We start from the raw sequence: 70,588 nt of genomic DNA on the forward strand, positions 1-70,588 counted from the left end.
CCCTACTCAGGCAAAATATGTGCGCAATCTGCTAGAAAACTGGTATCTGAGAGCAGACTAAGCCACGGGGGATAAACTGAAAAGGGACTCTGGGTGGAGAAAAACCTAACCTCCCATGTGTAAACGGAGCTATGAACTAAGACTTCCAAAGAATGTTAGGAATGTGGGCTCCACTATGGGAGCACAGAGTCCCGATTATGGCTGGAGTTAAAAGACAGTCTGGAAAAGGGAACTAGGTAAGACTTTTCTGGAAATTTCATACAGAAGAGATTTATACTGACTTTTTGGCTAAAGAAACAGCTTGGGCATCAGTGAACTGCTGGGTATGCTCAAAGCCATCCAACTCTTCCCTATCCAGGAGTCATCTCTGCCTGGGAAGGTCTCAAGTTGCCCCGCAAGCATCAGTCCCCTTGGGAGCTCTCTGTAATGAATGTCAAATTCTTCCCATAGCCAAAAGGTGAGGGGAAGGAAAGAAAGAAAGAGCGAAAGAGAAAGGTCTCTGCTTTCAAGTAGAATCATCGAGTCCTCTGTTTGGCCTCTCAGAATGTGACTTGCATAGCCGGTCCATGATACCCTGGAGCATGGGCTGGACAATGCCCAAGAGAGGTCTCTGCGAGGGGTCACCATCCCAGCAGGCTTCCATCAGCTGCCAGCACTCCTCGTCAAACACAGGGAGGCGTTCTGGACGGGCCCCTAGAGAGAGGAGCATGGAAATAAGACCCGAGGCGGCGAGAAGGGAACCGACACAATGAAGAGGCATGATCAGCTCACAGGCTCTGTCCCCTTGAAACTGATGGAGTCACAAATGACTTCTTTGGTCTGGGAAGAACCAGCACAGTCCTCCTTCCCAGAGAAGTGAAAGGCTTTTGCTCAATCAGTGAGCCACTCTCTGCAGAGGATCCAGGGAACTAGGGCCCCAGTTGGGGCTCAGGATGCTACACAATGCAGTGAGCTTTGGCTTCAGCTGCAGATATCTAGGTTAGAACCTAATAGTAACTGTGATGAAAAACTGGAATACACTGGCAGAGGCTGTTGAAGAATTAGAAATTTTAAAGATAAAAACCTGTCTGAGAGTTCAGAACCACGCTGCCTGGAAGCAGAGGTTTGACTTAAATGTCCCTTCTGGATTCCATGATGGTTTAAATGTGTATGAGGTCCTGCTGTGGAGTGGCCAGACAGGAGGACAGGAGGCCGCTGCGGCAGTGCCTGGTCTCAGTCTGCTCTCTTCTGGGGAGTCAGGGCAAAGCAAGGCTCGTGGTTCTTACCTCTCCGCACATTGTTCCAGAGATGGTCTTTGCTGGCACACCTCTCAAATGCCTCAGGGAGCTTGACAGAGCCTGAGCAGATATACCAGAAAAGAATGCCAAAAGCGTAGACATCCACAGAATTATCATACTTCCCTACAGCAAGAAAGGGTGACAAGTAGTGAGCCAGGGAGGGAATCAACAGCATCACCACTAACTTGCATCTGCAGAGGCCTTTACACATTCTTTCCTAAAGCCTTTAATGCCCATTATCTCTTGTAACAACCCTGTTAGGCAGGACACATTTATAATGCCCATTTTATAATACGAAAAACTATGGCACTGGGAGGGCTAAAGATTAGAAGAGCCAAGACTAGAACCTGACAAAGGGGAAGGAAAACAGGCCTTTTACTTTATTTTATTTATTTTATATTTCACTGATAGTCATTATATTTTGTATTTGATTATTGTTTGTGTGAAGTACTTTTTTATTTTTAAAATAAATAAATTGATTTATTTATTCTTTCATTCATTCATTTTTGGCTGTGTTGGGTCTTGGTTGCTGCACACGGGTCCTCTCCAGTTGCAGCAAGCAGGGGCCACTCTTCACTGCGGTGCACGGGCTTCTCATTGCGGTGGTTCCTCCTGTCACGGAGCACTGGCTCCAGGCACGCGGGCATCAGTAGCTGCAGCACTCGGGCTCAGTTGTTGTGGCTCACAGGCTCTAGAGCACAGGCTCAGTAGTTGTGGCTCACGGGCTTAGTTGCTCTGCGGCATGTGGGATCTTCCCGGACCAGGGATTGAACCCGTGTCCCCTGCATTGGCAGGCGGATTCTTAACCACTGTGCCACCAGGGAAGTCCGGGCTTTCATTTTAATGGGACAATCAAAAAGATTAATCCTGAAAGGTCATGTTAGGGAAATAAAGTTGGGAAATACAGGTGGGTAGATAGGTTGGAACCATAACATAAAGATTTTTAAAGTCGGACAGAAGAGTCTGGATTTGATGGGCAGCAGGAGTCATTTATCCTTTAGAGCAGGAGGTGACATGAAGAAAATATTTTAGAAAGATTACTTTTACAGCAGTAGGATGAACTGCAGTAGAAATAATCAAATGAATTTAAATATGAAGTAGCCAAGATAAAATAATAAAAGTGGGAATAGAAATTTTTTTAAAAGTCAGGGAAAGAAAAATGATGACTGTCTATTTCTTTTCAATGTGCATAGGACTACAGCTATCCAACTAACTCCTAATCCTTATATGTGTCACTCAATGAAGGGTTGGGGGAAGACTTGTGGCTAATGAGAGAAATCCAAATATTATAAATTGCTAATTTTAAGTCTTACCAATACTAACAAGTGACCTGCCATTCCCTTTCCACCTTCCCTGGCGATGACGCAACCTTCCTCATCCATTCAGGCTCAAAACCTCGGAGTCATCTTTTAGTCATTCATTCCTGTTCATCACCCATATCAAGTTAATTACAAAATCTTGCCCATCCTTCCTCTGAATTGATCTCAAATCTGTAACATTTTTTGTTTCAGCACTACTACCAACTTAATCCTAGGTCTGGTCTCCACCACTGGTCTCCCTACGTGGCTCTTGCCACTCAATCTGCCTTACCTACTGCTACTAAACCTTTCCATGAACATCTCTTTCCATCCCTCACCTGTTCAAAAGCCCAATAGCTCCTTACTTCTTTCACATCAAGCCTTCACTCCACTGCATAAATTTCAAGCTCAAATATATCTTATCTCCAACTTGTTTGCTATTACTTCCCACACTGATTTCTTTCCTGTCATGCTTATTTCTAATCGGCAATTTTGCTCCTATTTCCTCTCCCCCAGCCTCCAGAATTTTCTCTCCTACCTAACATGGTTGGACTCTAGAGACAGAAAGACCTAAATTCCAATCCCACCCTCATTACGTCTAGCTCAGTGTTTTGGGGTGGGTTTCTTCATCAATCTGGCCTCAACTTAATCCATGACATGGACATAAAAATGCATCAATATCACCACAGAATTGTCATGAGGATTAAATGGAACAAAATATATGATATAACATACCCACAGTGCCTAGCTCAAAGAATATATTAATAAATATATTGACTTCCCTTCCCACCTACCAAATTTTCCAGATCTCATTCAGTTCCTATCCAGAATGTCACCTCTACCACAAAACCATCTAACATTTCTTCTCTGAACACCAACATTATGTAGCACTTAATCACATGTTGTCTTACACTGCTTCTTAATTTTTTTACCTCTCAATATATCTCTGTCAACTGTAAGGTCTTTAATGATAGAGGACAACTCTTATTATATAGGAGTTATTCAATCAATACTTTAGGATTAAATAATTGGTTGACTATGGCAATGATGGCACTAATAGCCCAGAGAGACATCCAAAACCACAGTTGGTGACTCCCATTTACACTTTTCTTTCTTGCCCCTTTACCTCTTCACTTGTCCCCCTACTTGTCTTAGGTTTCCCCTGTTCTGGTTTCTCCCCTCCCTGTGCCAGAACTGCCAGTAGTACTTGTGGATACTACTTAGCCCAAAGGGTAGCACTTGGTTAAAACACGGAGCCCTGCCCAAACCCACTCCCTGCCCTCCAGCTTACCTGTGAAAAGTTCAGGGGCCATATGAATTGGTGTCCCCACAATGCTGCCTGACATCATGGCCTCTGGCTTGCAGAATCCTAAGTCAGTGATCTTGGCACGGTTCTGCTTGTCCAACTGCCAACAAAGCAGGGTGAGAGTCATCCTATGCCTGGTCCTGCACGTAGCGCTCAGCTGCATACCCAAGCTCAAAAGTAGGCACCTACCTCACAGCAGTACTTAATCAACTCTGCCTCTATTCTCCCTGTCTCTAGATTCACTCCCATTACTGTCTCCTCCCCATACTGTAAACAACCTGATGGCAAGGACTGCCTTTTTCATCTTTGTACCCCCAGCACTTAGCATAGTGCCTAGCACATATCAGGAGCTTAGCAAATCTTGGAAGAATGAATAAATGAAGGGCACTGAGGAAAGTATTATTAGTTCCTGATTATTCTCCTCTGACCTCCAGAACCCAGGGCAGGAAGTTGCTAAATAAGAAGGTTGAGGTCCTCTAGTCAGCTGAGGAGGGTTTTTTAATTCCCTCTAGTTTCCTTTCCTGAGGTCCAAGACAATAAATCTATCCCAGGTGAACAGATAAAGAAGATGTGTATATATATATATATATATATATATATATATATATATATACACACACACACACACACATACAATGGAATACTACTCAGCCATAAAAAAGAATGAAATAGTACAGTAACATGGATGGAACTAGAGATTATCAAAAGAAGTGAAGTGAGTCAGACAGAAAAAGACAAATATCATGTGGTATCAATTCTATGTGGAATCTAAAATATGATACAAATGAACTTATTTACAAAACAGAAGCAGACTCACAGATATAGAAAACAAACTTATGGTTACCAAAGGGGAAGGGGGGTAGGGGAGGGATAAATTAGGAGTTTGGGATTAGCATATAACAACTTCTATATATAAAACAGATAAACAACAAGATCCTATTGTATAACACAGGGAACTACATTCAATATCTTGTAATAACATAAAATGGAAAAGAATATGAAAAGGAATATATATGTAGAACTGAATCATTTTGCTGTACACCAGAAACTAACATATTATAAATCAACTATACTTCAATAAAAATAAAAATTAAAAAAAAAATCTGTCTCATTTGGCTATTGACAAGCCTCTTAGGTTCCAGCCTAGAATTTTAGGAAGATATTTCCCTCCCCCCAAAACTGCTATCATCTTTATATATCATTTTTTAAAATAAATTTATTTATTTATTTATTTTTTGGCTGTGTTGGGTCTTCATTGCTGCAAGCGGGCTTTCTCTAGTTGCGGCGAGCGGGGGCTACTCTTCGTTTTGGTGTGTGGGCTTCTCATTGTGGTGGCTTCTCTTGTTTCGGAGCACGGGCTGTAGGCGTGCGGACTTCAGTAGTTGTGGCACGTGGGCTCACTAGTTGTGGCTCACAGGCTTAGTTGCTCCACGGCATGTGGGATCTTCCCAGACCAGGGCTCGAACCTGTGTCCCCTGCATTGGCAGGCGGATTCTCAACCACTGCGCCACCAGGGAAGCCCTCTTTATATATCATTTAAGTGTTGCCAGAGACACTTCAGTGATAATCCAATATATTTTCAAAAGGAGTATGTCAAAAGATTCTTTATAATTTAGATAACAGGACTGGTAGGTTCATGACTATCTTACCTTTTAAGGTGTGTTTACCCATCTCAGTCCTCATCCAGCATCTCAAACCCTAAGCAATAACAAGACCTGGAATCCTCAAAAATATCAATGTCACAAAAGCAAAAAAAGGCAGGACTATTCTAGATTAAGAGGCTAAAGAAACATGACAAAATGCACTATATGATCCTTGGATTGGATCTTGGGCCAAACAAACAAATAGACCATATTTGGGATAGTTGAACATATTTGGGACAACTGGAAAATGTTAATATAGACTGTGTATTAACTAATAATATTGTATCAATTTAAACTTCTTGGGTGTGAATAATGGCATTTTAATTAAGTGGAAGAATGTCCTTTTCCTTAGAAGATACAAGCTGAAGTATATAGGAGTAAAGTTTTATCTGCAAGTTACTCTCATATAGTTCAGTAAAAAATGTGTGTGTGTGTGTGTGTATGTGTGTGTGTGAAGAAAGAGAGAGAGAGAAACAAAGAGAGACTACAATAGGAAAGAGAATATGAATCTGGGTGAACAGTATGTGGGTCTTCATTGTACCACTCTTTTAGCTTTTCTGTAAGTTTAAATTTTCTCAACAGTGTTGGGAGAAAAAATCTTAAGCAATATAAGCTAGGGCTATGATGCAACTCCTCCCTAAGCTTCAAGTCCAAGATACCATCCATCCACTCTGCTGTTAACTGGTCACAGTCTTTTCCTGTGACCGAATTTACATTCATGTGTACCTCCCTCCAAAGGTCACTTACACATAGAGACAGGGAGTTATCTTGGGGAAACAGCTCTTACTTACCAGCACATTCTTCAGTTTGATATCACGGTGGACAAGTCCCTGGCTGTGCAGGAAGCGGATTCCTTCCACCACATCTAGGGCTATCTGCAAACGGGTCTCCAGGGTCAGCCCAGCCTTGGGGAGACAAAAGGGTTTACCTGTCACTAAGAAGACAACTCCTCAATCCAACTTGCTTATACCAACGAAGAGTTCCTTCTGTGAGATACTGAAAGACTGACCACACTAGGGTACACAAGGACAGAAAAGTGGATGAGAATAAGGGAAGAAGAAGGCAGTCAGGAGAGGGAAATAAAGGAAAAGCAAGGAAGGGCAAGCCATAAAGGCCAGGTCAGAGCCCTCGGAGGCAGCACTTAGGCCAGCCGGATGATCCCCAAATGTGACTAGGAGAGCCACAACCAAACACCTGAAGGCATGAGTGCATCTCTAACCCTGAACAAACTCTAGAACTGCCTTAGAGGCTCAAAGTGAGTATTTCTAGGACTCTCAGGCAGATTTACTTCCATTGCTTTGTAGGACTGGTTAGCCTTTGGTTTTATGGATTCAAATACCAAAGTCACCCATCTTACTTCTACCAAGCCTCCAATTTAGGGTCTCTTGAATTCTGGAGAATGTTATATCACTCATCCAAAAGCCCATATAGGGTTGTCTAACCCACTTATGGAAAAGCATCACATGGTACTTAGCTTAACTCCCCTGAAATGAAGAAGGAAAGCCGCTTGCAGAGTCATTTTATTCACCATATTAATTTCTCATGGCTCCTGCAAGCATTTCTGAGGATTCTTCTGTCTTATTCCATATAAACTGGTACAAGAGGCACCTGTGAGAAGGGACCTACCAGATACTCTGGGGTTAGCTTTTCCAGCTCCAATGTAGAGGACAGACAAAAGAAACCTCTCTATTTCCCTGCTGGTGGCTATTTTAGATGAGGGGAACTCAACATCCAACTGAGGGTATTTCACCTTCATTCAAAATCTTCCACTTCTCACTGTCTACGGCAGAATTTGAATGCTATGGAACTTTTAACGTTTTTGGTCTTCTATAATTTGTTCCCAACATTTCTTTGCATATTATCTCCCCTCTATTCCCCAAATGAACCAGCTCCTCCAACACAGTCAGTGTCCTTCAAATGTTCTGGGTACTAAGCTATTCCTTCCCCCGGTATGACCTCTTCTTTCCATCTGCCCAACTTTTACCCATCAGGGTTCATTTATCCAACTCAAATGCCACCTGTTCATGAAATATTCACTGACTACAATTATTTTATTTTATTTTTTAAAAATTTTTTTGAATTTTTTTTGGCTGTGTTGGGTCTTCATTGCTACGTGCGGGCTTTCTCTAGTTGTGGTGAGCAGGGGCTACTCTTCATTGTGGTGCGCGGGCTTCTCATCGCGCTGGCTTCTCTTGTTGCAGAGCACGGGCTCTAGGCACACGGGCTTCAGTAGTTGCAGCACATGGGCTCAGTAGTTGTGGCGTGGGGGTTAGTTGCTCCACGGAATGTGGGATCTTCCCAGACCAGGGATCGAATCCGTGTCCCCTGCACTGACAGGTGGATTCTTAACCATTGCACCACCAGGGAAGTCCCTACAATTCTTTTTTTTTTTTTTTTTTTTTTTTTTTGCGGCATGCGGGCCTTTCACTGTTGTGGCCTCTCCAGTTGCAGAGCACAGTCATCCAGACGCGCAAGCTCAGCGACCATGGCTCACGGGCCCAGCCGCTCCGCAGCATGTGGGATCTTCCCGGACCGGGGCACGGACCCGTGTCCCCTGCATTGGCAGGCGGACTCCCAACCACTGTGCCACCAGGGAAGCCCCCCTACAATTCTTTTAAAAGCCCCTGGCCAGTTATACTTTTTGACATCCCCTTATGTTGCTTAATACAGGGCCTTGTACAAAGTAGTCACTAATAACTATTTGTTGACAATAAAAACTAGCTTAATTCACTGAGAATGAAAAAAGAGAAAGAATAGCAGAGTTATAGAAAGCTTTTCTGCTCTTCTGCGTAGTCTAGATTTTTACACTACCACAAGAGGTAAAAGTGGTGAACTGCAGTATTCTGGATATAAACTGGGCAAAAAAACATGTTCTGAGACATTTTTAAGGTTTTTTGGAAATGAAGGTAATAAAGCTTGATTACTCCAACATTGTCTTATGAGAGCTAGAGGCTCTGAATAAAGAAGAAAGGAGGAAAGGCCAGAAAGGAACCTGTGGATCTGGCTGCCAGCTGGGCCTCACTCCCTCCTTGCCCTGCCTCACCTTCAGCCCACTGTAGAGGTCCCGGTGCAGCCGCTCCATGATGAGCAGCACAGCGATGCTGGAACCACCACCATAGTTGTAGTCGATGACGGAGCCGTGCAGATCCACCAATCGCTCATGCTTCGGCAGAGACCTGGTGAGGAGCGGAAAGGTCTGGGCTAGAGCTAACCTTGCATAGCATGTCACTACAGTGGAAGAAATAACCCTGAGACCGTGCAGAGTCCAGGCCCAGAGGTAATAGCCCTCAGTACAGCGAGAGGGCAAAGAGAATGGCCTCTCTAACGAGGACAGAGAATTATGGAATCTAAAAACTGACAGGCCTTAAGGACTAAGGAAGAAAGTCAAATGGAAGGATGGGTCTGAAAAATTAGGATGGTGGGGAAAGGGCAGGTAGAGGCAGGAAAGGCCTTGAAGAGAGCACATTTCTGGGCCAGACACTGGAATACTGGTCTACAACATTTTGAGACATAGGAATGGAGAGACAAGGTTTACTATAGCTCTTGGTACAGAATTTATACCAGGCTTCTAAGCTTCTTCTCTGGATCGTTCCCCACGAAGATGAATGAGACCAGAACCCACCTCATGTAGTGGAACTCCAAAGCTAGGTCATTCCAGTGCTTCTCATCTGGAGGGACAACTGACTTGAGGGCACAAGGGAAGTGTCCCCCCCAGTTGTCACACAGGTACACCACACCATACTGGCCCCGGCCCAGTTCCTGTCCCAGTTTAGGTTTACCTATAAGGTACAGAGACAGAGATAAGGCAGGAAGGATGGGAACTTGCTGGGCAACCTCCCTGAAATTCTTAGACGTGGACCTGCCTAGAAGCAGGAAGTCATAATTATGCCAGGGGAAGAAATTTGGATGTTTTCTAAACCAGTAGTAACCTAACTGGTTTAATTTGAATAAACTTTGGTTGTGTTATTTGAACTATATAAATAGCAGGACCAAACAGACTTCATCAGAAATTCAAAAACACATCAATGGGTGTTTAGGCAGCTTCACAAGGAAGCAGCTTTAGACACTGGGGTTCTCCAGGGTTGGACATGAGGATGTCAGGTATCCAGAACCTTCCTCCTCCAATTTACTAGGGAAAAAAAATAAGGACTCACGATGCAGCAAGACATCCTGTAAAGAACGGCTTTCCAGCGAAAGGCGGGCCAGGCGGGGAGCATGATCTTTCCGAACCTTCAGCCATAGATCTTCAGTTTTCTCCAACCGGCCTGAGTGGCCAGCTTCCAGCTGGGAAGGAAAAAGAAGAAAGAAATATGACTTATCAGGTCCCCAGCTTTGGCTTCCTCACCTATTATATGGGGATAATAATATCTACCTCATGAGGATACCTGTGAGAATTAAATAAGATATATGTAACATAGCTCAGAGATTGGCAGACCGTGAGCATTCATTAAGTAATACTTTTTCTTCCTGGATGCATAATCACGTCTACCCACCCTCCCCTCCACACACATGTACACATGCAGACACGCACACCCCAAAGGGATAAGCAGATGTCACATAACTGCAAACTACTATGGAAGTTGGAATGTCATCCCTTTCTGTCACTCATCCCTAAAATACTATATAAACTCATATAAAATTCCTACCCCTCGATTTTCATTCCTCACTCAGTGAAGTGGGGAGACATTAATTAAGTTCCCTCCATTCTCTCTAGAGTTAGAGAAATATCCACATGAAAAAGTTACTAATGAAACAACCTGTAACTTAGTATTATCCTTTAACAGAATAGAAAGGAAATATACTGATGACTTTTTAAAAGTTATGTAGACAGCAGTAGATGAAACATTCCACAGTGGATGAGGTTCCTCTCCGACTGATCCAGCTGTATGTCCTTTCCTATATACCCACCTGCCGCAAGGAGGCTGCAAAGGCCTCATGAGAACTGTTGAGCCGAGTCCGGAATTGGCTGCAAATGCTCTTGGCCAGCTTGGAGGCGCTGAGGCTCTCGATGGCTTCCTGGGCCACCTTTCTCTTCCACTCTAGTGTGATGGCAGGTGGGCTCACCCATGTGATGCGCTGGATGATCTGTCAGGATGAGGACAGTGAGAACACTGAGGGATGGGAGACAGGAACCACCAGGAAGAACCAGCACCCCTCCCTCTCTGGGTTACCCACGCGTTAGGCCAGGATCTTAAGATAAGAGCTGTATGAAGCCCAGCACTCCTCTCCAATTCCAGCTACCTCAAAATCGGGGCTCAGCCCAACGGAAAGCATCAAAGAACACTAGGCCTAGTCTGCGTGCTCACAAATCAATACATTACACTCAGTACTGGGGGTGCCTGATAAACCCCTTTCTAAACACAGCAAATAACTCTACGGAAGAGTCAGATGGAACATCAGAAAGGAAACTGCACTCATGGCCTCTGGCAACAAAGCCTGCTTCTGAGAAAACACTTAGGTTGGGAAAAAGAAATATGAAGAAGATAATGAAGCAGGGTTTTATGGCTCCATAAAATATCATTTAGACACATCACTTTTAAGAGTTAAAGGGGGCACTGTTAATAATTATTTCAGAACAGGCATAAACCAGGATTCTTCCAGGCAGGCAAACCACGACAAATGGCCACCTGCCCTGACAGACATCAGTTTGTTTAGGACAGACACCCTAGACATCAGTTTCTGTTAGAGCGACCAGATTCACCTAAGCCAACTAGGGGCTGAAAAACACTTCCCTAAACAACCTCTACCTGTTTGATTTGCTCCCACAGCATCCTTGTAACTGAGGACCCTGAGTGAAATGTGACTTCAACATGATAGGCAGCATTTAAGATCTGAAAGAGAGTACACAAACGAAAGTCAATATTCCCTGAGTAGAGTGGCTAATTAAAAATGCAATAAATGGGGCTTTCCTGGTGGCGCAGTGGTTGAGAGTCCGCCTGCCGATGCAGGGGACACGGGTTCGTGCCCCGGTCCGGGAAGATCCCACGTGCCGCGGAGCGGCTGGCCCCGTGAGCCACGGCCGCTGAGCCTGCACGTCCGGAGCCTGTGCTCCGCAACGGGAGAGGCCACAGCAGTGAGAGGCCCGCGTACCGCAAAAAAAAAAAAAAAAAAAAATGCAATAAATGATATTTATTTCAAGAACATGGTGCAGTTTCAAGGTTCCCAAATCTATCCCTCAGTGTATGTGCAGAGTCAATGCAGGCTCATCATCTATCTGGTGACTATTTGGGCTCCTTTACTTCATCTTCATCTTCTTGCTCATTGACTTAACTGCAATTTGACCGTTCACAAGCACCTCCCACGGACAGTGGTCATGAGATAGGAAAATAAAATAGAATTCAAACTGGACTGGCAAAAAGTTGAAAGGGAAATTCCTGACTAACTTGAAGCTGGGTTCGTGGGTGGATTCTGTTTCATGTGTTATCTGTGACACGCTCTTAACTACCCTTTGAGTACCTGTTTGAGATAATTACTGGTGATGTGAACTGAGACATCCTGAGACTTCTCCAGGCTCTGCAGACACCGTTCCAGCGTTCCGACGAAGCTCTCACGTAGGTAATCCACAGAGCTGATCAGCTTGTTAGCCACTGCTTGATTAAGCCGGGAGATGATGAGTTCCTGGATCTGTCGGATGCAGCATTTGATCTCTCTGGTGCCCACTGGTTCTCCATTCTCAGGGACAATGACATCTATGGAGGCAGAGCAAAAAGCTAGTTGGCTGTGAGGGGAAGGGGCAGGCACACTGAATAAAGGCAGCTCCCAAGTCAGACCCAAGGAGCTACCATGAACAACAGCTACTAAACGCATATGGCTGACAAACTGACTCTCAGTATGACCATGGGCCATGCAATCCTCAACTAATTAAGGCATCTAAGAATCGTGAGAAGGAGCAACTGTGTACAGAATGAACCTATTGATTTTGTCATCTCTTATATCACATTTATAGAAGAGGAGAAACAACATTTATTGACTGCAGACTCTTTGAAATGCACAGTAAGTATTTTTCATATGTAATCTAATTTAATCCCAACAACAACACTGTCAGGGGTATATTACTGGTTATATTTTATATGTCAGGAAAAAGCCTCAAAGAGAGAATAAAGTGGGTACTGGGAAGGGATGGTACAGTTAGGAAGTAATATAGCTAGCATTTGAATCCAAAGCTCATGGATTCCAAAGCCTCTTATCTTTGTAATAATTCACACTTCCTAGCATATTAATGAGAAAAATCCAAGAGTCAAGAATTCAATTTTAATCAACTACTAGAGAAATAAAAAGTAAAACTGGAACGTTGTCCCCACTATGCTACTAGCTCTCAGGATTAGAAAAGTCTGTTTTGCAAACCAGAGGACAGAAGAACTTAAGAGAAGACAAATCACCTATAAAAATTCCACTCCTGAAAAGGCCCTCTCCAATGTTAGAAACTTATATTGGTACTACCTCTTTGGAAGAAATCTGGCAATATCTATCAAAAATTTAAGCTGACCAACAAATAAACAAAAGAAATCTATACACCCTTTGACCCAACTACTGTTTCTGCTTCTAGGAATTATTTTTCTAGAAATATACCCTTACAAGTCTCAAATACATGCATGCACAATGATGATCAATGCAGTATACTCTGAGAGAGAAAAAAAGAAAGAAAGGAAAGGAAAGGAAAGGAAAAGAAAGGAAAGGAAAGGAATGAAAGAAAGAAAGAAAGAAAGGGAGGAAGGAAGAGAAAGAAGGAAGGAAGGAAGGAAGGGAAGGAGGGAGGGCGGGAGGAAAGGGAGGGAGGGAGGAAAGGGAGGGAGGGAGGAAAGGGAGGGAGGGAGGAAAGGGAGGGAGGGAGGAAAGGAAGAAAGGAAGGAAAAAAGGGGCTTCCCTATTGGTGCAGTGGATAAGAATCCGCCTGCCAATGCAGGGGACCCAGGTTCGAGCCCTGGCCTGGGACGATCCCACATGGCTGTGGAGCAGCTGGGCCCGTGAACCACAACTACTGAGCCTGCACTCTGGAGCCAACGAGCCACAACTACTGAGCCCGTGTGCTACAACTGCTGAGGTCTGTGCACCTGGAGCCCATGCTCCGCAATAGGAGAGGCCATCGCAATGAGAGGCCCGTGCACCACAACGAAGAGTGGCCCCCACTCGCCGCAACTAGAGAGAGCCCACGCACAGCAACAAAGACACAACGCAGCCAAAAATAAATAAATAAAATAAATTAATTTATTAAAAAAAAGAAAAGAAAGCAAGAAACAGCCTACATATCCAGCAGTAGGGGAACAGTTAAATAAATTAAGGTATATCCATTAGAAGAATACAAATTTCTCTGCACATTTATGGAAAGATCTCTAAGATATGGGATAAGTGAAAAAGCAAGGGCAGAAGAACATATAGAGGAAAACTAGATGACTAGACAGTATCTTTTTATCTTTGAGTAAAGTACCACGTTTATAGGTACTATCTTTTCAAAACATAAATAATTTATAAAGTATGTATGTCATGATACCTAGTGTGCATGTATTACCTTTATTATTACAAAAATCAGTAATAAAAATCTGGCTCCGGGGCTTCCCTGGTGGCGCAGTGGTTGAGAATCTGCCTGCTAATGCAGGGGACACGGGTTCGAGCCCTGGTCTGGGAAGATCCCACATGCCGCGGAGCAACTAGGCCCGTGAGCCACAACTACTGAGCCTGCACATCTGGAGCCTGTGCTCCGCAACAAGAGAGGCCGTGATAGTGAGAGGCCCGCGCACCGCGATGAAGAGTGGCCCCCGCTTGCCACAACTAGAGAAAGCCCTCATAAAGAAACGAAGATCCAACACAGCCAAAAAATAAATTAAAAAAAAAAAAATCTGGCTCCATAGGATATGTGGCAGCTGTCTTCTAAATCTACTTGTCATTGCCTGAAGGATACCCAGAATGTATTAGAACAAGGTAAGAAGCAGCACGTAAGTCCTGTCTAAGATGTAGCCAACTAGGTAAGTAGAACCACAAGTCCATGATGTAGTTAACAGAGCCAGACATTTGATGTACTTGTTCCCAGTTACTCCACATCTGAACTAACCACTGTGCCCCAGGTACCAAACATGATTACCTGGTACATGATAGACAATCAAATGTTTTCACTGACTGTTCAACCTACCTGCCCTGACAACCCTTTATCATGTCTACTCTGATGCTGGCATTGATGCTCCAGTGTCTTTTATTCAGGCACTGAATTAAATTAAACATTCAGAAGATTTCCTAGGATTTCCACTGCAAGTGAGCACTTCTCAGCAACTCCTCCCTACAATGGGAATTCGCCAAAGAGGTATCTTTGTTCATCTTTAGAAAGACCTATAAGAAATCAAGCATGCTATGCTTGCTAAAGTATATTTCCTTTGTATCTATAAGTATGACAAACATATACCATCACTCACACACTCATTCATTCTCCAAAGATATACTATACACAGACTCTGTTATTTGCTGCAAGGGATATAGTGATGAATAAAGACCCAGATTCTGTTCTTCATTTCTAGGATTTTAGAAAATAGAGGAACATAAACAACTATAATAATAAGATAAAAAGTGAAATATACCAGAAATTTCAGTTCCAGATGAAATTCTATGGGAGTTCAGATGAACTGCAATCATTATTAGCTAAGAAAATTAAAGACAACTTCATGAAAAATGTAATTTGGAAGAGGCCTTGAAGGGTAGGTAGGATTTGAAAATTCACAAATAAAAGAGATTCAGGTTTAGGGCAGGGCATAAGCAAAAAAATAAATAAAATAAAATAAAGGAAGCATACAGAGGACAGGAAGCAGTTGAAACCAACCAAAAAAGAAATTACAGGAAGGTGCATAGTGGGAAATAAGACTGAGAAAGTTGGAAAGGGTTAGGCTTTGGAAGATCTTGAATACTGGGCTAAAGGAGTCTTAACTCAGTCTGTAGAAATAGAGCCAATAAAGATGAACTGGGGAAAGGAGAGAAAGATCTCAGTGAGATTAGTCAGGTAACAATAGTTCAGTTAGACTAAAGAGGAAGGAATAGAGAAGCAAAGGTATATATGAAATAGGGAAGAAGACTCAGCAGGACTTGGCGACTGACTGGATACGGGGACAAGAGAAAGAAAACAGTTAAAGACCATGCTGAGGTTTTTGTTTAAGACTTTTTTTTTTACTTTTTAAAATTTTTTTATTTTTATTTTTTTTATTTGGCCGAGCCGCGCAGCACGTGGGATCTTAGCTCCCCGACCAGGGATCAAACCTGTGCCCCCTGCATTGGAAGTGCAGAGTCTTAACCACTGGACCACCAGGGAAGTCCTCATGCTGAGGTTTTGAAGCTGGTTCCCAGGAAGATGGTAGCATCGGTCACTGGGAATAGATTAAGAAGCAGTAAAGCATGGAAATTAAGAGTATGGGCTCAGGAATCAGACTGTCTAGATTCAAATTCTGCCTCTACTATTTAGTAGTTGTGTGACCTTGAGCAAAGTACTTAACCTGTCTAAGCCTGAGTTTCCTCATCTAGAAAATGGCAGTAAGCAGAATCCACCTAGGGAGGTTGTTTTAGAAAAAGACAAAAAACTGAGGCTAGGTCCCATGTCAGAAATGCTGATTAGTAGGTCTGGAGTGGTCTTTAATGGTCTCAAGCATCTACATTTTCAAAAAGCCTCCCAGGTTATTTGGATGCATAGCCATGACTGAGAACCTAAAGGGTAACTTGCAAAGCACGTACTTTAATTAATAGGTAGTAGAGCTAATGTTCATGCAGAAGTCAGTGTACAAAGTCAGTAGCATCTAAACCTCAGACACCAAAAGACCAGACTAAGCATCTGGCCCAGTTTTGTGAACAGTCATTCATGAAGAATGGGAACGCCAGAAAAGCCAAAACCGCTACTTTGGGAAATCCTTCTGAGTTAGGTCTCAGGAGCAGCCTGAAAAGAAAATGAGACCATGACACACAAAAAAGAACAGACAAAAAAAAAAAAAAAAAAAAAAGAACAGACAAAGAAGCATGGGCCATGCCAAAGGAGCCAGGGTTGAAGCATGACTCAGTGACATTCTTCAAGCAGCTCTTCTCCAGTTTTATCAAGGCCAAGGGGATACAGATATAAACGGGAGACTAAAGAGCACTATTGGGATGAATTTACCAAAAGCTGGACTAACAGTCCTAGGAAGGAATGACGGTGGAATCTTCCAGGAAGGTCTCTCAGAACAAAAGATGCCACCTTGGCTAAATGATTTAAGGTGGGCTCCTGCTAATGACAGTGGGGGTAGGTGAGATGATCCTGAGGTTCCTTTGGGCTTCAGAATTAATGAACTCAACTTCCAGCTGGAAAAGAGTTAGAGGATGCTGTAGTCCCCGCACCCTACCAAGTTCTCTAGGACCTACCTTTAAACTCCATGTTGGCAGCATCATCCAGAAGCTCCTCCTTCATGGTGTTAAGCGTCTCAACGATCATGTCCTTCATTTCCTCCTGCTTTCGGTTGGCAATATTCATCAGTGATTCGTATAACTCATTCTCCTTTTTTCGTGTATATTCTAGACGTTTGGGAGTAATCTGCAGGTCCCGCTGCATGTCAAAGGCCTGGTTAATAAAGATGTCGAGGCAGCGGCAGTGCACCAGGTTCAGGGCCTTGGCTGCATCCACCAGGTGAGTCTGTAGCACCTGGTGAGAAAATGTGTTCAAGTGTCTCAGCTTCTCACTTTGCTCTACCAACACGCTCTGAGCTTTGGTGTCCTGGCTGGGGTTCCCACAGTTACAGTGACTGCTGCTCAGATAGCCCAGGTCAGTTAGCTGGCGATGGAGTGGTGATCTTTCATTCTCCATTCTTCTGGTGGAGGAGCTGATTATCTCCGAGCCCAGCTTCGGCACTTTGAAAAAGAATACGGGAAAGGAGAAATACTTTCGGATTTCCTGAAGCTCTTGCTCATCCCTTTCAGAGAGTTCATCTTTGTGGAGTGCATAGGTTATCACAGGCAAGAAATCATTCACCAAGTCACCCAGAACATCCACTGTGGGCCGGAGGCCTTGGCACGGTGCTACCACAATGTCCACTTCCTAGAAGGGGAAGGGGGTCATATCAGCACTTCAGGGTCAGAACCAATCCTTGCCTCCCCAAAGTCCCACACTGAGACCAAAATCCAGATCTATGATGGGGCAACTGAACTTCGGTATGCCCCAATCATTTGTCCACCTCCTTCCTTGGTTACCAACACTCCCTGGTGCAGCCTATGGAGGCAGGCACTCGTCCAGAGAGAGTGAAAAAACAAGTAAGTAGAAAGGATGGCAGTCCTTTTAGCCATTTTATTTATTTTTATTTATTTATTTTTTCTTTTAGCCATTTTAGATAAAAGAGAATATTTAGTCCCTTTTGTTGCTTTGGAAACTCCCATTAATTCCCTCTGATGAAGAAATAAGACAAATAGTAGATGAAGAAAGAACTCTTAACAGACTGGGAGTGAATCTGCCTAGAACATTCCTCCCCCTCTTTCTAACCTGACTAACTCATCCCTATCTTTCTAACACGGCTAATTCCCAAGGTCCTTTAAATCTCAATGTATACATCGTGTCATACCCCTCGGGAGTCTTTCCTATTACACAATCTCGAGCACTCTCTACTTCTCCTTTTCTTAATGTTCAACACATTTAAAATTTATTTATTTAAAACCTAATTCTTTCCCATTAGCCTATAAACTCTTTGAGGACAGGGACCATGTCTATCTTGTTCACTACTATAACTCCAGTGCCTAGTACAGAGTAAGTCCTTAACTTTGTTGAATCAATCAATCAAGCAGCAAACTAAAGGCTAGATCTGCCAAACATTACGGTCCTATTCTAGGAGTTGGCAGGCATCCCAAAGTCTTAGCCACCTAAGTCTTAGTAATACCTTTACGCTCATGTTCACTTGGTCTGGCAGAGATTAAGATTTGCCTATCCAATATTTAACCTCTGCATTATTGGGAAGGCAATGTCTTTTATAGACAGGGGTGGCCAATAATAGGTGGGGCAACAGGAAAGCTCTTTAAAGGGTTGATTCTACTAGTAAGTACACCCTTTGGACTTGCCCTTCTTGCTTGGAGCACAGATGTGACAGACAGAGCAGCAGTGATCATCCTGCAGTCCTTGGGTAAACGTGAGAGTAGAAGCCAGCCTTGAGGATGATGAAGCAAAAAGAAATAGGGGGACTTCTCTGTGGCGCAGTGGTTGGGAATCCGCCTGCCAATGCAGGGGACACGGGTTCAAGCCCTGGTCCAGGAAGATCCCACATGCCGCAGAGCAACTAAGCCCATGCACCACTACTACTGAGCCCGCGCTCTAGAGCCCACGAGCCACAAATACTGAGCCCGCGTGCCACAGCTACTGAGGTCTGCGCGCCTAGAGCCTGTGCTCCGCAACAAGAAAGGCCACTGCAATGAGAGGCCCATGCACCACAGCGAGGAGGGGCCCCCGCTAGCCGCAACTGGGGAAAGCCTGCATGCAGTAACGAGGACCCAATGCAGCCAAAAATAAATAAATAAATTAATTAATTAATTTTAAAAAAAAGAAATAGGGAGCTTGGATCTCTGATGACTACAGAGCTGCCACACCAGGCCTCAACTGCCTAGCTTTAGACTTCTTTTATGTGAGGGAAAAAAAGTAACGTCTGTCTTGCTTAAGCAAGCCCCTACTTTTCTGATTGTTATGTACGATGAATCCAATCATAACTGATAAACCCAACGCCTGAAGTGAGTTTCAAGAATGATCTTTGGTTTAGAAACAACTTTCCACAGGTCCTTTCCCTAGCTAGTAGTTTCTTTTTATTGTTCTACTTCTTTCCTAAGGATCTTGAAGCACTTAAGAGCATGTATTTCCATCCATGCATAGGTTCCTCCAAATCTCTGAAATTGCCTACTTTGCCTGGCACTCCAGACCTAAGTGTTGACCTGGAGACTTGTGCCTATATCACCATTGCAGGCACACCAACTCCAAAGTCTGCAGACTCAAAATCAATCCTTTGCAAAATTCTAGGATATTTTAAAGAGTTATGAAAGAACTCAACACAAATCTGCTCAAGTCTGTGTCCTTAACAGTTATCAGATGTAGCCAATTTACTTTATTTGAAATCTAAGATATGCAATTTGTTTATTTTCTTTCAGACTAATACTCTGTTTTTATTCCTTTTTTGAGCAATAGGTATCATTGATGAAAGATTTTTAAAAATCAAAACCTGGGATCTTTTCCTTTTTGATCTCCTCCAGATAAGGAAGAAAGGGCTGGGAAATGCCAGCCTATTGTTTCTTGTAGTGTGTGTGTGTGTGTGTGTGTGTGTGTGTGTGTGTGTGTGTGTGTGTGTGTGTGTGTGTGTGTGTGTGTGTGTGTGTGTGTGTTGTGTGTGTGTTGTTTCTTGTAGTGTGTGTGTGTGTGTATGTGTGTTGAAGGACAGAGAGACAGAGAGAGAGAGAGAGAGAGAGAGAGAGAGAGAGAGCGCTCTCCTATTTCCAGCAAAGCACAAAGGTCTCACCTTCTTCCTCAACAAAGAACTCATAAATTTTATTCTCAGGTAGGTCACAGAGCTTTCATTTGGCTGGCCACTTGGAACTCCCTAAAGCTAAAAGTGCTTTCACCATCTCAGCATTTGTAATTTGAGCAAACACTGTATAAATCCTCGTGCTTTCTACCCAAGCGTAGGCCAAGAAGAAATCTGCTGTTTCATGTGTGCCTCAAATTGCATGGAATGTTTTCTGATTGGAAGACTAGTGTGACACTCACCCTGCTATTCAAAACAAGCCCCTTCACTACACTGAGTCACACTGCTGGAGTATCAGTCACTTCATGAGGCACATTCAAACAGTGGGTAAGTAAGAACTTTTAGGGTTTAGAGTACCACATGCAATTGCCTAAGTGCCAAAACTTTAATGACATATAATAATTAGATAGGCTAGAAGAGAACCCCAAGAACTGAAAATTTGTAACAAGATAATTACAGATGACAGTGGTTTTTTAAAATATTTTAAAAATTGCTTCTGACTTAAGTAAATATCTTTTTAAAGGTATAAATCAATCAAACTTATTATAGAAATATTAAGGGAAGAAAGCCTAAATATTCAAAACCTAAGTTAAGTGTTGTTTAGAAAGTTTTCAGGAAGAATTTTGTTGGCTTGTTTATTTGATGGATTTTCTTAAAATTCTAAAATAAGCTTCCAGGTTTTCCTCAAAGGACCATTTTGTGTGTGTAACACAACCATCAGCCAAAGCTGCCACGTCCATTTGTAGAACCAATATCCTTTGTAAGGGACAGTTGACTTTATTTGCTCATAGTTGCAAATTCATTTTTAAAAAAATGGATTCAGTGGATAAAGAAGATATGGCATATATATATATATATATATATACACATATACACACAGTGGAATACTACTCAGCCATAAAAAGAATAAAATTTGGCCGTTTGCAGTAACATGGATGGACTTGGACAGCATTATGCTAAGTGAAATTAGTCAGAGAAAGACAAATACTGTATGATATCACTTACATGTGCAATCTAAAAAATAAAACAAACTAGTGACTATAACAAAAAAGAAACAGACTCACAGATACAGAGAACAAACTAGTGGTTACCAGTGGGGAGAGGGAAGGAGCGAGGGGCAAGATAGGGGTTATGAGGTACAAACTACTATGTATAAAATAAATAAGCTACATGGAAATATTGTACAATACAGGCAATATAGCCCATATTTTATAATAACTATAATGGAATACAACCTTTAAAAATTATGAATCACTATGTTTTACACCTGTAACATATAATATTATATATCAACTATACTTCAATTTTTTTAAATTCCCCCAAAATGAATTCTGATGGTAGCTACTGCCTGGGACATTGGCACCTAGAAAGAAGTTGTCTACTCCTAAATACATCTTGTACTAAACAAAAATGGATAGAAAACAAGTACCGTGCTCTCTCTTCTCCGTTCCCCAGTTAATTAACTTGTGCAGTCGGTCTCACTGTTCTGACTACCAAGACTGTTGGAAGACAGGCAAAAAGAGCTGCTGGCTGAGACCCTGGCAGCAGTACAGATTAGACTGGAATGTGATATGTGATTCTGCAATACTCACGGCAAAGGGATGACTCATGCCTGACGGTTATAAACAAAAAGGGAAGCCATCACTGTCTCCTGGAGACAGGGAGTGAAAAAAATTCACAGAGAGGATGAGCCCTGTTCTGGGTCCTACTATGGCCACCTGAGAGGGAAGACTGACCTCAGACTGTTTCATGGAAGGCTGTGTTCCTTCCTGGCACTTAGAACAGTGTCTGGCACTTAATGAGCATCCAATAAATAAATGTGCAGTTGGACTTCCCTGGTGGTCCAGTGGTTAAGACTCTGTGCTTCCACTGCAGGGGGTGTGGGTTTGATCCCTGGTCGGGGAACTAAGATCCCACCTGCTGCTTGGCGTGACCAAAAAAATAGTAATAGTAAATAAATAAATAAATGTGCAATTACTGGATGAATAAATGATGCCTTTACTACTTGCTCAAAACCACTTTCAATCATCCTATATAAAATTTTCTATTTTTAGCCCATATCCCACACATTTATCTGGAACTGCTATTTGCATCTACTCCAGGAATGAAGCAGTGAGTAAGCATTTTGCTCCTAACTCAATCAAGGAAGAAGAATCCCAGGGAATCATGACAGTAGGCCATAATTCCCATTTTGAGTCACAGCAAATTCCTAAAGAGATTTCTCTCTTAGAATACATCTGCACAAATCTGTCGAATCTACATAAGTTGATATATTACCATCAATTTTCTTGGCAAGATTATGAGAATGTAATAGAAAGGAGATTGCTACTCTGCAAACACCAGAATTTACCTCTCTGGTTTTGTTTTTTATGTAAAAGCTTTTTATGTAAAATGACACTACCTTAAGTGCCAAGAAGAAATGCCTCAATCACTGAAGCCTGACCACTTCCTAAGAATATTGGCTCTTACTGGTGAGGACTCCTTACTCTACGGCTCATGGCACATTACTGAAACTCAGTGATAGCTAAGGATGATTATCTTAACTGATGGTTCAAACAGAAGATGATCACGTACTCAGGTAGGTCATAAATATCTTTGTTTTCCCTATAGTTCTGAAGCCTCATTACATCACACAGAAGAGAAGTACATAACTATATAAGAGTCCTGCCCTTGCCCAGCAACTGACACAGCCTCGACTCCAATCCCTGTCTCTGTATTCTACCTATCGTCACTATCAATTCTCCTCCCATGCCCACTCTCACAGGGCAATGGGAGGTTTTTCCCATCTGTTTTTACACAGGATTGATTTTTCCTCATTTTTATACAGTTCCCTGAACTATCACTCTTAAATGTCAATTACATATAAAGGCAAATACCTCCCTCTTCTTGTTACACTGTAGAAAATCCCTTTACTCTTGGTACAAACACTCTCCATTGGGGAGCTGCTTTCTAGAATGTAACAGGCCACAAGCAGCTGTGTCAACCCAGAGCTTCACCCCAGCAGTCAGCATAGAACAGATACAAGCTCACCTCCCTACCTAGTAAAAAGTAGGGAGTGGTAACTCAGAGGCCATAACAAGACTTGGGAAAAACCATAATCCCAACCAAAGCCCTGAACTAGCCACAGAAAACATGAGGCCATCATGCTAAAAGTGGAAGTATGTTTACAATCCCAAACACCCCAAAGTAAAGGCTTTAGGTCTGCGTCTCAACTCATAAGCATGAAGCCCTTAAGGATCAGAACTATCTGATTTCATACTGTGATGAATGAGATAACAGACAAGTTGACAAGAATGTACTGAATAGCCTCTGTGTGGTCTGTTGGGTTGGCCAAAAAGTTCGTTCGGTGAGGGAATACATTGTTTCATAAAATTCTTGGTGAAAATGAAAAACGTGTCTTTTATTTTTACTTAAAACCAAACGAACTTTTTGGACAACTCAATACCTTGTGGATATTCAAACATCCAGGTACCCACATATACAGATAAAAGCAGGAAAGTGAAGCTTTATTCTCTTATCACTTACTAGACCCAATCAAGAGAGACCATAGTAGAATGGAGAAGAAGGAAGAAGGGGAAACTTTACCTTTTAACTTTATAACTTTAACTTTTGTATTTTTTACCTTTTTATAACATCTCTCATTTTATTACAAAAGTACTTCATAATAATTATGAAGAACTTTGCTTCTAACTAGAGCAGAATAACTCTAAGTAAGCTGGAACCAGAAGGACTTAAGTTTGACAAAAGGAAGGAGTCCCACCGTGGATGGCTGTCAGGGAAGGGACAGGTGACTGAGAGAATAGGAAATCCTCTTCTCAAGGACACTGATTAATTCATTCAAAGGGAGACTTGCTAAGTGCCTGACACTGTTCTAGATGCTTTACACTTAGTCTCTTATTTAAGCCTCACACCAGTCCTAAAAGATACAGATTACTACTTCTATTTTACAAATGGGGGACACCCCAGCACCACAGTCACACAGTTAGTTAAGTAACCAAGCCAGGATGTAAGTCCAGGCCCACCTAACTACAAAGACAGTGTTTAAACAGTAACTGAAGGTCCACTGTGTCAGGAACTTGTCTGGGCTGGTGTTAGGAAAGTTCTGAAAGAAGAATAAAGGATGGACAAGATGATTTCAGGGACCCTAACAGTCCTACTGTCTATATTAAAAAGTATACGCTGGCTATAAGTAAAAGCCCTGCTCTGCTATGAAACAATGCTGCAAAAGAAGTCAAAAAGAAAATATTTTTAATTGCCCGAATAACAGAATTTCTGCCTGCTGACAGTACTTTCAACCTTTGCATCTCTGAATCAGGGAGGATTCCCTACCGCCACCATCCATTACCGAAAGGGAAACACAAACAGATCTTTGAGATAGTGAAGATAGAAAGAGATGCCACTTGGTGCAGGAAAGAGGCAGATAGGATCCTTAAAAAAGGGAGAAAACATGAGAGGAAGATTAAGACCATAATCTCTTGCCAGATTTTCCCCCAAAGAGCTAATCTTAGAAGGCCAAAAATGAATCGGTGGTGAATTGAGAAAATATAGCCTCAGCTTTAAGCTGTTCTTTTTAAGAGGGATCAAGGCTACTACAGTGAGCATAGGGATTTTAAAAAGAATCTTGCCTCTAAACCACATATATCCTTAATAGGTTAAATTAACCTATTAAAAGTATTACCAGGTTTCTTGGCAAAGAGCAATGTATCGGTTATATTTCACTATGTTAGTGTGTGTTAGGGGAAAGGCAAGAGCGATGTTAAATTCAAAGAACATAGAATTACTGCCTAGAAGGAACTTATAATTTAGCATTTGCCTGAACTTCCCATATCCTTTTTTAACACATCACTTTAGTTCCCCTTTCTTTTTGCCCCATAAAATCAGGGTTTCTTTAATTATGTTTCTAGAATAGCATTATTTCTCTTATACATATTACCCCAACTTTGTTTCTTTTCCCTTAGAAATGGCCATCTTTGACCTAATTCCATACACTCTCTCCTCCCAAAAGTATCTGCTTACCTTGAAGATAGTCACCCAAGCTTCTTTCCAACTTTTTACCAGTCAACTGTTATCTTTCAATCTAGATACATTCAAGAGAAGACACAGTATCTAACTAAAAGTAAGCAACACATAAATTTAGTTTCATAAGGCACCAAAACAAATACTAAAAACTAGACAAAAACTGAGAGAAGCTAGTTTTCTAGCCACAAACAATGTTTAGTAAATTTGGGGGTTAAAATTTTGCATAAATTTGTGATTTTTTAGTAAGATACTTTGATTTGGGGTTATGAAAGTATTAACTGCTGATAAATTAAAACTAACAGTGTCTGTATGGATCAACAGAACAGAATAGAGAGCCCAGAAATAAACCCACACACCTACAGGCAATTAATTTCCGACAAAGGAGGCAAGAGTATACAATGGAGAAAAGACAGTCTCTTCAGCAAGTAGTGTTGGGAAAGCTGGTAGGTCAGTCACCCAAGGCAATAGAAATAAAAGCAAAAATAAACAAATGGGACCTAATCAAACTTATAAGATTTTGCACAGCAAAGGAAAGGATAAACAAAATGAAAAGACAACCTACAGACTGAGAGAAAATATTTGCAAATGATGTGACTGACAAGGGCTTAATTTCCAAAATATACAAACAGCTTGTATAACTCAATAACAAAAAAACAAACAACCCAATCAAAAAATGGACAGAGGGCTTCCCTGGTGGTGCAGTGGTTGAGAGTCCGCCTGCTGATGCAGGGGACACGGGTTCATGCCCTGGTCTGGGAAGATCCCACATGCTGCGGAGCGGCTGGGCCCATGAGCCATGGCCGCTGAGCCTGCGCGTCTGGAGTCTGTGCTCCACAACGGGAGAGGCCACAACAGTGAGAGGCCTGCGTACCGCAAAAAAAAAAAAAAAAAAAAAAAAAGGGCAGAAAATCTAAATAGATATTTTTCCAAAGAAGACATACAGATGGCCAATAGGCACATGAAAAGATGCTCAACATCACTAATTATTAGAGAAATGCAAATCAAAACTATAAGGAGGCGACAGAGGAATGGATAGAGAAGATATGGTACATATATATAATGGAATATTACTCGGCCATAAAAAAGAACAAAATAATGCCATTTGCAGCAACATGGATAGTCCTAGAGATTGTCATACTGAGTGAAGTAAGTCAGACAGAGAAAGACAAGTATCACATGATATCACTTATACGTGGAATCTAAAAAAATGGTACAATTGAACTTATTTACAAAACAGAAATAGAGTCACAGATATAGAAAACAAACTTATAGTTACCAGTGGGGGAAAAAGGGGGGAGAGATAAGTTGGGAGACTGGGATTGACATATATACACTACTATATATAAAATAGATAACTAATAAGGACCTACTATATAGCACAGGGAACTCTACTCATTACTCTGTAATGACCTATATGGGAAAAGAATCTAAAAAAGAGTGGAGATATATATGTATAACTGATTCACTTTGCTGTACACCTGAAAGTAATACAACATTGTAAATCAACTATACTCCAATAAAAATTTTTAAAAATAAATGAATAAAATAGATTACAACAGCAAAACAAAACTGTAATGAGGTACCACCTCATACCAGTCAGAATGGCCATCATTAAAAAGTCCACAAATAACAAATGCTGGAGAGAGTGTGGAAAAGAAAGAACCCTCCTACACTGTTGGTGGGAATGTAAATTAGTACAGCCACTATGGAGAACAGTATGGAGGTTCCTTAAAAAACTAAAAAGAGAGTTGCCATATGACCCAGCAATCCCACTCCTGGGCATATATCCAGAGAAAACTATAATTTGAAAAGATACATGCACCCCAATGTTCATAGCAGCACTATTCACAATAGCCAAGACATGGAAGCAACCTAAGTGTCCATTGACAGATGAATGGATAAAGAAGATGTGGTATATACACACAAGGGACTACTACTCAGCCATAAAAAAGAACTAAATAATGCCATTTGCAGCAACATAGATGGACCTAGAGATTATCATACTAAGTGAAGTAAGTTAGATAAATACCATATGATATCACTTACATGTGGAATCTAAAATATGACACAGATGAACTTATTTATGAAACATAAACAGACTCACAGACAAAGAAAACAGATTTCTGGTCACCAAGGGGGAAAGAGGGTGGGGGAGGGATAAATTAGGAGTTTGGGATTAGCAGATACAAACAACTACATATAACACAGATAAGTAACAAGCTCCTACTGTATAGCACAGAGAACTATATTCAATATCCTGTAGTAAACCATAATGGAAAAGAATTTGAAAAAATATACATATATGACTGAATCACTTTGCTGTACAACACTGTAAATAACTAAAAAATTATAAATCAAATTAAAAACTTTTAATTTTTAAAAATTAAAAAATAAAAATATCAATGTCTGTATGAAATTACAAACAGATTATTTCCATTGATGGCTACTGACTGAGGGTTATAAAGAGAAAATTTTACTACTCCAAATGGTTAAGAGTTCAAAGTAGTAAAAAAAAAAAGTTTATTTGCAAGTCATTAGACCTTTCCTGGAAACATCAGTCTACTTTAGTTCCCTGAAATACACCCTACCAGACATCACCATGAGCCAGTAACCATGACAGTGTGTGGCAGCCTGGCTGCCAGGTGACATGTACATTTGTCCAGAGGGCCAGAAAACACCTGGTAGGGATAAACAGGCTATTGCCTAGAGCAGAAAACTGAGAGCTATGAAACTGCCACGGAAAATGAAATGCCACTGCTAGGCTGCAGGAATCCCATCTTAGGCTGGGGACGTTTAATCATCTCTGCTTCTTTTTATTCCTTTTCTTAGAGGTGTTCATAGGGAAAAACATATACACACTCACACATCAGATTGAGGCAACTCTAAGGCAGACAGCTGTGTTCCACTGGACTTGTAAAAGGAACAAAAAAGAAAAGGAGGTGATGTATGTACCAGAAAGGGGGTGAAGGTTAGGAAGGGGAAGTATGTAAATGAAGACAGAACTAGTGAATATGGTGAATGGCAAAATGTGTTGCCAGCTGGAAACTGACATGTTTATTTATTTATTTATTTATTTATTTTTGCGGTACATGGGCCTCTCACTGTTGTGGCCTCTCCCGTTGCGGAGCACAGGCTCCGGACGCGCAGGCCCAGCGGCCACAGCTCACAGGCCCAGCCACTCCGCAGCATGTGGGATCTTCCTGGACTGGGGCACAAACCCGCATCCCCTGCATCGGCAGGCGGACCCTCAACCACTGCGCCACCAGGGAAGCCCGAAAATGACTATGTTTTAACACTACATGAGGTTTCAGAAACTAACAGCTTGATAGTATTCCTCTATTATTGAATTATGAACTGAGAATCTCAGGGGACCCAGAGCTAAAAAGCTGGGAATACTGTGGTATTCCATGCGGGTACCATGTGAGTTGGCCTATTCCAGAACAAACTGAAAATGGCTAATTTATGAGGCCTTTAAAGTAACGTATTAGAAGAATGACCATTGTATAAGAGGGTAAGGGGAAATTCTGTTTTAATAATTTGACAGTTAAAAATGAACATCTCACTTCCCCTATTTCAATCTTGGTTTCCTTTAGCTAAATGTTTCCTTTCTTTACCACTCCCTTTACAAACCAAATGGAAGGGCTGTTTAGAGCTAACTCCCTGGCCACAGCCCTGGCTGTTTAGAGCTAATATAATGGGAGCTAAAAAAAAAAAATCTTTCTCACTGGCACAAAGAATATTCAAGGTAGTTAGGAAGTGCTCCCAGCAGTAAGCTGAGCATCCCTGATACACTAAATGGAGACAGGAGCCTGACTACAGTGACTGAGCAGGGCCTGAGGGCCCCAAAGGCTGCTAAGGCTCCTCTGAGGCTCAGCATCAAGGGATTCTAAAGTTAGAAATGCTGTTTCCACATCAAAACCAGCGGAGAATAAAGCAGATCCGGAGAAACACTAGCTAAGGAAGCCTCACAAACCACATGAAACAGAACAATGAGAGGCTGGAGAATTCCACAAGAAAAGAGAAGAATATTTCTCAAGAAAGAGAATATATATTTCAACTGTGCAGACAGAAAGTTAATTAGGGGTCTCAACTTCCCTCCCAGCCAAGTAGCCTCCTCAACTGTTAACTCAGTTTGAGTGCTTACTTACTACATATACCTGGAGCAGCAATGGGAACTCTCACCAGTAAGATACGTGCTCAGGTATGCACTTGGGAAATGGCTCTCACTTTCTTTTCTGTGACTTTACTTTATCGCCTCAATTCATGGGACCAAAGTAAATGAGCATTAAAAATTAAAACCAATAAAGTGAAGGGACACAGAAAAATCAATCAGATAATGTGCCTGTCCTGCAGATGGCTTTGTTCACATTCCAAGACTCTTTACAAAAGGCAAGAACAGGAAAAATCACCACCCAACCAATAGCAGTCATTTCAGCTATTTAACAGTGTTTTTTAAGTTGCAGGTCACAATACATTAAGTCAGATCATCAATTTAGTGGGCTGCTACCATCATTTTTTTAAAAAAGAAGTCAAATAGAATAGAGAAGAAAATATCAGTGTGTTTTGCAAGAAGTAAAAGTATTGTCTTATGAAACTTTATTTCACATGTATGCGTGTATATGTGTACTGGGTCCTGATAATAAAATGTTATTTCTTAGAGTGAATTAAAATCTAAAAAAGTTTGAAAACCACCACGCTATTGGACACTGAAGGAACTAGACCAGAGCAGAATACTATAGAGATTGTGTATGGATCAAATACTTAGGAATTGTGAAGAAGTTGGCGGGTCAACTGAGCAGGCTCAGTCAATAAACAAAGATCACTGTCAGAGCTACTGTCAGAGTTATCCAAGAACTCTAACATCGTCCTGGAGCTAAGCAGTGCACGCTCCCAGTCTGAACACAGAGGAAAGCCACCGCTGAAACTGAGCTGAGAGGAAATGCTGGCTGGTATACAGAGCCCCCTCTAGCATTTATCAAGATAAAGGAAATCTGGACTCTGGAAGGAAATGAGATGGCAGTCTCTACTTCTAGAGGATCATAGGCCGAGGCCACAACCAAAGGACTCACTCACTGACTGAGATCAAGCCTTCTAGAACAGGGGTAGGTGAAGAGAAGAAGAAACCGTTCTCCTAGTCCTGCCAAACTAGCCCTTCCTTCCTGGCACGGCTAACCAAGGAGATGGACGCTCTGTTTTGAGCACATCTGCATTCTTTTATTCCTACCAGCTCCTGATCCCTGACATAGTCACCTTCCCTGCCCATCCCCCCCATTCTCCTGACCCCCAACATAGTCACATCCTCTGCTCATCCCCATTTGGCCTAATCAAATAGCCCAGTCCTAGCTATACAGAGACGAGTCCTTCCTAAATGGAGATCTGAATACCAGATAGACAATATGATCTTTTAGGAGATGCCGCAAGACCTATGTTCTGTTTGGGAGTTGGAAGAATATCTTTGAGAAAAGCAAAGATATTCTTCAGATGACGGGATCTCCATATCTCCTTACATTGAGCCACACCTGTCCTCAAGTTCTGAAGTCCCTTAGAAAGTAGGAGACATGATCTGTCTCACTTAGTAAATAATGGCAGGTCTAAGGAAAACTTCAGAAGTTCTTCACTTGTTCTCAACTTAAATAAGAACATTAATCATCTTATTTGCACCTTTCAGAAAGGGATGGCTAGAGACAATTCTAGCGACACCTTCCTGCTAAAAAATGAAAAAAGGATTTCTAACCCTGATCCTAATTCTGTCAAAGCACACTTGAGATGCAAGTAACACATTCCTTCAGTTTTAGACAGGAATTAAGCAAATTGCCCAGGGCCTTGCAGCATGGTAGTAGAGGCAGCGATGGGCACTGCTACAGCCTTGTCTGGTTTTCAACTTCCTAGATCATGTTCCTTTGACTCTGAGCATCAGCTGATGCTCAGAGCCCAGAGTACATATTGCCAAATTATTTTCTGAGAAAGCTCAAATACAAGGAAAGCTGGTATATATCCGTGCAACTATGTAAGTATGAGTTTGGTACCTGTAAGAGAGCATGGTGCATCGTCACCTCCAGTTCGGCTAAAACATGGGCAGCATCCTCACTGTCCTCTTGGACCTCCAGGTCCTCCTCAGGGATGGTGTCCCAGTTGCCCTGGTGAGCAACCAGCGTGTGCACTAGTTCATACTGGCCAGGGAGTGCCAGGCTGACCCGAGTCTGAGTCCCATAGGTGAAGCGGAGGCGCCGAAGCTTACAGTTCTCCTCACTGCCCAGCTTGGTGGTGGGAAGCACCTGCACCCCCAAGAGCAGGTTCAACAGCTGGCACTTGACACTACAGTCCTGGCCGAGGATCAAGATGCAGGGGAGGCAGTCCACAATCTGCTGGAGGTGCTTCTCTTCCTTAGGCGGGAAGGAAATGCAGCTCAGCTGGCCTGGTTGGGGAAGGGGAGGGTGGAGAAGGAGAAAGGAGTACAGAGAGAAGAGTGAGGAGGGGTAGGGAGAGACTTCCAGGGAGATCCCATTAGGATGTCAGGCTCCTAGAAAAGAAATTTCTAGGAAGCTCTTGGCTAAAGGAGGTACCAGGAAAACATCCCAGTCAGAAAAGGTTCCTCAAGTATCAAACAGGATTCCCCTCTCTGGCTCATTTCCAGAACAGTTGTTTCTATCCAGAAAGGTGGCAGTGACCTGATCTACCCTCCCCTCTCGTTTTTCAACCAGTGGAGGGACAGCCTAAGGAGTTTACAAGGACTCAAGTATAAGATCATTAAATTGACAAAGCCAGAAAGACTACACTAACTGGGATGTGAATCCAAGAACCGAATATATCAAAATGAAAACCTTCCTTGTGACACAGACCTAATACTTGAACATATAAAGGCCCTTTAAAATGACTCTACCACATGCAGTTTTAGCTTATTTTCCTCATTTATAACATATTTTATAACTAAATGTATCAGCCAGTCTTTAAATACGCATGTATTGAAATAAAATGTTATTCAGGTGTGTATAAGCTCTAGAATTTTTTCTGGTTCATTTCACTGATGGCTGGTGACAGCATCCCAGCTGCCAAGTCATCTGTTTTCTTAAAACACTGGGTGCTCAATTAAGATCAATATCTCCTAATCAAATCACATTCTTTCAGTTTATGGAGGACGAGACCCTGAATAAGACAAAGGGAAAGAACTACCTGTTAGGATAAAATCCAGGCAAATCTAGGAAGAGATGTGATCCATCTCAGAAATATCCTTTCAGGGCACCACACTCATCTAAACAGATCAAATAATACTCAAGAGAAAACAAGGGGCGTCCCTGGTGGCACAGTGATTAAGAATCCGCCTGCCAATGCAGGTGACACGGGTTCGAGCCCTAGTCTGGGAAGATCCCACATGCCTCAGAGCAACTAACCCCGTGTGCCACAACTACTGAGCCTGTGCTCTAGAGCCCGCGAGCCACAACTACTGAGCCTGCGTGCCACAACTACTGAAGCCCGTGTGCGTAGAGCCCATGCTCCGCAACAAGAGAAGCCACCACAATGAGAAGCCCGTGCACCGCAATGAAGAGTAGCCCCCGCTAACTGCAGCTAGAGAAAGCCCACGTGCAGCAACGAAGACCCAATGCAGCCAAAAATAAATAAATGAAAATAAAAAATAAATTAATTTTTTTTTAAAAAGAGAGAAAACAAAAGTCTTCCTAAAGTATGAGAACATCTTTTTGGGAAAAAGAACCAGAAATTAGTTGACTAGAACTCTCATATTCTGAACTCGATCACTCCCCAGCTTGTTCAGTGCCAGTGCCTGCCCAAGTCTAAGATTCAGGCAACTTTGTGTTTGTCCAGAAAGGCACAGACACACGGTTCTTAGGCTGTTAGAAGTCCAATCTCCGAGCCAAATACATACATCTTAATTGAAATTTAGGGTGGCAGCAAGTGAAACAGTATTTGCTTTAGTCACTTAACCATGAGCTATTCATTTTGTTTATGTAACTGAAGCAAGAGAGACCTGACTCATTTAAGAGGTTGTCCTACTTCAGACTCTACCTATCCTGCTTCAAACTCAGTATTTCAAATCCTCAAATCTTTTTCTCTCCCACAAGTGGCACCACCAAAAGATTTAAGGAAGTTGGCTTTCACCCAGCCCCCTTTATGAATTTCATTAAGCCCTTCCTTTCACATCGGCTTATAAGTACATCACCTGGCCAGCACATGTAAACCAGTAATACGAGACACTGAAACAGGAAATCTGTTCTCCTGGGACAGAGATGAGAAAGCAAAGTGTTAACTGAGTGCCCAATTCTGTGCAAGGTATTTACTAAGCTCGAGAGTAAAACACCAGACCACTGGTCTAATTTTTGACCCACTGATACAATCTAAAAGCAAGGGGACACAGCCAATTGCTGTGCTACCACTTAGCAAGTAGTGAGTCCTGAGTCCCTTCATATCTTATTGACAACTAAACAACACTTACCACAGTTGTCAGGGAGGAAAAACAATTTTCCTCTACCCTTTTAGTTTCCTCTGGCTGGGTCTAAGAATTAAATTGACATGAGACAGATTACCAGGAGAAAATGAAATTTAATTAGGTACACATGGGGAATCCGAACATGCGATTCCAAAGACGGGTTAAATGAGATACATATGTCATCCTGGACTAAGGAGAGGGGGTAGGGGGCTCAGTCTTCAAAGGGAAACAAGGCAATCCACAGTAAGAATGAAGAGTAAATGTTTGGTAAAATGTTTGCTGGGTCATCCAGAAACAATGGGACATAGAGAGGACTTCGACCAAACAGGCCTTGCTAGGTTCCTCCCCTGACTACTACACCTGGTTCATATTACACTGTAGCTAGCCCTGGTGATAGCTCTCTTTCTAGGATAGGCCCTCTATCTAAATTCTTTTAGGCAGTTAAGGCAGAGGAGATAAAAGCTCTTCCTGAGCCTTTTGTTTCTTTAAAACAACCAAGCCTAAAGTAATCTTCATACCACAGAGACACATTTTGAGAGGCAAATTTTGCTCCCCTATACAGACTATTCTAGTTGTATGTTTATAATTACCAAAAGCAGGAAGAACCATCATATTTCCCTCTGTATCCTCAACACCCAACACAATGACTAAAAAATAGTTAGTGCTTTGTTATACGCTTTCTTGCGTTGTGTAAGAATCCATTTACCATGGAGAATTGTCTACAGAAAGCCAGAAGTGGTTCTACTAAGTACTCAGAAAAGTCCAGTAGCATGATGAACAGTCCGGTACCATGAATAGCATAGGAGCAACTGTCATTCCTAAAAACCTCCTTCATCTCAACATGGAGAGTAGAGGTGGACAACAGAATAGTACCTCCCCATTCACCTGCAGACCACAGTCTCAGCCTGAGCAGTGAGAAGTCCAGTTAGATTCACTCTTATCTACCCTTCCTGTACTTTCTCTTTTCCCAGTCTTCCTCAGATCTCAGATGGGTGTCCAAACTCCTATAACAAAAGTTATAAAAATAAGTCTAAATAAAAACCATAATAAAAATAAGCTTAAATGAGTTTTGTGACTGGTGCTGCTGGGAGAGCAGGTAACAGAACAAAAACCAACTAACCATTTTTCAGGACCAGAGGGAGAGATCTTAACACCTCTGAGACCTCAGGGTCAACTACAGAAAAGCCAGTAAACCATGCTGCATTGGCCAAAACCACAGCGGACATACCCCATTACTCATCTGGTCCAAATTATCACACCCCCATCTCTGTAGTGACAAAAATAGCCACTATAAATAAACCCGCTAGAGTCTAACAACCATAGGCCAGTGCAATGGGAGAGGGGGCTGACAGCGAAACCAGTTCTAATTTTCGTTTCCACGCACTCTGCTAGCGTTCTGCGTGCAACCCACTGGACTGAGAAAAGGTCTTCAAAATGGATATCGCCATCTGTTTTTCGAAACGTCATTATCCAAGGCTTTTGCTTCTCCCACCAATTTTTAGCTTTTTCATTGCTCTTCAACGTGTCTACAAGATTTGAACAAGAGCATGGAGAGAAATGAAGCTGAAACGAGATCGTTTCACTCCTTGCTACTCTCGGCAAATGCGTTGGTGAGGGAGGAGCGCAGCGAGGGAGTGGGCAGAGCACCAGCCGAGGGCAGATGCTCTGATCCCGGGCCTCACCACTGACTGGCAATCTACTTGCTTCTCTCAGCCTTGGATTTCTCATCGGTGAACTAAGGGACTTGGATTAGATCATCTTTAACACCCCTTCCAGTTCTGAAATTCCAGGATTCCATCAGGTTTTAACTGTTGAAAGAAAAGTAACTGAGGGGGATGGGCAGTTGGTCTGATTGTTTTTATTTTAAACTGTACATGAATTTAATTACTCGAGCTCTCCCTGGACTACTATAAGGGCAGATCAAAAGCTGACTGAACTAGCCAGGGGCTCTGAGGACCTACCAGGCAGTTTTAGGAGTTTTCTTAAGAAGAGATTAAAAACTGTAGACTGAAGGTAGGAGGGAGGAAGAAAATCTGTTTCAGATTTGAGCAGCTGCCTCACTGACAGTTAAAGGACTTTCGAGTTAATCAGGTTTTCTTTTGTAATTAATATAACAGCATCTGCATATGGGGCTGCCGGAAGGTAACAGCACGGCCTCCCGGCTGGAGCGCTTTAACCCTGCCAACTCTGGCTGCAGGAAAATTCAGATTGTCTTCAATGCAAGCCAAGACTTCTTTTTTTCTTGATGATTCTTAAAAACAGATTATCTTGATTTGGGTTACTTCTAAACGAACGTTTCAAACTACAAGGAGGAGAGCAGCTAAAGCAGCAACGCATTTTGTTTATCTGTTTTAGATAATGAAGGGGAACGAAATATATCATCCCAAAATATGCCTCTTTGACATATTATTTTGAACAGGTTATTTTTACAAAACAGACACAGGTGAAGCTCTGGAAACTGAGAAGTTACCCTTTCGTAAGAGACATATTTAAAAGAGAAATCTCCATTTGTAAGGGGGTCTTCCTCCAGTACCAGGAAGAGGAGGGCTCAAAATATCTAGAAACTCTTATCAATGCAGAAAGCAACCACTTAAAACTGCATAACCACCTTACCCTTCTTTACTGTGCTTTTCCTGATAAATGCCCATAAATGACTCCCCCCACCTCACCCCACCCCAGTAGTGTTTTATCTTTAGCTGGAAATCGTATTTAAGGTAGTGGCTCGGGCCATTTTGGAGTCACGCAGTTTTTCCAGGGTATCTCCCACGTGTACAGGAGGTACACATGTTATTAAATTTCTGGTTGTTTCTCTCCCAATAATCTTTTTATAACAGGGGTGTCTCGGCCAAGAACCTAGAAGGGTAAAGGGAAAATTATTTTTCCTCACCCACAATAATATTTACTGAGCCCTTTCTAAGTACATCACTTTATTTGCCCCATTTCATTTAATGCTCACAATTCTACCAGACATAAACTATTATTATCCCCATTTGTAGATGAGGAAGCAGTAGCTTAAAAGGCAAAACAGAACAAAAAAGAAGCCATGTTTCTCCATTTCTCTAAGCAGATAAAAAGTGGAACACAGGGCAGAGCAGGAACTGTTCTTAAGTCTCAGGGGGCCAGGTGAATACTTAATGGTAAACAATGTCCCTGAAGGGTGGCAGAATATGCCATCCCCCAGAATGCCACTTTGGCGTAAGGATTATTTTGAGCTAAAGGCACTCGACAAACAGCAGGTATAAGAAGGGCACTCTGACCGACCTCCCCTTTATCTTCCTGAAAGCAAGATAAAACCCCCATTGGGAAGATGTCCTCCCTATAACAGAAGGAAAGCAAAATTCGTTATCACCAGAGACTGGGAGTCGAGATCAAGAAAAATCTGTACAAATAAGCCTTGTTAAACTAGCCAGTACCTTCCTAGTTACTTTCCCACCGTTAACTTCCCTAGCTCAAGCCCCTCTGTCTTGTCACGCTTTCATAATTTCTTTGTCCACTTCAACTCTGTTTCTTTGGGTCTTCATTCTTTTGTGAGGACTCCCATGTACATGTAAAATTTAACAAAGTGCTTATGCTTGTCTCCTGTTTATCTGTCTTATGTCAGTTTAATTCTTAGGCCCAGCTGGAGATAAGAAGAAGATAGAGGAGAAATTCTTCCTCCTCCACCTGCCCTACCTCACTTTCTCCCAATGTGGGGACAAACACAACTCAGTAGTTGTAGGACCCCAATTTAAAGCAGACTGACAGAGTCCTTACAAAAACTGCCCAAGACGATGAGGCCTGGGAGAAAAAAACAGCATTACCACTATCGGGTGAACACCTTTTAAAAATGTTATTGTTATTCTACCCAACAGCTCTAGAGTCCCTTTTCTAAAAGAAACAGTAGGTACTTTTCAGAGAAACTGAACCCCTCATCAGTTAGTCTGTATTACCCTTTGGGTTGAGGTTAAGATTATTCTAAAGAGGAAGAATTGGCGGGAAGTAATGTTAATGACTTCTTATTTATTTATTGAATTCTTGAATTTTATTTTTTTATACAGTAGGTTCTTATTAGTCATCAATTTTATACAATGTTTATAATGACATTTTATACATGTCAATCCCAATCGCCCAATTCATCCCACCACCACCCCCACCCCCACCGCTTTCCCCCCTTGGTGCCCATTCTTTTGTTCTCTACATCTGTCTCTCAATTTCTGCCGCGCAAATCGATTCATCTGTACCATTTTCCTAGGTTCCACATATATGGGTTAATATACGATATTTGTTTTTCTCTTTCTGAGTTACTTCACTCTGTATGACAGTCTCTAGATCCATCCACGTCTCTACAAATGACCCAATTTCGTTCCTTTTAATGGCTGAGTAATATTCCATTGTATATATGTACCACAACTTCTTTATCCATTCGTCTGTCGATGAGCATTTAGATTGCTTCCATGACCTGGCTATTGTAAATAGTGCTGCAATGAACATTGGGGTGCATGTGTCTTTCTGAATTATGGTTTTCTCTGGGTATATGCCCAGTAGCAGGATTGCTGGATCATATGGTAATTCTGTTTTTAGTTTTTTAAGGGACCTCCATACTGTTCTCCATAGTGGCTGTATCAATTTACATTCCCACTAACAGTTCAGGAGGGTTTCCTTTTCTCCATGCCCTCTCCAGCATTTGTTGTTTGTAGATTTTCTGATGATGCCCATTCTAACTGGTGTGAGGTGACACCTCATTGTAGTTTTGATTTGCATTTCTCTAATAATTAGTGATGTTGAGCAGCTTTTCATGTGCTTCTTGGCCATCTGTATGTCTTCTTTGGAGAAATGTCTGCTAAGGTCTTCTGCCCATTTTTTGGATTGGGTTGTTTGTTTTTTTAATATTGAGCTGCAAGAGCTGTTTATATACCTTAGGGATTAATCCTTTGTCCATTGATTCATTTGCAAATATTTTCTCCCATTCTGAAGGCTGTCTTTTCATCTTGTTTATGGTTTCCTTTGCTGTGCAAAAGCTTTTACGTTTCATTAGGTCCCATTTGCTTATTTTTGTTTTTATTTCCATTACCCTACGAGGTGGATCAAAAAAGATCTTGCATGATTTATGTCAAAGAGTGTTCTTCCTATATTTTCCTCTAAGAGTTTTATAGTGTCCAGTCTTACTTTTAGGTCTCTAATCCATTTTGAGTTTATTTTTGTGTATGGTGTTAGGCAGTGTTCTAATTTCATTCTTTTACATGTAGCTGCCCAGTTTTCACAGCACCACTTATTAAAGAGACTGTCTTTTCTCCATTGTATATCCTTGCCTCCTTTGCATTGACTAGTTGACCATAGGTGAATGGGTTTATCTCTGGGCTTTCTATCTTGTTCCATTGATCTATGTTTCTGTTTTTGTGCCAATACCATATTGTCTTGATTACTGTAGCTTTGTAGTATAGTCTGAAGTCAGGGAGTCTGATTCCTCCAGCTCCGTTTTTTTCCCTCAAGACTGCTTTGGCTATTTGGGGTCTTTTGTGTCACCATACAAATGTTAAGATTTTTTGTTCTAGTTCTGTAAAAAATGCCATTGGTAATTTGATAGGGATTGCATTCAATCTGTAGATTGCTTTGGATAGTATAGTCATTTTCACAATATTAATTCTTCCAATCCAAGAACATGGTATACCTCTCCATCTGAGAGGTATACCTCTCCATCTCCTCCATCTGAGGAGGTATACCTCCTCATCTTTAATTTGTTTCATCAGTGTCTTATAGTTTTCTGCATACAGGTCTTTTGTCTCCCTAGGTAGGTTTATTCCTAGGTATTTTATTCTTTTTGTTGCAGTGGTAAATGGGAGTGTTTCCTTTATTTCTCTTTCAGATTTTTCATCATTAGTGTATAGGAATGCATTAATTTTGTATCCTGCAACTTTACCAAATTCATTGATTAGCTCTAGTAGTTTTCTGTTGGCATCTTAAGGATTCTCTATGTATATTATCATGTCATCTGCAAACAGTGACAGTTTTACTTCTTCTTTTCCAATTTGTATTCCTTTTATTTCTTTTTCTTCTCTGATTGCCTTGGCTAGGACTTCCAAAACTATGTTGAATAATAGTCGTGAGAGTGGACATCCTTGTCTTGTTCCTGATCTTAGAGGAAATGCTTTCAGTTTTTCACCATTGAGACTGATGTTTCCTGTGGGTTTGTTGTATATGGCCTTTATTATGTTGAGGTAGGTTCTCTCTGTGCCCACTTTCTGGGGAGTTTTTATCATAAATGGGTGTTGAATTTTGTCAAAAGCTTTTTCTGCATCTATTGAGATGATCATATGGTTTTTATTCTTCAATTTGTTAATATGCTGTATCACATTGATTGATTTGCGTATATTGAAGAATGCTTGCATCCCTGGGATAAATCCCACTTGATCATGGTATATGATCCTTTTAATGTGTTGTTGGATTCTGTTTGCTAGTATTTAATTGAGCATTTTTGCATCTGTATTCATCAGTGATATTGGTCTGTAACTTTCTTTTTTTGTAGTATCTTTGTCTGGTTTTGGTATCAGGTTGATGGTGGCCTCATAGTATGAGTTTGGGAGGGTTCCTTCCTCTGCAGTTTTTTGGAAGAGTTTGAGAAGGATGGGTGTTAGCTCTTCTCTAAATGTTTGACAGAATTCACCTGTGAAGCCATCTGGTCCTGGACTTTTGTTTGTTGGAAGATTCTTAATCACAGTTTCGATTTCATTACTTATGATTGGTCTGTTCATATTTTCTATTTCTCCTGGTTCAGTTTTGGAAGGTTATACCTTTCTAAGAATTTGTCCATTTCTTCCAGGTTGTCCATTTTACTGGCATAGAGTTGCCTGTAGTAGTATCTTAGGATGCTTTGTATTTCTGCGGTGTCTGTGTAACTTCTCCTTTTTCATTTCTAATTTTATTGATTTGAGTCCTCTCCCTCTTTTTCTTGATGAGTCTGGCTAACGGTTTATCCATTTTGTTTATCTTCTCAAAGAACCAGCTTTTAGTTTTACTGATCTTTGCTATTGTTTTCTTTGTTTCTATTTCATTTATTTCTGCTCTGATCTTTATGATTTCTTTCCTTCTGCTAACTTTGGGTTTTGTTTGTTCTTCTTTCTCTAGTTCCTTTAGGTTTAAGGTTAGATTGTTTATTTGAGATGTTTCTTGAGGTAGGCTTGTATAGCTATAAACTTCCCTCTTAGAACTGCTTTTGCTGCATCCCACAGGTTTTGGATCATCATGTTTTCATTGTCATTTGTCTCTAGGTATTTTTTGATTGCCTCTTTGATTTCTTCAGTGATCTCTTGGTTATTTAGTAATGTATTGTTTAGCCTCCATGTGTTTGTGTTTTTTATGGTTTTTTCCCTGTAATTCATTTCTAATCTCATAACGTTGTGGTCAGAAAACATGCTTGATATGATTTCAATTTTCTTAAATTTTGAGTCTTGATTTGTGACCCAAGATGTGATCTATCCTGGAAAATGTTCCATGCGCAGTTGAGAAGAAAGTGTAATCTGGTGTATTTGGATGGAATGTCCTACAAATACCAATTAAATCTATCTTGTCTATTGTGTCATTTAAAGCTTGTGTTTCCTTATTAATTTTGTTTGGATGATCTGTCCATTGTTGTGAGGTGTTAAAGTCCCACACTATTATTGTGTTACTGTCGATTTCCTCCTTTATAGCTGTTAGCAGTTGCCTTATGTATTGAGGTGCTCCTACGTTGGGTGCATATATAATTGTTATATCTTCTTCTTGGATTGATCCTTTGATCATTAGGTAGTGTCCTTCCTTGTCTCTTGTAACATTCTTTATTTTAAAGTCTATTTTATCTAATGTATTGCTACTCCAGCTTTCTTTTTATTTTCATTTGCATGGAATATCTTTTTCCATCCCCTCACTTTCAGTCTGTATGTGTCCCTAGGTCTGAAGTGGGTCTCTTGTAGACAGCATATAGATGGATCTTGTTTTTGTATCCATTCAGCAAGCCTGTGTCTTTCGGTTGGAGCATTTAATCCATTCACGTTTAAGGTAATTATCGATATGTATGTTCCTATGACCATTTTCTGAATTAGTTTGGGTTTGTTTTTGTAGGTCCTTTTCTTCTCTTGGGTTTCCCACTTAGAGAAGTTCCCTTAGCATTTGCTGTAGAGCTGGTTTGGTGGTGCTGAATTCTCTTAGCTTTTGCTTATCTGTAAAGCTTTTGATTTCTCCATCGAATCTGAATGAGATCCTTGCCAGGGAGAGTAATCTTGGTTGTAGGTTCTTCCCTTTCATCACTTTAAGTAAATCATGCCACTCCCTTCTGGCTTGCAGAGTTTCTGCTGAGAAGTAAGCTGTTAACCTTATGGGAGTTCCCTTGTATGTTATTTGTCGTTTTTCCCTTGCTGCTTTCAATAATTTTTCTTTGTCTTTAATTTTTGCCAGTTTGATTACTATGTGTCTTGGCATGTTTCTCCTTGGGTTTATCCTGTATGGGACTCTCTGTGCTTCCTGCACTTGGGTGGCTATTTCCTTCCCCATGTTAGGGAAGTTTTCGACTATAATCTCTTCAAGTATTTTCTCTGGTCCTTTCTCTCTCTCTTCTCCTTCTGGGACCCCTATAATGCGAATGTTGTTGTGTTTAATGTTGTCCCACAGGTCTCTTAGGCTGTCTTCATTTCTTTTCATTCTTTTTTCTTTATTCTGTTCCGCAGCAGTGAATTCCACCATTCTGTCTTCCAGGTCACTTATCTGTTCTTCTGCCTCAGTTATTCTGCTATTGATTCCTTCTAGTGTAGTTTTCATTTCAGTTATTGTATTGTTCATCTCTGTTTGTTTGTTCTTTAATTCTTCTCGGTCTTTGTTTTTGTTTTTTTTTGCGGTATGCAGGCCTCTCACCACTGTGGCCTCTCCTGTTGCGAAGCACAGACTCCAGATGCGCAGGCTCAGCGGCCATGGCTCACAGGCCCAGCTGCTCCGTGGCATGTGGGATCCTCCCAGACCGGGGCACGAACCCGTGTCCCCTGCATTGGCAGGCAGACTCTCAACCACTGTGCCACCAGGGAAGCCCTCTCGGTCTTTGTTAAACATTTCTTGCATCTTCTCGATCTTTGCCTCCATTCTTTTTCTGAGGTCCTGAATCATCTTCACTATCATTATTCTGAATTCTTTTTTTGAAAGGCTGCCTATCTCCACTTCATTTAGTTGTTTTTCTGGGGTTTTATCTTGTTCCTTCATCTGGTACATAGCCCTCTGCCTTTTCATCTTGTCTGTCTTTCTGTGAATGTGGTTTTAGTTCCACAGGCTGCAAGATTGTAGTTCTTCTTGCTTCTGCTGTCTGCCCTCTGGTGGATGAGGTTATCTAAAAGGCTTGTGCAAGTTTCCTGATGGGAGGGACTGGTGGTGGGTAGAGCTGGCTGTTGCTCTGGTGGGCAGAGCTCAGTAAAACTTTAATCCACTTGACTGCTGATGGGTGGGGCTGGGTTCCCTCCCTGTTGGTTCTTTGGCCTGAGGCAACCCAACACTGGAGCCTACCTGGGCTCTTTGGTGGGGCTAATGGCAGACTCTGGGAGGGCTCATGGCAAGGAGTACTTCCCAGAACTTCTGCTGCCAGTGTCCTTGTCCTCACGGTGAGATAGAGCCACCCCCCGCCTCTGCAGGAGACCCTCCAACACTAGCCGGTAGGTCTGGTTCAGTCTCCCCTGGGGTCACTGCTCCTTCCCCTGGGTCCCGATGCACACATTACTTTGTGTGTGCCCCCCAAGAGTGGAGTCTCTGTTTCCCCGAGTCCTGTTGAAGTCCTGCAGTCAAATCCCACTAGCCTTCAAAGTCTGGTTCTCTAGGAATTCCTCCTCCCGTTGGCAGACCCCCAGGTTCGGAAGCCTGACGTGGGGCTCAGAACCTTCCCTCCAGTGGGTGGACTTCTGTGGTATAAGTGTTCTCCAGTTTGTGAGTCACCCACCCAGCAGTTATGGGATTTGATTTTATTGTGATTGCACCCCTCCTACCATCTCATTGTGGCTTCTCCTTTGTCTTTGGATGCGGGGTATCTTTTTTGGTGAGTTCCCGTGTCTTCCTGTCAATGATCGTTCAGCAATTAGTTGTGATTCTGGTGTTCTCGCAAGAGGGCGTGAGAGCACGTCCTTCTACTCCACCATCTTGAACCAATCTCTCGTTAATGACCTTTTGATGTCTCTAGTGACCCATTAGGTTAGATACGTTGCTTAAATTGTTTTTGGAGTAATGGATTTATATCATCACACTCTCCTTCTTGCCTGTTTTCCATCCCAGTCAATAATATGAGTGAAAGCCGGGTAAGGTATAGTCCATGGCCAAGGAGGGAAGGCACTATATGGAATAAATGAAATGGAACTCTATCTTTGCCTTATCCTATTCTTGAAACTCCTAAGGTTGATGGGGCTTCAGAGTCAATTCAGGTCTCAACAGAGTTACTACTGCAATACTTGTTCCTGATACCCAAGGATTTCCCTCCTTTGGTAAAATTTTTTACCTCACCTTTAACACTGAACTTGAAGTCCTCTCTGAAAGTGAGTTAAATACAAAGGATTTTATATAAGTCACTGAAGTAATCAGTGACACAAATATGCATTTCCACAAATAAGTAGTGATGTTTTATTTGTTATTAACTACATGTGCCAAGAGTACAGAACAAATCCTAAATTGAGAAATGAACATTATACAGTCTTTCTACTACAATCAATTCTACGACAAGCTTCAAAATATTGAGCTACAAAAACCCCAGGAGCTGAGAGAGAAATAATTCTGCCAAGAAGCATTTATTTATCATTCCCAAACAAGCTCTCTGACCTTCAGCTAAATTTAAAGGATTCTGAATTTTAGAAGGGGCATCCCCATTTAAGGAAAACATATGCTTAGGGAGTCTGGGTTTCAGAATCTTCAGGACCAAATAATATAAGGTATTTTGGTTGAAGGGGATGGTTTTTGGAGATTAGAGATGGAAATGTACTCAAGCAGCTAAAGCTCTTGTTGGAAGCTGAAAGTCAAGCTGGCAGAAACGTCACTCAAGTTATCCTACCTGGTGGTCGTGTTAAGATCTTGAACAGCTTTTGAAAAGCAGACTGTACTGGTACCTGGGAAGGGGACATAACCTCCCCCCACCCTTTCCCCTGCCCATACCCCCCCCCCCCCGCCGCAGGGCTTATATGTCCTGGGAGCCACGTGACATGAAGAGACCATACTCAGCAGCCTGCTGACAAGTTCCCTTCTGGGAGAAACTGCTCCTGAGGCTGGTCGAGCTGCAGAGGGAATAGAAAGGCAGCTGGCAGCTGAAGCTGTAATTTACGGGATGCAGAGATGGAAGCAGTTCTTCGAGAAAGCCGACCCCATGCTTCACTCAGGGCTTAGTTTCTGTCATTTGGAAGGCAGCTTCTTTCAGCTAGTTACCATTAAGAATGATCCAATGGTGGGAATGTGTTAAAAATGACACAGGAACCACCTGAAAGGGGGGCTTACTCACTGGACTGGGGACAATTTAAGCATAAAATTTTTTTTAAATGATAATAAGAAATTATAATCCATTGAAAAAATTCAGAAGTCCCACACTGATATAAATAAATAATAAACAAACAATGGAAAAGGAATGCTCTAACTTTGCAAATACCAACTAAGAAATATAGAAGAAATAGTGGATAGAAAAACCACCACTGAGGCAGGTGGGCGTTGTCAATGGATGCTAGGTCTAGTGGAGGGAGGCATTTTCAGGAACAAGATCATCCGTGAAACCTTAGAACACCTTCCCACAAAAGACTAATCAATTGCAAAAGGAAAAAGTGTGCCTTTAAGGTGGAGAAATCTAAAGGACACCAACATGACCAGAGATCAAGCTTAACATCTCCAAGGGTGGGTGGGCTGACAACATGTACCCCTGATGTGACTGCACATCACGTCATTTCTGTGCCTAGTCCTGCTGAGAGCTCATGACCTGAGTCTAGTCATGAGGAAGCAGCTAGATCCAGGCTGAGGGTCATCCCATAGAATGTAAAGCCTGCTCTTTAAACCTGCCAAAGATATAAATGCCAGGGAAAGGCCGAGAGACTGTCCACATTCAGGGAGTCTGAAGACACATGATAACTAAATGCAACATGTGCTCCTGGACAGGATCCTGGATCAAAAGAAAAAGACACGACTGGGGCAGTTGGCAAAACTTAAATGGGGTCCGTGGACTGGATGGTAATACTGACTCACTGTTGATTTCCTGATTTGGGAAGTTGAGTGCTGATAGCATGTCCTTGTTTGGGAGAAATGCACACTGGAAGTGTTTAGAAGAGATAAGACAACCTATCTAGAGCTCACTTTCACAAGGTTCCGAAAAATATATACATATATTATAATAGAAAGAGAGAGATTAGGTGATGGGGCAAATGCAATAAAATCTTAACAACTGGAGAACCTGTGTGGAGTGGGTATGAGAACTCTTTGTACTGTTCTGGTGACATTTACATAAATTTGAAATTATTTCAAAATAATTTTTAAAATATTGGCCAAAAAGATAACCAGCAAAATGTATCCAGGTCTGGATCTCAGAGAAAAGAGATTAAGAGATAGAATTTTATTCATCAAAAAAACTGGGCTTCCCTGGTGGCGCAGTGGTTGAGAGTCCACCTGCCAATGCAGGGGACACGGGTTCATGCCCCGGTCTGGGAAGATCCCACATGCCGCGGAGCGGCTGGGCCCGTGAGCCATGGCCGCTGAGCCTGTCCGGAGCCTGTGCGCGTCCGGAGCCTGTGCTCCGCAACGGGAGAGGCCACAACAGTGAGAGGCCCGTGTACCGCAAAAAAAAAAACCCAGCAGGTAAAAAATACATCATATACAGTAATAATACAATTTAAACAATAAGTTTCTTCACTGTCGCCACTTCTGTCCTGCACATTACCTTCTTTCTCCTCAATCTTCCTGTGATCATTTTCTGATGCCAGTTCTGAGTCTGGGGAGTCCAAGGCACTCATCTAAACAAGTAGTTCAGGATCAGATTTAGAAGCCAAGTCCTCGAGACTAAGCAGTATAGACAAACACCCACTCCAGGACAGGACACTTTGATGAAAGTTACCTATAACCATCCAGTGCATTGAACAAGAAGCCACCAGAAGAAGCTTGACCTTGCACTGCCTACAGCGGCCTCCTGATGTGCAGCAGTAGGGAACACACCTCCACCTCTTCTGCAGCTCAGGCCTCTTTATCACAGGCCAACTAACTACTTTTATCCTCGACTAACCAACCACGTTTCCAAGTTGCAACAGCAGAACTTCTCCACTTCTCTCCATGGAATATGAGCCAGCAGAGCAGGCCAATTGTTCAAGCAGGAGAAACTGACATAGGTTTCCCCAGGGGACTTCTTATATGCCAAAAGAATAAGAATGACTTCTCCTACTAGCTGTTTTCCCCCAAATTCTTCATTCCTTTTTGCCCCTACATATCTCCATAATATTAAAAGTTCAGGCTACAGTATATTGCACAGAATATTCCTAAAAAGTAAGCTCCATATTGGTTCAGTCACTGTCCCTGTAATTTGAATAAAAACAGAGTTTTATTCAAATTAGTCTTGTTATCCAGTTGCTTTTATGATACGGCCTTACTTAATCTTTAGTCTGGAAAGCTTGGCTTAACCAAGAAAATCCTGGGAAATATAATTCTCTCCCATTATATAAACTAGAAAGGGTAAAATCTGTCTGGCATAAATAACACACTGAAGTCTTAATCTGATGAAGCTAAAATTAGACCTTTTTTTATATCTGAGTAAAATAAAAGTGATAAAAGCATTTTTTAAAAAAGAAGTATGAGGGTTTTTTTTTTTAATAGTCAAGGGCTTTTATGAATACATAAGCTATTACTATTCTTTGGGATAGTTTTGATGTCTTATTAAACAAGTGAAAAGCAAAACAATCCTCAAGTTCTACTTCCCATCTTCCTGCCCAGAGAACACCACCCCAGGGAACGGAAGCACATTATAAAGCCCAACTCCAAAGACTTGTGGTCAAAAGGTTCCCGCGGCCACATGGCACCCCACAGGCTGGGGACACGTCCAAACCACTCACACTGCACACTGCCTACTAAATACGACAGAGAAGGCACCGCATGTGATGGGCAATTCAACCAGGGTCCCACAGGGGATTCTGATGAGTCCCCATGCTCTGACCAACTTTCCTTCAGAGAGTTTTGGTTTGGACTTTGGAGGAATACTATCTATAAGGAGACTTTCTCAGAGAGGCTGATTTATAGCTTTAAGCAAGGGGGCACATAACCACTGCTACATCTGTTCTCCTCTGTTAAAAGTGTCAAGTTCCAGGATCCCCAAGATTACCAGACTCCCCATTTGGCAAAGAATGGAATCAATTTTCAAGCATGGGGTGGCCTATACTTAGACTGAAAATCCTACAGGGGACTCCAGTCAGACCTCTGAGAGTCGTGAAAGAAAAGCTGCATCTTTCACAGGGACTCTACACTCTTGTTATGAATGACACCATTCAGATTCCCTGGACCACGCAGGAAGCAAAACCCACTATCCCTAGAGGTGAACTATTTTCCTACAAAAAGTAAAGAGCAAATTCACCTTAGGTCTTAAAACAGTTAGGGAAAAAACCGCATCCACCCACACTCCTCACACGCTTCATATTGGCATCCCTGTGAGTAACCTCTGATGAAGATAAAAGATACTCTAACAACAATCTTCATGAGTGCATTCTGCTTCTGAACCATGCAAACAAGACAATTATAGTTATTCCATCCCAGAGACAGACTGGGGCTAGTTTTCCTGTACTGTTAGAAAGTTAGTAAAGCATCTCAACTACTGTTTTTATCAATGCCATTTAATCTTAGAATTTCTCATATGCCTTATCCTCCTGTCCTCAAAGACTAATGGTTAAGCAGGAAACCAATGTGTAGGAAATCCTCTAGAGGGAACATGATGAAACACTAATCCTTCTTTCTTTCATTCTAACATTCTAGCACCTAACATCTAACAACATTCTAACGTGTTAGAATTCTAACAATTCTAACATCAGCTTAGAATTTAAAATATCAATTAGTTGGACAATGTTTCACCATTGTGTGTCCTGTACCCAGTACAAAGTTAGGCATTAATAAAGATTTGTTGAGTGAATGAATATTTACTTCCCATATCATGGTGAAGCTCCGGTATTGCATGCAACTCATTCTTTGGGACATGAAAATCATTCTTTGGGATACTAGCAGCTCCAGCCTAATGAGTCATCTATCAAATGCTTATCATTGTTCTGTTTTCGGGGCCAAGAGAGGAAAATCTTGGCAAAGATACACAATCCCATATCTTTCATGGGGGAAAAATTGCCCTTCTGGAGTGGAAAAAAACATTATTCCAATATCTACCAGATATGTAAACGATCTAACAGATACTTGCCTGTTATGTACAAAGCACTATGGTAGATCACTCTTTACCCTTAGGAGTTCACGATCTAGTAAGCGAGATAAGACAAATCTATCCATAGCTATCATATGAATAAATAAATAAAAACATGACCTGTATGTCCAGAGCCTATAGGAATTGAGCAATAGGTTTAAGGTGAAATTCATATTTCCCTTTACTTCAGTAACATATTTTTTGAGGTTTTAGTTTCAAAAGATTGCTTTTGAGAAGTGCATTTATTGCAGGAAGATTCTTTGTTGACTTAACATAGTGAGACAGAGAAGCATGGAGAAATAAATGCTGATGACTGGAAAGTGGACAGAGCATAACAAAATCTAAAGACCAGATGGATTTTTATTTAAATCCATGCTTTCTTTAAATGCTACTTGCAAGGCTGAAGAACTAACCATATTGAAATCAGTAATGCCTTTTAAGACTAAACTAAACATATTAAAAATTATAATAATCTTAAAGGTAATAATGTCTTTTCTTTCAAGAGCAGGCAGAATTATCCAAGCCTTTTTAGTAGTGCGCTGCCCCGTGCCATGGGAAACAGATTATCCTAGCAAAGGAAGATTAGGAAGGGGAAAGGAAAGGGACTGGAAATTGGTATAAAAGGCTTGAGTAGGTAGTGTCACATTATACTCACTCAATCAGATAAAATCTCCCACTGAAGTAGATTATGGTTCCATGTCAAGCTATGGAGCCTGGGTTATGACTCACTTGTAACGTAATCTCTCCATTGCCAGAGTGCATTTTCTATTCCCATGGCCAGATCAGGAAAGAACAAGGGAGGAGTCACAGAAGCAGAACGGGACTGGGAGCTTAGAGACCTGGGCCTAAATCTGGCTTCAGCTCAAAACTGTTCTGTTCCTCATTCCATTCATCACTCCTCTTATTCTTCCCCCGATCCCCCGTTCCAGCCTCCTAATCTAATGTTCACCAAGTACATACACACACACATTCAAATGTCACGTATGTTTAGTACTAACTATATGCCTGTGCTAAGTGCTTTAATGTATATTATCTCTAAATATCACAACAACTTTGTGAGGTGACATTATCACTCCCATTCTATTTATTTATTTAGATATAATTCACATATCATAAAACTCACACTTTTAAACCACACAATGTAGTGGTTTCTTGCATATTCACAAAGTTGTACAACCATGACCACTATCTAATTCTAGAACATTTTTATTGCCTAGGAAGAAATCCCATACCCATTAGCAGTATTCCTCATTTTCCTCTCCTCCCACCCCCTGGCAATCACTAATCTACTTTCTGTCTTTATGAATTTGCCTGTTCTGGACATTTCAAATAGATGCACTCATATAATATGTGGCATTCTGTATCACTCCCATTTTACATATGAAGAAACCAAGACTCCAATAGGTTAAGTAACTTGCCCCAAGTCCCACGGTTAATAAAAGGCTGAACTAGAAGAGGAACTCAGGTCTGATTCAAGTGCTTGTGCTTGCTTTTGACTACTTTTTTTTTCCCACTTGTTACACCAGAAAACAATGGTGGTTAAAACTTTTGACTACTATATGCTGCTTCCATACAGGAAGAAAATTGAGAGAAAGTGAAAGTTTTAGATATAATTGGGGAAATGGGGTTTTGTTCATCTAAGGTAATACAGGTAACAAATAAGAATCACAGTTATAGCACCATCTCTGCTAAGCTTCTGTTGAAATGCTGAGGCAGCTCTTCTAAACAGATCATGGCAAATTACTAGAAAGCACACCCATCCCAGTCTCTGGCTGATTTACCCCACAACCGACTCCCCTCCACCCCTCAGCACCATGAAGATGGCAACTATAAGAAACCAGGCTGTAAAGAAAATCCTCTCTCCCAACTTTCCATCCCTTGCCCAGATGCCACTCTGCCACTTAAACTGTATTATCCATACAAATTTCTGTCTAACAAGTCCAAGAAAAATGTGCACTAGGGCTTTTCTTAAATAAATAAGTACACTAGTGCTTTTCTTCTCCCTTTTAATTCTGGCAACCAAAAGAGGGTGAAGGATGTTGGAGAAACGAAGTTGTTAGCAAACCAATGGCAAAGAGCTATAAAAACCTAAGAACTGTAACTCACATAAAATGCCTATAATCTACCTTTAGCTTTTTCCAATTTTTCTACTTTATATGTTGCGTATGCATATGGCTGAGATTAGATTACCCCTTTCTAGAGGGCCAGGTTCAGATCTTCCGATAGTCCTCTTCCTCCCTCATCCAACATAAACAAACAGGTGCACTGTAATGATAATTATATATTTTTTTTCTTTCTTAGCAGAAAACTATAGAAGGGGAAGACTGATCTCCACTAACCCAAGGCCAAGACCAATGTTTGTATTTACTTTTTAACCCCATTACCAGGGGCTCAAATGTTTATTGACTAGTAATAGCTAATACTTACACAGGCACTGTTCTAAACACATATACTAACTCCCAACAACCCTAGAGGCAACTACTATGATTATAATCCTCATTTCCAGATGAGAAAACCGTGGCACAGCGCCGTTGTGATCTGCCCAAGGTCACTCAGTTAGTAAGGAGCGGAACCAGGAAGAAAGGAATGTGGCACAGATTAAAGCATTCCAACTAAATACATTTAAGTCATTCCAATTTCTTAAAATTGAGAGGTTTATGATACACTGCAACAGCTTGGAACTCTACTAGATCATAAAACAAGAAAAATACTTCTCCCTCTGCTACTCTGTAGTACTCCACTCTGCCTGTCTTCAGAAGTGGTCAAAGCCTTTATCTCATTACTTCTGAACCCTCTGACAGAGGAAAATCAACAGATAGATGGGCTCTCATTCCCTATAGTTAAGCGAAAAGAAGGCCAGTGCTTTGGGAAGAAAAGGAGGAACTGAATCAAGGCGGTTTCACTTATAATTCAGTTTTCCCTGTACAGGCCGAGCTACTCTCATTTTAGATTCCACCTACTTTTTAACTTCTAAAACATCATGTACATTATATACTCACTACACTGCCCTCAGTGAATTCAAAACTGTGAAAATTAAGAAGGAAGCATTATTTGGGGGGTCGTTCCCATCTCTTTTGTGGTTAAAAGTGAAATAATAAAAATTTACAGTTAATCCATGATCTTCAATTGCTCAAATACCATACTACATCCAACCTAGAAGACACTTCCATTCTGAAACAATAATTAAAACCTTCAAAAGAGGTTTTAAGAATTGAGGTTAAGAATTGAGTGTTCCTTCGCTTAACATTTCAAGTTCCTATTAATCAGAAACCAACATTCACAGAAGAAAGTTGAGACAGTCTCTGAATGAACTTGACCTTCTAAAGATAGTCTGTAAAGGGAGAGAACAAGAGCTAGTTGTCTTTTTTTTTTTTTTTTTTTTTTGAGCTAGGTGTCTTTTAAGGAATGGTTTCTACTTTCTAACACAATCACCTAAACAGCTGGGAAAATGGCATCCCCAAAATATACATAGTAAGTGCCACCTCACTAACTTCTCCTGATGTTCTTTTCACCTCCAAAAATAAAACTGTCCACACTAAAGGAATGGAAGCATTTCATGGAACAAAATCAAATGGCTCCCAGTCCTGTCATCTGTACCCTCTCCTGGTTTTTATTTCAGATGGACAGACTCCAGAAGGTGAAGAGAGTTAAATACGAAAAGATTAGTTCATGATGCAGTCAACTAGAAAAGCCAATGAGGCAAAATACAAAGGTGCATTTGTAGTTCTTAAGTTGGCTTTTAAAGAATAAAAACAAGAGCCAGCCAAGGTGCCTTGAAAACCTCCGTCTCTCTGAGGTGAATCTACTCTCTGATTTTTTATCAGTAGTAATTCTAAAATAGTTGTTAAAAAAATTACAGCAACAGAGGGCTTTTTAAGATAAGCTATAAGAAAAACTTGTGAGCAGCAGGGAAGGCCGCTGGAAAGCATTGCTGAGGGAGAGGGTGAAAGTACACGTTCTGGGGCTCATCCCTGAAAACATCTGCCCTTCTCACCAATTGTTTTTGATAGCCTCACAGAAATTAGTCCCCTCTATGGGTCCATTTTAAGAATAACAAATCTCTGGGCAGAAGATGGCAAAACCACAACTTCAGAAAAGCTAGTTATCCCCCCTTGTCCCACTTATCCCATGAGGTAAAATAAAAGCTTTTTAATTTACATCCAGGCCAACTAAGTGGAATATCATCAATCAGAATCTTATTTTATCACCATTTCTGGAGTCTCAGACAAATTTAGGATATTAAACATGCAACTTTGGAAATATAGGGCCCAACACACAAACTCTGAAGAGTTTAAGAATTCACTGTATTCTACGCCTCATGTTCAAATTTGCTGTCAGCATCTAAATTAGTGTTTCTGAAAGTGTGCTTGCTGGCCCACTTGCGTCAGAATCCCTACCCATGGCTTGCGTTTAGATTCTTAGGACCCACCCACTAGACATAATCGATCTATGGGATAGAGCCTGAGATATTTTCAACATTAATCTTAATACACACTTTAGTTAGAGAATCACTCAATGAAACCCACTGACTGCTATACTGTCCCAAGGTATCTGTCTGCATGGGATGCCAGTCCCTTCTTCCATGCAACCTGTTATTTCCTAGTTAGACCAAGTAGTTATCAAACCCTCCAGTTCCCCACCAACAGCAGTTTAAGAGGAAGCAAGAAATTAGGAAAGGTCAAAAACGCTGCACGACTTTAAATGCTTTAGGGCCTCTAACACATCCCAGAGAGAATCAAGTCAAGTTTCAGGACCAAAAAACGATCCTTTCCCTGTCTAACTTCTTCACCCTAAACACAATCCGCATCTCTGGCAATTCCCTGGCACCCATCAGACATCCTTTCCTTTAGCGACCCCAGCCCCATTCCCCAGTACATTCCTTTCACAGAGTTGCCAAATGATTGATGCAAGCGTATTTCACATACATAGTCAAACACACAGACGCGCGCGCACACACACACACACACCGGACACACAAAATCCACTACAGTTCCCTGGCCTCCTAGGGCTCCCTGCCTACCGCCCGTCCTCCATCCCTCCATTCCACCATCCCTAACTGGGACTCTGACCACAACTGCTCATCCCCGAACTCAGAGCAACTTTCCTCACTCCAAGGCTTAACCTCCGCCCTCTCAAACTGGGGCCCTCCGCGCTCCCGCCCGTGCACAGCCCGGTCCCCTGGATCCTGCTCCTGGCACTCCTGCCTTCGGGCGCCCCTTGCCCTCTGGTCCCCGCGGCCGAGTCCCTGGAGCCCCTCCCCTCCCCCACCCCGAGAGATGCCCTCCCACGGCATCTCGGATCCGGCCAGCTCAGGCCCGGGGGCCTCGCCACGCGGCCCTTCTTCCACTTTCCGCCTCTTCCCGGGGTTGTTTGCAGGGGCAGGGGTGTGGCCCACCCTCAGTTTGCCTCTCCAGCCCTGTCTTCCTCACGGCTACCCTCCTTACCCGCCTGCAGCCCGATCTCGGCGACATCGCCAGCAGGGCCGCGCTCAGCCCCGCCGCCTTCCGTGGGGGAGGAGGGACAGCTGTGGTTGTGGGAGCCCTTGATGTCGCGGAAGAACTTCTGCGTTTCGCGCAGGTTCTGCCTCAGCCGTCCCAGGTAGCGGCGGTAGCGGCCAAAGCCCCGGCACAGCTCGCGGATCATTCCGCCGCCTCCCGGGCCGGGACCCGAGACCGGCTCGCTCCCCCACGGCACCCCGTCGCCCTCCATCGCCTCAGCCTGCTCTGCCTTCGCGGCTTGGTGCCCGGCCCTCTGGTCCGGCTCCCCTCCTCCCGCCCCCCAGTGCTTAGGGCAGGAGGAATCCGCCTCCTGACGCCCCCGCCTGCAGTCGGCCGGGTTCCCAACCTCCGTCACCGCCGTTGAAAACAAACCAAACCGCAGTGCGCTGCGAACGGAACCTTTATCTCCACTATCCAGAGGAATGAGGGAACGATCACCGGAGCACCCCGTCACTGCGGGGTCTCCTGGGACTTGTAGTCTGGGCCGGGGCCGAGCTCCAAAACCTGGAGACTGTGGATGCGACCGACCGCCCTTTGGTATACATCTCCCCCGTTCTCACACAGAGCTCACACGCTCTTTCCGACTTAAAAACATGTTCCTGCTCCCTACAGAAGTGTCCCTGAGGAGAGAGAGCACCTGCAGAACCCGGACTCCTGCAGAAGTAGGGGTGCCTTACTGAAATCAGAGCGAAAGATTTTAATAGCAAAGAAAAGTAAGGAAACAAGACTGAGGCTAGTACTGTCTCCATGGCTACCCTAAATGACTCTCACTTTCCAATACAGTAGATACTGGGGAAGCGGCTGAAAATACCACGGAAATAGGGAAACCCCTCATGTCTGCATTGCATTCTCCTTTTCAGACTTTCCTTCTCCAGGTGTGGAAGGGGGGTTGTAGAAGGGTCGTTAAAGAGCTGTAAGCTGAAGTTTAGTTGGTTTCTTGAAGAGAGAGACCGAGCTGGGTAAGGGGAAGTTGAGGTTAGTAGCCTTCCAAACCAGTTCTGATTATCTTAATTTGGTTTCTGCTAATATGGAAGACTTCTAGTGACATGGACTGTGATGGAGCCTGGGACACAATTAGGAATAAAACAAAACTTGACAACCACTTCTTTTTCACTTCCTGCTTTCTTTCTCCTCTTCTCCAGGCACAGAGCCCTCCTGTCTTTCTTGCTGTGGAAAGACCCCATCTTCTACCCAGGCCAGATGTCTTTTCCCACAGGCTGGATAGTGTAGTCCCCCAGCAGAATTTAAGAGGAGACTTGAGTTTGAGTCTGAACTTCTCCAATGCCTTGCCTTGAGACCTGTGAAGTAAGGGTTTGGGCTAGTTGATCTTTATGCCCCCTAAAATTTTGTGAGTTTTGCTTCAAAATGTTTGCTTTAGTCTTCCAACCTCTCATTCCTTGAGTGCAAGTGCTCTTAGCTTATTGATGTTGTGATAATTGGGTTAATTCCATGTAAAATGGGAAGGTTTTACCTATCCAGGGGCTTTTAGTATTGTATAAAAAGGGGTCACTGGCTCACATGAATCTCTACTTGGTAAATGCGTGTGAAGTCTGCCCCTAAGGAGGAACTTCAAATTCCTTCTCATGTTCTCCTTCCCTTTTACTTGCTTACGTATTCTCCATTTGTCATTCTTTATCTTTGAAGACCCCTTCAAAGACCATTGCAACCCCTAAAAGGCTCAGTGAAACAAATGAAAATACAAAATGAAAAGTTTAATGCAAGATGGTTTATACTACTTTTTAGAAGTGGTGTAACAAAGCAATGTGTGATGATTTGCCACACACAGTAATTTCTAGCAAAGGAGATCAGATGAGAGAGTAGTTGAGCTGGAGTTGTCCAAAAAAGGAATTGGGAATTAACATCTTGAAGAAGGGGTGAAACATGGCTAGGTGGAAGTAATCAGGGAGAGCATTCTGTAAGGTAAAGTTCATGGAGCTCATCCTTTTAAAAACTATTCATTAGTTCTTTATTTCTAAAGTAAGTACAGTAAGTCCCCTAAATACCAACGAGTTCCATTCTGAGAGCACGTTCGTAAGTCCAATTTGTTTGCAAGTCCAACAAAGTTAGCCTAGGTACCCAAATAACACAATCGGCTATATAGTACTGTACTGTAATAGGTTTATAGTACTTTTCACACAAATAATACATAAAAAACAAACAAACAAAAAATAAAACATTTTTAATCTTACAGTACAGTACCTTGAAAAGTACAGTACCTTGAAAAGTACAGTAGTACAGTTCAATAGCTGGCATACAGGGGCTGGCATCGAGTGAACAGGCAAGAATTATTGACTGGAGGAGGGAGAGGAGGTGGGAGGTGGGAGATGGTAGAGCTGAAAGATCATCAGCCATAGGAGACGGAGGGCAAGCTGCAATTTCACTCACACCTGACATTGATGGAATGTCACATTCGCATCTTTGAAAGTTCACAACTTGAAGGTTCGTATGTAGGGGACTTACTGTAATATAGGACTATGGTATAAAATTCAAATGGTGCAAAAGTTATGCAAGGGAAAACTAAGTCTTCCTATTACTCCCTGTCTCCCAGCCACTTAGTTCCCCTCCCAGGAGGTAACTACTGTTGCAGATGTAGATACTATATAAATATATTTTTTAAAACACAAATATAGCATACTATACTTACTCTATTCTGCCCTTACAGACTCTTCCACAGCAGAACATAAAGATCTGCCTCATCCTTTTTGACTGTATATTATACTACCATATGGATTGGGATGTTTTAATTAACAGGTCCTCTGTTGATGGACCGTTAGGTTTTGTGCGGTCTTCTGGTATTATGAACAATGCTGCAGTAACTAACCTTTTACACACATGATTTTTAATATGTGTATGTCTCATCTCCATTTTTGATCTGCTGGGGAAAGTGATCAATTTTTTCCTGCTACTTAAAACTTTAAAGGGTGTGAATGACGGTGAACTCTTCCTAAATTACAATCACCTACCAGTAAAAATACAGTTTTATTCCAATATCTAATTCTAAGGACAAATGTGGGAGAAAAAGGGTTTGAATGATAACGAGAGAGGATTTAAGTTAGTGTAGGAAAGTGTTTCCTGCAAGTGATGATGTTAAACACACAGAACTACTTTTGTTCCCTCCTAGGACACCACTAAAATGACAGTAATGGAATTTTTTTAAAAGCATAAGCACCCAATAATGAGAGGAGCCAGTAGCAAAAACAAAAAAACAAAGTAGAAGCTGGGAAGCAAATGGACAAGTGTTAACTAAGTTACTAGCCTGGAAAAACCTGAATCCGAAACCCCAATTGGGAAAAGCTGAGACCCAACCTGATGTAAACTGCAGAATCCCTCAAGTCTCAGGAATTGGTAACAGTAGTTCCCCTCCTAGCTACTGTGTATAGGACAACAGGGCTGCCATGTACATCTTGAACCATGGGCAGGGATTAAAACAAGGATTTTGAAAGCTGTTTAAGAGCAGTTAGATCTCCAAGTCACCTTCCCCTTCTTCAACTGTCCCCCTGACCCCACTCCTCCAAAAGAAGACTGAAGTATTTATTCTCCAGAGAGGACTGAATCAGAGGTCTCTGTATAAAATGGGAGATTAAATGAACTAATGGATACTGGATATGAAGATTCCCAACCCTCCTCCTCCATTCAATTCCTAGATCTCTAGCTACAAGACGTTTACTCTCCAGAGAGGAAACTTGCAGTGTTTTCTTTAAGGAAACTGACCAGCCCAAGAGGAAAGGCCCAAAGATACTGACATCAGAACCAAGATTTGGGGTTTTATTAAGGTATAATTAACATACATTACATTAGTTTCAGGTATACAACATAATGATTTGATATTTGTACATATTGCAAAATGATCACGACAGAGAGCCTAGTTAACATATGTCACCATCCACAGTTAAAAAAATTTTTTTCTTGTGATGAGAACTTTTAAGGTTTACTCTCTTGGCAACTTTCAAATGTGCAGTACATTATTATTAACTCTAGTAGCCATGCTGTACATTACATCCCAGGACTTATTTATTTTATAACTGTAAGTTGGTACATTTTGACTCCCTTCATCCGTTTTGCCCCTGACCCTCATCCTCACCCTCACCTCAGCCTCTGGCAACCACCAATCCAGAAGAGAAATTTTTGTCTGGCTTGTTCATTGCTGTGTCTCCAGCACCTAAAAGAGTGCCTGTCATTTAGTAAGTGTTCATTAGATATTTGTTGGATGTTCACTCTAGATATTTTTGAATATTGAGAAAAACACAAAGGAGAACATGGCTTAAAAACCACTCATATTTCTATTCGGAAAGAACCAGTAGGTTATATTTGTATCTATTAATGTTGATCCTCAATTATAAATCTCAAAGTACTTAGAAGGAAGAGGAATAGGTGAGACATACGTCATCCTTTCTAACTTTACTTTCCTATGGCAAGTTCCTCTAGGTTAGATGATTTCTAGAGAGATTCTGAAGACTTGATAGTCATGTTCATATAGGTGGGAATCAGGTGCTTTTTGTGGAACACCAAAAGACTGTAACATTGAATTCTGTAATGTGAGTTAGGAACAAGTTTATTATGAGAAAATATGACTATTCTCTGTTATGCACCATAAAATCACAATCACAAGTCCAAGAATTAAAAAACCCACAAATTAAAGAAAAAAATACAACAAAGAATTAAACAACATTTCTGAGCTTTCCATAGGTATTTCTTTACTACTGTTCAATTGTCATCGTCTAAACTTACTAACAGGCAAGTGATATTCAACTCCAAAGAAGAGAGGAAAAATTATGGAAGATGAGAAAATATAATTCATTAACTTAATTTTATTTATGAATTGGAAAAGATCACCATTACCAAGTTGAGCAGCAGAACATACCTCTTTCCAGCTCAAATTGATTTCCAAGGGAACTTGTTTGAGAAGCCCTATTCTAGACAATCTTTCTCCCTTCTCGGCTTATTCTGTATATTGCTGGTGTGTTGCAGAGCAGTGCCTCTCAAACTTTAATGTGCACAAGACTCACGTGGGCATCTTGTTAAAATACACATCTGATTCAGTAGGTCTGGGGTAGGGCTTGGGATTCCACATTTATGACAAGCTCTCAGGTGATGCCAATGCTGCTGGTCTGTGGACCACACTTTGGGTAGAAAAAGTGTACAGAGACGGAACAGGAATCAGCAAAGTCTGAGGATTAAGGAAATAGGATTGGAGTCAAAGAGACCTGTGTTCAAATCCTAGTTCTACCCCTTCCCTTTTGTATGCCCTTGGAGACATTACTCATTATCTATAAGTCTTAGTTCCTCATCTGTAAGATGGGAATAATAGTACCTTCTTCATAGGGTTATGATGAGCATTTAAAACAACAATGCTGGGACTTCCCAGGTGGGCCAGTGGGTAAGACTCCACACTCCCAATGCAGGGGGCCTGGGTTCGATCCCTGGTCAGGGAACTAGATCCTGCATGCATGCCGCAACTAAGAGTCCAGACCCGGTGCAGCCTAAATAAATAAATATTTTAAAAAATCAATGCCAATTATAAATCTCAAAGTATTTAGAAATAAAACGTCTTTTTAAGAAGCAGTATCTGACACATGATGTGTTTAATAAATGACAACTGCTTTTATCAATTGTGGTATCGTTTTTACAAACCCGATTTCTAGTCCTGACTTGCTACTGTATAGTCTTGGGCAAGTCATTCACCCCTCGGAGTCTTGGTTTTCTCATCCATCAAATGGGATAATAATTATGACCACCTCATAAGGTTATTATGAGAATTGAAACAGGGAAAAAAAGTATTAAAAATGCTTAGTACAGAGCCTTGCACATAGAAAGCATTCAATAAAAGATAACTGAGATGCTGATGATTGCTACAAGCTTACGTTCTTATCCTGGCTCTGTGACTTGCTAAAAGGGAGAATTCTATAATTGTGTTTAATCTCACTATGTTTTGGGGAGGATGGAATGAGCCATAGGAAGAGAAAGTGCTTTGGAAATGAAATCCTGTAAAAATTTAGGAAAAAGCACGGGAGTCAGAATCTGACCTGAGTTTTGGTCTGAGCTGTGATGCTACTTACTTTGTGATCCTGGGCAAATCACTTAACTTTTTGGAGCCTCAGTTACTTCATCTGTATAAGTGAAGCTAATGCCTACCTCACAGGGTTGGGAAGACTAAATGACATAATGTGTAAAGCAGTTAGTAACTCTCCTGGCACATAAGAGTGTTTAATAAATGTTTTCTTTCCTCCCTGTAGTAAATACACTGAGGATTATGTATTTTTCCAAGGAAATTATGTATTTCCAAGAACGTTTTGGTTTTGTTTATGAGATTCTCTACATGTAGGTTTATTAACTTGAAGATTAAAGGTCTATAAAACAGAATTGCTAAATGTATTCTATTTAATTATACATCAAGTATCATTCCAATGCTGAATATTTCATCAGTGGCATCCCTGGCTGTTAGGATGCAGAGCATGGGAAGGAAAAACAATCAAAAGAAATTTAGTATAACCCCAAACAGAGGTAATCTTTGTTTTACTGCCAAGAAAAAGAACAAGTAGAAGAACAAAGTAGAAGAAGAAAGTAGAAGAACAAAGTTTCCAGAAATTTTTTAGAGTAACTGACCCAAAGCTTTCCAGAAGAAGCGCTGAACATTGCTTTGCCACAATTCATTTCTCATCAGTAAGATTGGAAGACTAGTAATGCTTTTCCAAGTCTAAATGTTTTTGATCCTTTTTCCACTATGTTGCCTGGCATTTTGGTGGAACTCGTTTTTGGTTAATTTCTTTACCTGCCACAAGACCTTGTAACACACGTTTTTATCTTTCTGGGCTGATCCTGGAAGGAGAAAGATGGATAGCTGAAAACCTATCAACACCCTTTTCTTTGTCTATATTATCTTTTTTTTTTTTTAATTTGTTTTAAAATTTTTGTTTATTTATTTTTTGCAGTACGCGGGCCTCTCACTGTTGTGGCCTCTGCCGTTGCGGAGCACAGGCTCCGGACGCGCGGGCTCAGGGGCCATGGCTCACGGGCCCAGCCGCTCCGCGGCACGTGGGATCTTCTCGGACCGGGGCACAAACCCATGTTCCCTGCATCGGCAGGCGAACTCTCAACCACTGCACCACCAGGGAAGCCCTAATTTATTTTTTAAAGCATTTTTTAAAAATTATTTATTTATTTTTGGCTGCTTTGGGTCTTTGTCACTGTGCGCGGGCTTTCTCTAGTTGCAGCGAGCGGGGCTACTCTTCACTGTGGTGCACGGGCTTCTCAATGCAGTGGCTTCTCTTGTTGCAGAGCACAGGTTCTAAGTGCGTGGCCTTCAGTAGTTGTGGTACACGGGCTCAGTAGTTGTGGCTTGCGGGCTCTAGAGTGCAGGCTCAGTAGTTGTGGCGCACGGACTTAGTTGCTCCGCTGCATGTGGGATCTTCCCGGACCAGGGATGGAACCCGTGGCCCCTGAATTGGCAGGCAGATTCTTAAACCACTGTGCCACCAGGGAAGTCCCTGTCTATTTTATTTTGGTAGAGGTTTTCTGGAAAATTCTGAAACCTGAGTTCCAAAACATTTTCCAGCTGGCTTAGTATGTATCTATCCACATGTGCCAAACACAATGCCTGACACAAAGAGTATGCTCAATATATTTTAGCCAAAAGAAAATATTTCATATCATCCTCCTGCCTATCCCCTTTCTCAGGAATCAAGCTCTGCAAGATGGAGGTTTAATGCAGGTGAGGGTTAGGATTCTGAAGCAAAGGTGGATGGAAGGCATTCTGGTCATGAGAACATTCCCCGTCCCCAAACTGTAGAGGAGAGAGGGAGCACTACCCAACAAGCTTCACGTGCGAAAAGGGAACCCTCTTGCACTGTTGGTGGGAATGAAAATTGATACAGCCACTATGGAGAACAGTATGGAGGTTCCTTAAAAAACTAAAAATAGAATTACCATATTACCCAGCAATCCCACTACTGGGCATATACCCTGAGAAAACCATAATTCAAAAAGAGTCATGTACCACAATATTCATTGCAGCTCTGTTTACAATAGCCAGGACATGGAAGCAACCTAAGTGTCCATCAACAGATGAATGGATAAAGAAGATGTGGCTCATATATACAATGAAATATTACTCAGCCATAAAAAGGAATGAAACTGAGTTATTTGTAGTGAGGTGGATGGACCTAGAGACTGTCAGTCAGAGTGAAGTAAGTCAGAAAGAGAAAAACAAATACCGTATGCTAAAACATATATATGGAATCTAAAAAAAAAAAAAAAGTTCTGAAGAACCTAGGGGCAAGATGGGAATAAAGATGCAGACCTACTAGAGAATGGGCACTTCAGGATACAGGGAGGGGGAAGGGTAAGCTGGGACGAGGTGAGAGAGTGGCATGGACATATATACACTACCAAATGTAAAATAGATAGCTAGTGGGAAGCAGCCGTATAGCACAGGGAGATCAGCTCAGTGCTTTGTGACCACGTAGAGGGATGGGATAGGGAGTGTGGGAGGGAGGGAGATGCAAGAGGGAAGAGATATAGAGACATATGTATATGTATAACTGATTCACTTTGTTATACAGCAGAAACTAACACACCATTGTAAAGCAATTATACTCCAAGAGAGATGTTAAAAAAAAAAAGAATCTCTAAGTGCCTGGAAAGCAGGCCTTGAACCTAGCTGAGTGACCTTCCTGTGTGTCAGTGTTTAGGGTTCCTGTCATTTTCCTGGAGCTGATTTCAGAAGCACTGATCTAGAACTTTCTCAAAATAGAGTTTAGTGATCCATTAGCAGGTTTCCAGATGACATGGACACACATATCCTGTGTAGGGAGTATGACCGTTTTTTAAGGGTGAGGAGGAATAAAGGAAAAAAATTGTATTAAATTTAAAATATCATAAAAATAATTCATTTCAAATAAAAATTTCAATAGTCCCATATCTTGGCTTAAAATTTATGATTATTTCTTAGCACTCCCCTCCCATCTTTATCCAGGCTTTATCCAAAATTTTATCATTTCGTTTATATAATCTTTAATTCTTACAGCAACACTGGAAAGATATATATTTCTATTCCTATTTTATAGATGAGGAAATTGAGACTCAGGTTAAATAACTTGTCTAAGTTCATCCAGCTAGTAACACAGGTTCATCCAACCCCAAAGCCCTTATTCTAGCTCAACACAACTTTGCCTTCTAATGCTTTCCTTTTATATTAGTTAAAGAAGGCTTTTCGTGTCTCTAAATACTCTTCTCTCTGTTAACAGCAGCTTGATATTCCATTACACTGCTATGCCACTGTTAGTCATTCACTCCCTATCCTTGGGCATTTAGGTTGCTTCAGTTTTTTCACTGTTATACACATTTTTTGGTGTGTTGTTGCCTGTTTTCTTCTTTTGAATTATTTCCCAGGATAATTCCCAGGAGGGTTTTACTGGGTGAAAGGGTACAGACATTTATATGGCTCTAGCTATATATTACTGAATTGTGCTATGTCATTGTATCTTGAAAGAGAGTACTGTCTTCTTTCACCAGCACCCTGTGAGAGGTTTAAGGCATGCCTGGAAGATTCACCAATGAAAACAGCCCTTTGTCCCTCTATCTGCTTGGATATGCCCCAAGGCCATATGAGACTCCCTGAAAATGATTTATAACACAAGCATACATGCTCCAGAATAAGATCTCATATGGGATAGTGTGATTCCCGCTTCCCAGGAAAGATTTCCTGGATTAAGTTGTCTTTTTCTCTTTGCAGTCACAAGATCAGCAGACGGTTTTTCAAGCAACTGACATTTCCCTCTTGATTCAGAGAGACTGAAGCTCTCCATTCCTGTGTCGGGAAGAGGTGTGGTAGCTATTAAAAATGAAGCATATGGGCTTCCCTGGTGGTGCAGTGGTTGAGAGTCCGCCTGCCGATGCAGGGGACACGGGTTCGTGCCCCGGTCCGGGAAGATCCCACATGCCGCGGAGCGGCTGACCAGTGAGCCGTGGCCGCTGAGCCTGCGCGTCCGGAGCCTGTGCTCTGCAACGGGAGAGGCCACAGCAGAGAGAGGCCCGTGTACCGCAAAAAAAAAAAAAAAAAATGAAGCATAGACTTCAACTTATGGTTTGCTATTCCGAACTAGATGCGAAGGGTCAGGATAAATTACAACAAGGAAAGGAAGCCCCAATAGTCAGAGCTGAAAAAGGTTTTAGGAACTGTCAGGAGGAAGTAAAATTGAGGAAAAGTCATACTAGAATAAGAAGCTCTGTTCCAACTGGTGGAAGGTAGTTTTGAGCTATATATTAATATCTCTGAATCTTAGTTATCTTACAATGCAAGAGTACCATTGGAGGGTATTGAAAGGTTTAGACTGAAATTATATGACATATAATAGGCACTCAATCCCAAAGTAACAGTGCAGTAGGCATTGTGGGAAAAGTACAGACATTGAAGTCAAAAAAAACTGGTTTGGCTAGCTCTTTCTAGCCAGGTGACATGGGGCAAATTTTTAATCCTCTTTGAGCCTCAGTTTCCTTTACTGTAAAATGGAGATTGATACTTAACTACAAAGTTTGTTTTACAGCCTAAGTAGGAGTGTGTTCCAAACATATAGTAAGCGCTTGATAAAAAAGGAGCTATTACTAATTCACAAATCTATCAATAAATGTGATCAACCAAGTCTTCCCCTACATCTGTGGTTCTCAAACTTAGTGAGCATAAGAACCACCTAGGATACTTGTTTCAAGTGCAGATTTTCAAGCTCCACCCCTGGAAATTCTGTTTCCATTAGTTTGGGGTGGGGCCCAGGAATCGGCATTTGTAACTAAATTCCACGGTGATTTATGTCGCTGATAGTCCATGAACCATACTTTGAGAAACACTGCTCTATGGTCTCAGGGAATAAAAAGAAAAAAGGGGCTTCCGTGGTGGCGCAGTGGTTGGGAGTCCGCCTGCCGATGCAGCGTACACGGGTTCGTGCCCCGGTCCGGGAAGATCCCACATGCCGCGGAGCGGCTGGGCCCGTGAGCCATGGCCGCTGAGCCTGCGCGTCCGGAGCCTGTGCTCCGCAACGGGAGAGGCCATAACAGTGAGAGGCCCGCCTACCGCAAAAAAAAAAGAAAAAAGAAAAAAGAAGTTTTTCCCACCACTAATGTGCCATAAAAATTCTATAACATGCAGATGTAAAATTAAAGAGATTCAGATATTGAGTGATTCTATATTCAAGATGATTTATATGGTTCTTACCTACTTAAAGGCTTCAGAATCATTCTAAAGTGACATTTTATCCTTTTAACACTCGTGATATGGATGAATGTGCATAACACTCTTCCTTGGAGTCGTCTTAATCCCTCACAGAGATCGCTCTCTCTCTGGACTGTGGTACTTATCTCCCCCTTGGAGTACTGACAGACATTACCACTTCAATCTTATGTTGTTGTTTTACATGTCATTTGTGTCTCATTTCCCCAGCTGGACTTTAAGTCCAAAGGCAGGGACCAATGTCTTTTTTTGTTCTCTATCTTCCACAAGCATGTTGTAAAGGCTTTGTGAATGATATTTATTTCATGAATATATTTGAATGAATGGAGATACATCTAACTGTAGCCTAATACTCATTGATAAATTCTTTACCACAAGAGTGGCTCAAAATTACAGTTGTGAAAGGACTATTAGGCTATTAGGCTTTTAGCTTTAGAGTCTGACAGAGCAGTGTGTAGCTCTCAGGCCTATGAAAGTGCTATAATCTCTCTGAGCCTGTTTGCTCAGTTGTAGAGTGAATAACCCTTACCTTGCAGATTTGACATGGGGATTAAGAGAGAGTTCACAGGGTTCCTAGCAAAATGCCTAACACGTATGGCTCTCTTTAAACACCTATAGTTCTCTGTGCTTGCTCTTACTATTATATTTAAAAGTACCGAATAGAATAATAGATGGAACTGCCATAGATATTTATCTTCAGATGTAAAATAATAAAAACTGATTCTCTCTGAGCAAAGCAGATACCTTCTCTTCTCTTTTTCTGATTTTTTAAGGTCTAGCATTTTCAGCTTTAAGTAACAGACTGTCCAGAGGTTTGTGTGGGTTCCCTATGGAGATGGAGAAGGACACAAAGCAGCCATTTTACCAGTCCCAGGCTCTCACAGAGAGCAGTACAATCAGGGTTTAAGTTCATGCTTCACAAACCTCCTCTGTTCATGGCCGTGATGCTTGTGACTTTTCTCCCATTACTGAGAAGCGACCAGCACCCAGAATGAAGAATATGCATCCCACCTGAAACGAGAAGCAGGAACTTCCCCTTTTTTGTATTACAGATAGGAGATTCACCGCTCCAAGGAAAGAGTCAAACTTTGGGTCTCCCATGCAAGTCTTAGGAAAGCTGCTAGAAAGATGTGGACAAAAGTGGCGATCTGGGTTTGTTTATTCCTTTATAGCGTTGCTAGTTAGGTGTCAGAGAGTCTATGCTATGGAGGAAATAATATATATTATTTCTCGATAAAAATAGTAACTACAGTTTTATACCTGAAGGCAAAAAATTGAAACAAATAGCTAAGAATAAAGTGGATAGTGGTCAAATAAACCATGATACATTCACTTGATAGGATGGTAAACAATCATTTACAATGTTTACCAAGACATATGGAAATATGTCTAAGTAACAGCATATGGAATAACATGGAAAAATATAATAACATATTGGAAAATGCTTCTGAATACACTTTAAGTAAAAAACAGGGTAAAATTTAGTTTAGACTCAAGAGCTTTCTCCAACTCACGAGTGATGCAGAGCCTTCCCAGTCCTGCCTGCCTCTTACAATAGCCAATAAAAAGCCTGTACTTAGGTGGTGGGATTGTGACATCAGCAACAATCCAGCCAATCTCCCTGACGATTATTTGCGTAGTTTACACTTCCTAATCCAACGGAACCCAGTTTCTTTTAGGGAGAGCATTGAGTGGAAGTGGAAATCTCCAAAAGAAAGGGAAGAAAATTACATTAACAAAGGAATACTTGTAATGATGTTGGTATCAAAATACAGTGACCAAAATTATGATAACTGGTTTCTCAAGAGAGTACTTTTACCTTCTAAGCAAAGCACTCTAGTTAGTATGTTAAATCTTAAAATAGCTCTCTGACAACCCATTTGATGTTTAAATTTTTTTAAAGAATTTTTGCAGAATAGGATAATTAATTATCCTTGGATAATCTACAAGACTCTTGCTATTGGAAAAAGAGAAGCCTTTTATTTCTTAGAGTTAATTCATCTTACAAAAAGAAAACAAAAATCTACTTTATGCTTACCTGTTGATCTTGGCACCTTATCTTCCACAATTAAAGCTGCATCAGTTTTTCAAGGTAAATGAAGTGGCTGTCGACAAGGATAACAGGATTCCATAACCCTGATCTTTATCCTCCTTGTTTACACACTTATTGGTTTAGCAAATTTGATATTAGCAGGATTGCCCCCTTCCATTAGCCTAACTGGGATTTCCTTTCACAAAAAGCATTAAATTTAGTGGGATAATCCTGCCTTTCTCATGTGGCAGACAGTGGGCTTGGACAAGTTTGTTAATTATTTTTGTTTCATTCAGGTTTACTGAGCACATACCATGTGTCAGGTGTTTTCACAAGCACTGTCTAATTTAATCCTTAAAATAACCATGTGAAGATAGATATTATTAGCCCCTGTTTACAGATGAGAAACCCAAGGATGAGAGAGGTTAAGTGATTTGGTTGCCCAAGAACACACAGGGAGTAACAGAACCAGAATTCTTACATGTATTTTCTAACACCAGTTAGAAAGACCAGTGTCCTTCCCACTACACCATGTTATTTAATTATAATTAACCAGTGGTGCCAAAGCAAAATGGAAAATGCTACTCCTACATATTGAATATAATCTCTTGTATTGTAAACCTGTAAATGTTTGTCTTATCTTGAATGTCAAAAGATAGTATGTGCCTATATTTTCCCAAGAAACCTAGAATGATAGAATGATTTAATCCTTTAAACAAAATTCCAGTCAAAGTATTTTCAAGTTCTCTTTATTTTAGGTACTCAAGAATCGACTATGACTAATGAAAATTTGTCATCAGCTTCAAACTGGTGGTTGCAGGTCACACAGCTCTCTACACAACTTCTCACCCAAACTTCTTCGGCAGCAGCATATTTTTTCTATAATATGACACTCAGTGAAAGTCAGAAATGGGTGAGACACATTTGAACTCCCAAGGATAGAACCACTGGAGTGGAATGTTCAATGTTTTGAAGCTGGATGACATCTCTGTTTAAAACCAGGGACCTCACTCTGTGCCAGGCAATGTCTAAGTGCTTTACATATATTACCCAACACCCTATAAGGTTGGTATCCCCACTTCTCAAAGAGGAAACTGGGGCTTAAAGAGGTTAGACAACTTGCCTCCAATCACATGGTCAGTGGAGAGCAGAGCCAGGATTTGTCCCCAAGCAGTCTGGCCACAGAGTCTGAGCTCTTAAGCTCTGCACAATGCTGCCTCTCCAAAATGGAATGTAAAGCATTGGCTGATTTCATGAAACCCACCACTTTTTTGTTGACCTGCTAAATATGGCCACAAACGGGAAATCTGTCCATCAGGCTATGGGTACATGAAAATATTATAAACATCAAATTCAAGGTCAACTTCAACCTAGTATGGAAATGAGACATAATTCAAAATGATTATGGTCTCTGCTCCCTTAAAGCTTCACACCAACTGCCTCCACTTTTCTTCAGCCTAGAGTCAGGTCATGAACATGTGTCCACATGTGCTCACCATTTGCCACCCAGGGTCTGTAGGGCCCCTGCACTTCACTGGGGCGAGTCAGGCAGGGGGCAGTAGACTCTGACATCTTGCACTGAGGTCATCTGCCCCCACTGGTTCTATCTACTCCTGCCACCGACTTCAAAGGCACATTCTGCCTTTCCCTCACCATTGAAAATGCTAAAGGCTTGTGGCCTTGTGTTTCCACATTGTGCCTGATACTGTGTAGTGGAGGTGGGGGTGGTTCTACATTTCCAGCCCATCCTAAATTCCTGTTTTCTAGAAATGGAGCTGCCTTGTTTAGAAAGTAGCTGCTAGACTGAAGTAAATTCTTAACAACTTAGGCTCTTCTAGGACACACATTAAAATGAGTGGGAAAAAGACAGAACAGAGTCAGGAGACTTGCAGACTAGTAGGACTGAAGTGAGGCCAGAATGGTATGATGGGTGTGAAAGAGACTGGGAAACTGTGAAACACTTTAGAGATCACTGTGACTCACTGACTGAGTGGCCCCTTCACTACAGTCTAGGCCAGTGCTTCTCAAATGTTAGCTTACATCAGAATTACCTGGAGGACTTGTTAAAACAGATTTTGGGGCCCACTATTTTTGATTCAGTAGGTCTGGATGGTGTCCAATAATTTGCATTTCTATCAAGTTTCCAGGTGATGTGATGCTGATGCTGCTGGTCCCAGGACCTTACTTTGAGAACTGTTCGTCTAGGCTGCTGGGTGGACGAAAACCATGGTATCCACAGTTAGCACAGGGTAGGCACTCATATGGCGTTGTTATTATTACTAGGCTGAATATTTTGGTAATCCCAGTATTTGCTCCCTTGTGCCTCCAGATTAGTCGGCGCAGTTTGGCTGAGATTTATGGGAAAAAGAGATTGCATTCCTTTCCTCTCTTCCATGTCTCACTCAACCTCCTGCCATAAATACCCCTTCTTATTTAAAAGCTGCTTCACAGTTCGCAAAAAACTCTCACATACATTATTGTGTTCAAAAATGAAATACATTCTCATTTCTGAGCATAAAGCTGAGACTCATAAGATAGTTTACTTAAAGTGGGGGGAAGGGAAGGGGCGATGGGGCAGAACACCCGCTTTCTTCTGCTTGCATTCGCAGCTCTGAATGTAGGCATTGGTAGGTGTTTCAGGTCAAATGTCAGAGGGGATCCGCGTCTTCCTCATTGAAGAGATGTCATAATGTGCAAAGTTAGAGCAAAAAAGCAGCGATGATAAGCATCCCTATTCTTCTCCTCCCCGCCAAATAAAATAAGTGGGTGGGGGGAACCCCGACAGAGTCCTTCCTGGAAGACTCACGCATCTGAGTGAGTTTTAGCAGATCCTCACGCATCTGCTAAAACCGCGTTCCATTGGCCAGCCGCCCCTAGTCTCCACTCCGCAGCCCGCTCTCTGCAATGCTAAAACACAGCAGCCTTGCCCTCCAGACCTCTCCGGGGGGACTGCACGATGCAACCAACCCTAAAAACGTGGCCGCGCGACGCCCCCCTCAGCCCTCCG

General features: G+C 41.7%; 1 protein-coding gene across 1 annotated transcript; it reads right to left on the reverse strand.

Annotated features, from left to right (window-relative positions):
• Positions 1-411: 411 nt before the first annotated feature.
• On the reverse strand, positions 412-54,542 carry DSTYK (dual serine/threonine and tyrosine protein kinase; the record flags this gene model as incomplete). The annotated part of the gene is made up of 13 exons (XM_082833750.1): positions 412-693; positions 1,266-1,400; positions 3,867-3,981; positions 6,316-6,429; positions 8,568-8,700; positions 9,147-9,303; positions 9,679-9,808; positions 10,433-10,609; positions 11,272-11,355; positions 11,981-12,213; positions 16,883-17,552; positions 31,047-31,435; positions 54,278-54,542. 13 exons carry the CDS (start codon positions 54,540-54,542, stop codon positions 506-508), a joined length of 2,790 nt encoding a protein of 929 aa, XP_082689876.1. The 3' UTR covers positions 412-505.
• Between the last annotated feature and the right edge of the window lie 16,046 nt (positions 54,543-70,588).

Source organism: Leucopleurus acutus (assembly GCF_964270905.1).
Source record: "Leucopleurus acutus genome assembly, chromosome: 2".
Lineage (NCBI taxonomy): Eukaryota > Metazoa > Chordata > Mammalia > Artiodactyla > Delphinidae > Leucopleurus > Leucopleurus acutus.